The sequence below is a fragment of the Dioscorea cayenensis genome, chromosome 17 (assembly GCF_009730915.1).
Source record: "Dioscorea cayenensis subsp. rotundata cultivar TDr96_F1 chromosome 17, TDr96_F1_v2_PseudoChromosome.rev07_lg8_w22 25.fasta, whole genome shotgun sequence".
Lineage (NCBI taxonomy): Eukaryota > Viridiplantae > Streptophyta > Magnoliopsida > Dioscoreales > Dioscoreaceae > Dioscorea > Dioscorea cayenensis.
The window spans coordinates 15,915,289-15,987,377 of NC_052487.1; the positions used below are offsets into that span (position 1 = coordinate 15,915,289).

The 72,089-nt window shown below is 37.0% G+C and overlaps 2 protein-coding genes and 2 non-coding genes across 4 annotated transcripts; 3 read left to right on the forward strand and 1 right to left on the reverse strand.

The window, feature by feature from the left end:
- The first annotated feature begins 11,339 nt into the window (after positions 1 to 11,339).
- On the forward strand, positions 11,340 to 11,446 carry LOC120281472. Its single transcript, XR_005542611.1, has one exon. It is a non-coding gene; the product is annotated as a small nucleolar RNA R71 (small nucleolar RNA).
- A 4,941-nt stretch (positions 11,447 to 16,387) lies between these two features.
- LOC120281156 lies at positions 16,388 to 18,456 on the forward strand. The gene is made up of 6 exons (XM_039288059.1): positions 16,388 to 16,429; positions 16,474 to 16,655; positions 17,075 to 17,140; positions 17,457 to 17,544; positions 17,650 to 17,874; positions 18,385 to 18,456. Exons 1-6 carry the CDS (start codon positions 16,388 to 16,390, stop codon positions 18,454 to 18,456), a joined length of 675 nt encoding a protein of 224 aa, XP_039143993.1.
- Positions 18,457 to 34,772: 16,316 nt separating this feature from the next.
- Positions 34,773 to 34,879, forward strand: LOC120281508. The gene has a single exon (XR_005542648.1). It is a non-coding gene; the product is annotated as a small nucleolar RNA R71 (small nucleolar RNA).
- Positions 34,880 to 55,524: 20,645 nt separating this feature from the next.
- LOC120280397 (pentatricopeptide repeat-containing protein At3g49240, mitochondrial) lies at positions 55,525 to 62,500 on the reverse strand. Its single transcript, XM_039287239.1, has 2 exons — positions 60,493 to 62,500; positions 55,525 to 55,835 (listed from the first exon to the last, which is right to left on the reverse strand). Exons 1-2 carry the CDS (start codon positions 62,458 to 62,460, stop codon positions 55,827 to 55,829), a joined length of 1,977 nt encoding a protein of 658 aa, XP_039143173.1. The 5' UTR covers positions 62,461 to 62,500; the 3' UTR covers positions 55,525 to 55,826.
- Between the last annotated feature and the right edge of the window lie 9,589 nt (positions 62,501 to 72,089).

Below are 72,089 nucleotides of genomic sequence, written 5' to 3' on the forward strand. Positions count from 1 at the left end.
ATATTCATCTATAACATAGATATTGGCAGACAAAAACAATTAAAAAAAATCAAGTTGAGCCAGCTTTAACTCAAAGAAAAACATTACAAGATGAGATTCATCAATGGACTTCATGTGGTCCATCCATTCATTAAATGTGGGTCCATCATTAGCATCCATGTGTAGAAACCAACAACTAATGCTTTTATATTTTTTTTCTGCAATTCTTGATTCCTGATTCCTTTGAACTTTGTTTTTTTTTTTTTAATTATTATTGCTTTTATCTTTTTCATGCAATTCTTGATTGAAGTAAGTACAATGTGAAGGTGTCCTTCCGGAGTAACATAAGGTTTTATGGATTTAATGTATATAAAGGACAAAGAATGAGGTGTCATGTTATGTTTGATTAATGATATTTGATTTGTAGGTATATTATGAGGAATGGGATAATGGAGCTATTTATGAGAGAAATGTTAGTTTGCAAGATTTTGATCATGTTTAAACTAGCATGGTTTTAAACTAGGAATAGATTAGCAAGTTGATTAGAATTATTAAATTTAGCCTAATTGACATATTATGTATATAAAATCATATTGGTGGTCCATATCTTTGTAGATTAAAACCCAAGATTACAACTTTGTGCATCGTAGATTCTTGGCATGCATGAACTGAACCAATTTAGGAATCAGGGTCTTGGTTTTAGTAGGACAATTCATGAAAGTTGTGGAAGAGAATAAAGCCCTACCAAGATACATCAATCTACATAATTAGAATGGAAAAGGTGGTGAATTACAAACACCCTAAGCATAAGCCCCACTCCCTTCCCCAACCAAAAATCAGAAAGAAAGAAAACTCTCCATTGTTACATACATAATGCCATTCAAATGTAAAGAACATAAAAGAGAAAAACATAATGCTGAAATATATTTCCCACCAATGTAAAACATAATTTCTCAAAAGAAATAGAATTGAAGAGAAAAATACCTTACACACAGCAGCAACTCCAACAATAAGAGGTTCAACTCTACAAAGGTTAAACAATTGTTGAAAAAAGACTTTGTTGGTGGCAAGGAACTCTAATGGTGGTGGGGTCTCGGCAACAGCTCTTCACCGGCGTCAAGAGGGGGAAGATGTTGGGGGACAAGAAGAGAGGAAATCAGATTGGTTAGGGATTTCATAGATTATAGATGTTTTAGGCTTGGGATTCGAATTCTGATCATTAGATTAGAATCCGATAAATTTTTTTTAATGTTTTTTTATTCATTTAATTTTTTTAATGAGTATTTTAGTTAAGATTATGCCACGTCTGCAACCATGTAACGGCGAGTTCAACGTCCATCACCTAGAGGATCTAATTTTCCAAATCCGAAAAATAGAGGGACACAAAGGGCCCGAAAAAAGTAAGAGGGTTCTCCATAATAATTATGCCCCATTCCTTTGAATGAGAATTTTTATTTTCTAAAACAAGTCTGGGAAAAAGAAGACTCATTCCCGAGTAAATTTAATTTCAAGTATGCTGATTCCCACCCGGTTACTATATGTAATGATGGAAGCATTCACGATAAATAAAAAGAAAAAGTAAGGCCATTCCATTTCGGCAGGACCAAAAGGGAAGAAATTGTATTTTTTGAGGGACCAAAAGGGTAATTAAACCTATATAAAATGCTATAAAGAATAATCTTGTAAACATAAACAATAAATATATATAAATATCAAATATATTCTATTCTATATGTAAACTCATAGTGAAGAGTTTATGTTTTCTATGCAGTATTTATTGTATGTGCTCCAAAGTATGTGGATGCCTTTTTAGAAACATAATATAAAAATCAAATTTGATTTTATTGAAGATGAGATTACACTTAAGAGTAAAAAGAGAGTCTTATGGTCGCGGCTTATGCCCATAAGCCGCTCGTAAACATCTAGGGTTTATGCGCTCTCGGTTACCTTTGAAATCATTTTGAATGGTTTTATATTATTCCTCATCACCGGTGACCCCATCTTCGTCCCATTTTCTTTCCCTTGTCTTTTATTTTTCTCTCTGAGCACTCTCAAACAAGATTGGACACATTTTCTGACCCTTCACCAAGTCGATTTGTTGTTGTTCTCCTTATTACTTTTGGTAATTCTCATACTTAACCTTCAATTTAATTGGTTGAAATGGTTACTTGCATGTTTATTAAATCATTTTTGTAGCTTTTATGCAATTTTTGTAAACTTTTTGAGCTTTAATAAACAAAAAGGGTCCTTATGGCCTGAGCTCAAGGTTTATTACCGTAAGGCCTTCAATAAAGGCATGTTTTCCCAAGGCTTACTATCATAAGTCTTCTTGTAAGAAGGTCGTAAGCACTTTTGCTTTGAGAGAATTTCATATTTCTCAGTTAACTTGTCATATTCTTTTCTTCACAGGATGACTAGAGCAAAGTGGACCACAATGGTCAGCCAAAAAGGGCGAGGACCGAGGCTTCGACATCGTGTCTAGCGATAGCCAGCTCGTCATAAAAGGCAAGGGTCGAGAGTTTGACTCTTGTCTAAAGGTCGTGGATCCATCAATACCTGCGATGCCCTTGGTACTAAATTTTTCCACTTTATACTTCCGAGAGCAGTGTGCTTGCTTGAGGATAAAGTATTTTGGCCAATCCCACATGGTGGATTGGCAAGTTTTTGCACAATTTTGGTTGGAAGAGGAAGTCCGAGGGATGTTCTAGTCAGGAGGATGCAGTTGGTTGTTCTCCATTAAGAAGCAAACATATAGAGATGCCACCATTGATGTTCCAACATGATCGACCTTGATCAAGGGCTGATTAGCATCGGTGAGCCGACTCCATACTCTTCCAGCTATTTGGGGAGCATAGGTTGCAGAGCTACATAGATTTTGCCTTACTGCTGGGTCTCTACGAGACTGATTTTGCTACAACCTAGGAGTACAAACAGCTGGTGATTGATTACCCACGGAGGAAAACAACAACTGGCATGTGGCATCACTTATGTTTTACCAGGAACTTTGAGCTAGGCTTGATGAGGGCCTCATTCATCAACAGCTTGGCTTTGAGGTATGTATAAGAAGTGATGGCTCGATCTTTTGTAAGGTGAGCCGATAGTATAGGAGTGGTGGGGTGGTAGGAGCTGTTGTTTCTACACAGCCTGACCGAGAGTTGCGCCATCCATCTTGTGTACATGCTAGTTGAGTTTATCGAATATCAGGGCCAACATACTTGATTGAGCGTAACACATCCTTACGCGTGTACCGCAAATGCATGGGTGTCGAAGTAATAAAGTACCCAAGGGGTGGGTAGTCGAATCCACAGGAAATAGACTCTAGAAACAAGTAGTATTTCTAATTAGCTAAGGAGATAATCAATTGGTGATTGATATTGTATATAAGATGTTAATGAAATAAAATAGCAAGAAAATAGCTAAAGGTAAATAGAAGGAAACAATCAATGATAAAGCAGAGTACTTGAACAATGCTCCCCCTAGGACTATTACTATGCTCCCCCTAGGACTATTGTTTCAAGTGCAAGACTAATATAATGCTTCCTTAATTAAGTTTCAAATAGTCATGGAAATCCAAAAGCATAAAGTTCCAAATCTAAGGTCAACTGTGACTAGCCCTCTACGTATGCCCCGACGGAAAGGAATACTCTCAACACCTCACACTGCGTGGGAATGCTTAGGGTTCTAGGGACTCCAAGTGATAAACCCTATTCCCAAATCTAGATCTAACCCTTTGGTCCAGGCGAAAGATCCCTAATCACAACTAAGCCCTAGCGAAAGGGATCTCTTAATACTTCACTCTATTATGCCTACACAATTAAGCCCCAAAGAAGGAGATCTATCAAGACTTCACTCTGTTTGTGATTACAAAGAACTTATAGAATGTGAAGGTAGGATAAATCACATCGAAAGGAAAAGGCGACGCTCCGCTACCTCTCGACTCACCCTCACAACCCTCTTCAATCTTGCTAAGTCTAATCCTACTGAAGCTGCCACTCATTCAAAAGGATACCTAGATGATTCTCACCATAGTGTCACTCTAAGAAAAGATCAAACCATAAGAATACAAGATTGAAACTCAATTGAAAATTCAATTAAAAGAAATATAATAAGAGTCAATGAAACAAAATCATCCTAGGGTTTACAAGTTCAAGCACCCACTATGGGTTTAGCTGTCCATGGAGCAATACATGATCAATAAATAAATCAAAGATGAAAGCAAACTATTTATAAAAATAACCCCCTTGTTATCCGTGATGATGGTTTCCAAGAGCCGCTTCTCCTTCTCCAAGGACTCCTTTGTCAAGCCTAGGGCACACCACACCGAAACAATGCCGTCGAAAGCTCCCCCAATAACTCTCCTTCAAAGAAAATCGATGTCGAACCGCGTAGAAACGCTCCAAAACCTGGCAAAAACCTTCTCGAAACCCTAGCCGTGTTCTCTCTAAAAGATAGGAAAAAGCCTTCTCAAATAACTCTTTGAGGCGGTATTTATAATGCTGAAATCGGGATTTCACACACCCCTGTAGATTTTTCACACAGGCGTTTGGATTCTTAGTAACAGCTTCAGTACTCGTGAACATTGCTTTGCTACAGTAATTGTTACGGTAACTTCTACAGTGATCTCGAATTCCTTCTCTTCCATTGAGGCCACAAGGTTAGGCACACACCCATGCGGTAGGCCATGTCAAATGACACTCTCGAGAACTCTGTATAAGCTGGAACAAGAGTTTGTGATTGCCTTTATGCCCTTCCAATTTGTAGATAGGCTTACACATTCTTGGAAGTTGGCACACTCCCTCATTTGTTTGATCACGGCTCATGTCTTGACACTTGTTCCACACAAGATCATCCTAAAAAACTGCGTTCATGACCTATATTCACTTCCTTTCTTCTTATACTGCCTCCACAACCCTGAATGCACAAAAGAACACAAAAACACATGAATGAGCCATAGAACCTGATAAAAACAATGCTCCTTATAAGTAAGATGTGCTCAATAATATGCATGTATAAGCACTTATCAAACTCCCCCACATTTAAGCCATTGCTTGTCCTCAAGCAAAATTACTCATTAAAGCATCTAAAAGGAAAATTAGACATGCTCAACTTTAGGTTCACCAAGAGTATATAAGAGAAGCAATATAAAAGTAAGGATGATTTTGAATACCACATAAGAAAATCAATGCTCTAACTAAAAACACAAATCAAGAAGGATGAAAGTCCGACATCGTGTATGTGTGTGTAAATTTACTCAAGTCAGCCCAATGTCCACTCTCTGAAGTTCTTAATACAAAGGACTTATTTATAAACAAAAGAAACGGTAGTAGCTGACACATCCTCTAAGGTAGCCCTTTTCTAAGCGGCCACGAATGTGGCTTTCACACTTTCGAGGTGGTAGCTTTTTCTACCAAGGGTAGTAGCTTTCACTCATCCTATTGGATAGCTCTTTCTCTCATTAGGGCATAACTAGTATCTGACTTATAAGAGTAGCTTTATACTTCTTAGGTGGTAGCTCTTTCCACCCTAAATGCACAATCAAACAACTTCTTTTCTATTAGTTTTTTTAATACTATATATATACATATATTCAATTCAAAGAATACTACTTCAGTCCTCTAAATAATGAACTAGAGTTTCCATAGGTTTAATGAGTAAGTAGTGCAATAAACAGATAGTCAGACAAAAATTCCTGACAAATTCAAGTAAAACTAGAGCATGATAGCATTCATCATTCAAAAATTCTCGTAAACTTAAGAATATAACCAAAATTAGCGACATGAGCAAGAACATGAAATGCACGAGTGTAATAAATGTGTAATGTGAACTCCCCCCCCCCTCCCCCCCCATACTTACGATGTACACAGGGATGGAACCAAGACTTGATGGTAGATGGGGCTGAAGCCTAAAGGCAAAACAAAAAAATAAAAAGTAAAAAATAATCTAACAAAATAATTATTTTAAATGAAGAATAATGTGCTAATATAACCAAAATTTGAATACACATATTAAAAAAAATATAAAGTATAATTTAAAATTTTGTTATTACCGATAGAAAATATATGAGATTTTCAATAATTCAACTAATAAGAATACATCTCAAGTTTGTATTTTTTTTTTTAAAATATGGTAAAATTGATCCTCCTCACTACAAACAACCAAACTATTGTTTATAAAAAAACTTTTGTTGTTTCACTCTAGCACATATGGTACATTATAACATATATGTATATATGTTAGGCCTCATGATCAATTCAAACTTTTTTTAAATTACTAAAATTTGTATGTAAGATTTATTTCATTAAAATTTTGAAATAATAGTAATTTTTAAATTAAAAAAATAAAATGTGAAAAAATGCACCAAGTGGGATTTGAACTTGGGTGGATCAAAAGATCCCAAACCTTATGGATAAACCCACTAACCACACTTTGATTTGCCCAAATATTGTATTTTACATGAAATTAAGTATAGAAAAATCGAAAACCACCAAATCTTATATTGTTTAAAAAGTATTTTCTCCAGCGCAAGGGGGGAGGGTTTCAGCCCCTGCTAGCCCCTCCTTCGTTCTGCCCCTGGATGTACATTGCCCTCAATAAACGCATGCAAGAATAGTAATGATAAAAACAATAAAAACAAGTTGTGTGAAGGTGAGCAATTAGAACAATACTCCCCTTAACTCATAGTGCAGAATTTGGTTAAGTTGGATTCGTTGGGAGTTAAGTCCAATGGGTTGTGAGGTTCACACGGCCATGTAAAGATGCCACATGACCATGTCCATGACAATTCCTCATTCACAAGACTTAAAAGACCATTTGCACGTATATACAAGGGGATTTAGTGAAATTCAACACTAACACAATAAAAAAAAGTTCATAAAGATAGAGCAATAAAATATAACTCGATAAAACAATCAAAACAACTAAAGTAGTAAAATAAACTCAGAAGGAAGAACCTTTCTGAGAAATACAAGTCCAAAGATAATAATAAAAAGTGCAAGAGTACAATGAAATAAAAACATAAAGAATGAGACGCCTCATGCGTCGATGTCATCTACTGCTGCTGGTGGTGCTAGTGATCTAGGTGAGGAAGGTGATGCAAAGTCTCGCTCTAAGATATGCTATAAAAGTGTAAGGCGTGCCATCACCTCCTCATGATTCGCGACTTGAGTTGTGTGCACCGCTGCTAAATTGGTATGGAGGATTCCCACAGCACTCTCGAGCCTCTCAAAATGATTATGGGCTCGAGGCAATGAAGATACATGTGCAGGAGGAGCCTCAGAAGATGCTGCAGGAATATCAGTCTCCATAGGATCCTGCTTTGGTAGTGGTGCTGGCTGGGAACCCTCAGCTTCATCGGTCTCCTCCTCGGACTCATCTGTAGAGGGGATAATCAAAACATATATGCCAGGTCCAGCCCTCTTCACCACGCACATTAGTCATATAGTGTCAAGTCAAAAAGAAGAGAGAATAGTAGTCTTCTCTGCCCATCGAATAGCCTCAGTGAAGCCCATACCACGGATACGATGAGTGATATATGGCCCAAAGAACAGCACTCCAACCCGAGTATACTAACCCTGATGTAACAGATACTCAGCCACAATATGCCCTAAGTGTAGGGGCTCACTCTATACCATGGAGTATAAGTAGAGTAGCTCTAGTCGGTTCAAAACTCCAGTGCTGTCCGCATGACCATTCACTAATCTGCTAAGAATGGAGTGAATGTATTTGTATAACGGACGAACAAGGCAAGTAGCATGTAAACCCTTGGCTCATACTAACTATCTTCATACAACATACGATATACAATTGAGGAGTCACTCCAGGAGGATGATCAGTCTGGAGTTGAGTGTACTCCTTAGTGTGAATAAAATCATTGTCATACCACCCAAGCCTCACTGAAAATTGTGTCAAACTCATGTTGTGATATATACTGTCCAAAGGTGCAGAAACGAATCGTATCCTCCTGATTGAAACTGGTATAGGATTGATTAAACTCAAACGACGTAGGGACCTCCAAAGTAATAGTACGAACAATAGGATACCTGATAGAGAGGAGCTCACGAACCTCCTGTGCCACATCATCGCCCAACTTTATCTCCTCTAACGCTCGTAGATCAGGATTTCATGACTGTCCGAATTTAAGCTTCGAGAGGTGCTCAAATCTCACTTGATGCTCTGGTACTGCAAACTCTACCTACTCTGGAGAGGTCTGGAGAGGACACTTACTAGCTAGTCTCTTGGTTCGGGGAGCCATTCCTGCAAAATACTAAAGTAAAAGATCAAGTTTGAATTAAAAATAAATCTATAGAAATCCACACGGCAGTGTGGTTATGACCCACACCCGTGTGGATTATCGAGCAGGGCGAAAATGCCATGGCCATACCCCCAACTCTCTACAAAAAATCTCATAAACACTCTCAACATTAAATAAAAGCATGAACAAAAGATAAACCATGCAAACTCATGCCAAATAGATCCAATAAAACAAAGAAACAAAATAATGTCAAGGCAAAGGAACATGGAAGGCTTACCGAAGAAGAAGAAGTCTAAACCGCGAATGATATCCCAGAAATAGCCCACAAACCTTTAAGTAGAAGGAACAAAGGTTGGGAGAGGGAGGAGGCGCAACCCTTTGGTGTTGAGAGATATGAAATGAAGAGATGCGAAATGAAATTTGAAGAGGCACGTAGCTTTTTAAATTCTAAGCATCCATATGGGCGTGTGGATAAGTCCCACTCCTATGGGTTGCCACAGGGGCATTCACATGCCCCTGTGAATCTCTGAATCATAACTTCTTCTAGGGAAAAAAAATCCACACGAGAGTGGGTAATTTCCACACTCTCATGGGTCCGACCTGGAGAATCACAGGGAAGGCGACAGAGCCACTCACATGCCCCTGTATATTCTCTGGATCCCCAAAAATTTTTTGAACACATCCACATGGTCATGTGGATATTCCACACGTCAGTCTGGATTCATAAAGGAGGTCACAGGGGCATCCACACGCCCCCGTGAGCTCTCTGGATGGAGAAAAATTCTCTAAAAGCAAACACACGACCATGTAGATTTGCCACACGTCCGTCTGAATTTCCTGGATTAGTTCAGAAATATAGATTCTGCAGCAAATAAATTCTAAAACAATATAATGAACATCAAAACTATTATAATGCAAAATAGAACTAACCCTATACATGTGCACACACACAATTATACAACCTAGACCTCACCATTAGCATTAAACCACAATAACACACCAAGGATCAATAAAAATAATACAACAACCTTATTATTGAAAACATTGACACTATAGCATTTATTACTGCAGAAAATAAACTAAGACCTAGAAAAGCAAAGAAAACTTGGGTTACCTCCCAAGAAGAGCCTGTTTTACATCACTAGCTTGACGTACCTGATGCTTACCTCAAAGTGGTTCATGAACCCAAGATGTCCTCTTACCTGCAACTGTAAAGCATGATGAACATAAACTTTTCAAGTTATAAGTAGAGTTACAGAACTTTTTATCGAATGAGGGAGTATCACTCTTAGCTTGTATATTCTCATCTCTAGAAGTGTTGGAATGTTACTTGCATTGATGCCTCAACCTCTTTAATTTGTTGAGCAATTGCTTCATAATCCCCGGGGTATCTTTATAAACTTTTTCCACTAGAGCAAGTGATGAAACTTCTTCATTCTCATGCTCTTGTTCCAGCCATCCTTCAAATGGATCCAGATATAGCATTTCCTGAACATAATCATCAATAAGCTCATTAGTGGTATCAAGAAAATACAAGGTGTCATTAAAATCAAGAGAATATTGCATGGCTTCGGCGAGGTGATAAGTCAACTTTTCATCTCCTATCCTCAGTGTCATTTCTCCTCCGTCCATATCAATCAGAGCCTTGGAAGTACGCAAGAGCGACCTCCCAAGTATTAATTGAACCTCAACAACCTCATCCACATCAAGTACCATAAAATCTACAGGAAAAATATACTTGCCCATCTTGATAAGTATGTCTTTCACAATACCCCTCGGATGTCTAACTGAATGGTCGGCTAGCTGGAGTGTCATCCGAGTGGGTCTTAGTTCTCCCAACCTTAGCTTTTGGAAGAATATGTAAGGCATTACATTGATGTTGGCCCTTGAATCCGCCAATGCCTTTTCTTCACCCAAATTACTAATGTTGCATAGAACGATAAAGCTTTTGAAACTTTCATCTTGTTCGGCATATTCTTCTATAACACTACTGAGCATGACGCATCCAAGACCACAGCTGCACTCTCCTCTAATTTTATCTTATTGGTCAAGAGGTCCTTCAAGAACTTTGCATAACAGGGTTTTTGTGACAATGCCTCCACGAATGGAATGTTGATGTGAAACTGCTTGAAAAGGCCCAGAAATTTCTTGTAATGCTCATCATTCTCATCCTTCTTTATCCTCGAGGGATAAGGAATCCTTAGTTTGTAAGGTGGGGGTACCACCTCCTTGTCTTTAGCCTTTCCCTCGATTTTTTTCTCCTTGGGTGATTCATGAGTAACTTTCTCTGGTGAAAGCTTATTCTCGGGTTCAAGACCACTCCCTAAAGTGATTGTTTTCAGCTGCTTCCTCGGGTTGGTCTCAGTGTTGCTAGGTAGACTCCCATGAGGTCTCTCTGAAAATGACTTTGTAATCTATCCCATCTGATTCTCCAAATTGTGCAAGGATGTAGAGTGGTTGTGAAGTGTAGTTTCTACGCCCTGGAAGCGTATGTCAGAGGTTTGGATAAAATTTGTTAATACCTTATCCAAGTCTGTCATTCGTGTCTCTAGACCTGAAACTCTGTTGTCCAAATTTGGAGCTTGTGATTGCTGAAATCTCGGTGGTGCTGTAGGTCTAGACTGCCCCTTATTACTCTAAGAAAAGTTCAAGTGATTTCGTCACCCAAGATTGAATGTGTTGCTATAGTGGTTGCCTTGTCCTCTCGCATCATTCCCTACCAAATCCACCTGCTCAACAGGTGCTACGACACCAATGGAAATAGGATAATCAGATGAGGTATGCCCACCTCCATACCCATCATAGTTCATCACTGCTGCCACTCTTGGAGAAGTTAAAGTGTCTAACTTCTCCAAGAGTGGCAGACTTCTTGCTCAATGCTTCCACTTGGGTTGCTAAGGGTGTGATTGCATCAATCTCATGAGGATCGGCTACTTTCTTCTTGTCTTAAGCAGTCCATTGATAACTGTTTATAGCCATTTCTTCTATGAATTGTCGGGCGGCTTTTGGGGTTTTACTTCCTAAGGCACGCCCTGCTGCAGTGTCTAGTAACTATTTTGTGCTTGGATTTAACCCATTGTAAAAAGTTTGAACAATCATCCACTCGGGGAATCCATGTTGAGGATATTTTCGCAGGAGATCCTTGAACCTTTCCTATGTATTAAAGAGAGACTCCAATTCCATTTGTACAAAGGAAGATATCTCATTCTTGAGCTTCCCAGTTTTTTTATGAGGGAAATACTGAGCAAGGAAAGCTTCCACCATCTCTTCCCATGTAGTAATCAACGCTCGAGGTAATGAGTGCAACCATTGTTTTGCTCTCCCCTTCAAGGAAAATGGGAAGGCCCCCAACCAATGGCATCATCTGTAACCCCATTAATCTTGAGCATGTCACACACTTCTAAGAAATTCTCGATGTGGTTATTTGGATCCTCGTCTGCCAAACCATTGAACTATGCTGACTACTATACCATCTGAATAAATTCTGCCTTGTACTCAAAACTCTGAGCTGTAATCAGTGGTCTAACAATTCTAGACTGCGTAACAAAAATTGTAGGTCTTGCATATTCATAGAGTGTCCTTCTTGAAACGCTCCAAAACCTGGCGAAAACCTTCTTGAAACCCTAGCTACGCTCTCTCTAAAAGATAGGAAAAGCACCCTCAAGTAACTCTTGGAGGCGGTATTTATAATGCTGAAATCGGGATTTCACACACCCCTGTGGATTTTCAGGTTTTCTCAGGTTTTTCGAATTTCGCATTTTATGAACAGTAACTATTACAATACTCGTGAACAGTTACTACAGTGATCCCGAATTTGTTCTCTTCCAATGAGGCCACACGGTTGGGCACACAATCATGCGGTAGGTCATGTCAAATGACGCTCTTGAAAACTCTGCATAAAATGAAACACGAGTTTGTGACTATCTTTGTGCCCTTCCAATTTGTAGATAGACTTGCACATTCTTGGAAGTTGGCACACACGCTCATGTGTTTGATCACGGCTCATGTCTTGACACTTGTTCCATACAAGATCATCCTCAAAAACTGCGTTTATGACCTATATTCACTTTCTTTCTTCTTATACTGCCTCCACAACCCTGAATGCACAAAAGAACACAAAAACACATGAATGAGCCATAAAATCAAATAAAAGAAATGCTCAATATATGAAAATATGCTCAATAATATGCATACATAAGCACTTATCAGAGCGCCATTTTTGTTGGACCGTACATCACGCGACTCATTCGGGGTATGGGTCTCATGGACAAGGTTGAGAGGTAGGAAGTTGTTAGCAATACGACACCCCCAAAGCATGGAGACTCTCCGTTCCATGGGGATTTCACCCAACGGGGCTCCAAGTAAATCATCACCCCTCACCCTAGTGTACTGCCACTAGTTTTGGGCGAGAATTCGGGCAAGTCAGATGATGATTCTAACAACGACTCGTCCCTCCGACTAGCCACCGTCAGTCCGGCTATAACAGCTCATCCCATACATCATTATACTTCAAGTGATATAATTGTGTAAAATTTTTGCAAATTTGAAAGAATTTGTTTGAAAAAGAGAAATGTTGGAGGGGGAAAGAGCTATCTCTATCAGATGTATGGAGCTACTCTCAATAAGTCAGATACTATATATGTCCTAATGAGAGAAAGAGCTACCTCTTAAGGTGAATGAAAGCTACCATCCTTTAGTAAAATATGTTGAAAGAGCTACCATTTTTAAGCATGAAAGCCACTTTATGGGTCCAAGTGAGAAAAGGTTACCTTAGGAGTTGTGTGAAGCTAACACCTCAAAAAGAAAAAGAAGTTTTATGGATTTTTGTTATTAAAGTCTTGTAGGTCAAAAGAAATAAAGTAGAGAGTTGTAACACACACACAATCAATAACCTTGAACAGAGTTTGAACTAGTTTTAAACTCAGAATTTTTTAGCATTCTTGTTTTGTTATAATAAGTACTAAACCGAACATATCTTCTATATAATTTACACTGCATTTAGCATGAAATTGTACTTGCTTAGCATCTCATTAGTATAAAATTTCATTCTTTTGTTCACAAAGGAAGAAAGAAGCAAATTCGAGGATGTTTTGAAGAAAAATAAAGCAAGTTGCTGAATTAGGGTTGCACCATGACTCATAACGGGCATTATGGAAACACACAACGGCCGCTGTCTATACTTACCACTACCAAGATCAAGCCATGACAGCATGAGCTCACTGGTAGCAACATAGAAGCCATAACGGCCTCACAATAGTCATTGTGAAGTCCATAAAGGCCGTTGTCAAGACACATAACGCCCAAAGACCATGCAAGGATGCGACTTGGAGCCCAAGCAACAATTTACTCATAATGGACAACGCAATGCCCATGGTGAAGCCGTGGCGGAGTCGATTACTATAAATACCCCCAGTATTCTCTAAATTCTGAGAGACTCTTTTGCCAAAGAAGCTAGGACAGTTGGATTTCTTTAGATCTAAGCGGCGGGAGATGGAGTCTCTTCCATATTCTAATAGATTCCTGTGGATTTCTCGAGAGTACATCAACAAGCATCATCAGAGAAGATCGCACATGATAAGCATCTTCAAAGATCATCATCAGCGAAGCATGAGTCACACACATCATCAGACAATCTTGGTATACTCTAACCCCCATCTTTGGAGAACTAATAGAGGAAGTTAGTCTAGAAATTCATTAAATGCTTATTTATTATTTATTTGGTCTTGTGGTTTTCTTATGCTTTGATGCTTTGCTTGTTATGATCCATAAGAACCTAGTTTGAGGGGAATTGTATGTCCAAGTCCCTTGATGCCCTATCCGCAAGTGTATGGATCATAACAAGTAATAAAGTGGTACACTGTGAGGGGTAGGATTGTCGAAGCACTGGGACTGGACTCCTAGTACTAATTGATCTTCTAATCTCTAGCTGGATCACTAATTCAGGGTAAGGATGATAGTTAGATAGATTAAAATGGGGAAGGATGACTAGTAATGGCTGGAAATGAACTAGGTGAGAAACACAAAGATAGAATAGTGCCCCAAACTAATCCCCTGGAGAAATGCGTATGGACTTTCTTCTAATATCTACCAGGTACATCCTAAGATCTTTGTGAGGGCTCAAAAACAATGTTGCATCTACAGCTATCAAATACGGCAAGTTTTACAAGTATAACTAGGGGCTTCATATACGGTAAGTTTTGCAACTACACAAGCTAATCATAACTACAATAATCCACACACACCAAGTTTTACACAAACAACTACGCAAATCGAGCACGCCAAGTTATGGAACATATGAATGAACACAAGAACGCATCAGAACCCCATAGATATTAAATACAAGTAAATCAATATAACAAATAGACATCCAAGTTCATACACCCGGGGCACCGGAGAATTGTTAGCCCTCATAGTTTTACAAATTAATGCAATATTAAGAAAAACAAAAGATATAGAAGACATGAAAGACTCCCCTCTTTACCTTGGAAACCATTCTGACAATGCTTCGATGAAGTCCTGCCGGCTAAGCTCTACTCCACTCACGCTCTTACACCATAGATTTACTCCAGCCTTAGAAATGTGTTGGGGAAGACCTTGGCAACCACCCCCAAGAAGAAGTAGGAAAATATCCCCTTGGAAATGACCTAGATTTGGCTTAAAAGATGCTTTTTGGGCTTAACACGCCCTAAGCACGGGCATGCTTAGGTCGTGTTTACGAAAATAGGACCATGCTCATCCATTTCTCTAAATCAGAGAAAATCACGTGGTGAGCATGGGCGTGCTTGGCCCATGCTCCCACAAGCATGCTCATGATTTGGGCACCGAAACCGTGCTTTTCTTCCAAGTTGTGATATAATGATTTTCTAGAATAAAGTGATACAGTAACTCATCTACAGTGTTTTGCTACAATGGTAGTAATTCTCTTGATGTGGAATTCTAGAGATTTTCATAGTGAGGGAGCATTGCCCATGCTCAGACTGTGCTTCACATATAACACTGTGTTTTGACCTTTTCTCATACTGTATTTGTGCCAAATCCTATTTTTTGCACAAGAGCCTATTTTCATGCACAATTATATAATAATACCCATAGTGGCATCGAATCACAACAAATAAACACTTAAAGACAAGATAAATACATGAAAAGGGTATAAAAATATTTATAAGAAATGCACTCGTCATCGCTCGATTATTATTTATAAATTTTGATTAATTATTATAAATTCTTCTAATTTTTGTAATCATTTCATGTTCTTAATTGATTGTTAGATGTTGATGTGGATGAGGAGGATATGCCCCCATATTGATGGTACCCATGCCATGATAGATCTATGCATGTTCTAAGAGGTTAGGCATAGATAGGTTTCCAGATTAGGGATTCCTGCACTTAAAGCAAACATAGGAGGCTGGGGTGGAAGAGATTCCATCTTAAGTTCCTAGTGATTTAGACCTAGTAGGCCTTTGAATTCCCCTTGTTCGAACCTAGAACACGATTGACACTTAACGCCTACCATAATTAATAATCAAGATAACTTTAATACATACTCCCAACTCCTTCTAAGTGTGCTTAATATCGTCTCCAATTGTATTTTTTTAATAGTGTTGTACAAGTAAACTAATGAAAGAGCATAACCGATTAGACTACTAATTAAGTGAAATAAAAGTAATACGAGCCTCTCGCCGTTCCTGGGGAAATATGACTCTCGTGTTTACCCATGAGGTATTACTTGATGACCCATACACTTGTGGTATAATGGACTAATTATATTATTAAGTGCATACTTACATGCTTATATATTTTCATAATTTAGACACCCATAACTCATATATTAAGTTTTTGGAGCCATTGCCGGGGAACACAGCTGAGAGATTCTAGGAAAACTTGTAGCTTAGTGTTTTAGCCATTTACTCTTTTTGTATTTAATTCAGTCAATTCATTTTATCACGTGTGCCTACTGTTGCTGCATAATACTATTAACAACTTTCTTTTCATGGCAGTTATGAAGGGTCAGTTGGAGAGGGTACTAACCCTGCTTGATCATTGGATTGAACACCATGTAATGCAGAAGTCTTATGCGCAATACAACAATGCAGTTGATCCAGGCCCTACATCAAACATTTGCTGTGGGCACCATGAAGAGATAGCTTAGAAGGAAACATGGATCAATTTATAGATACAGGAGAATCAGAAGAAAGAACAGTGAGCAGCTCCATGGAAAACTCTTGGGAATTGATAATTTGCAGACAGAAGACATCAACAAGGAGGAAACTGAAGCTTATGAGTTAGATGATGATGTCAATGATGATCAAGCTCCTAAGGAAGAAGAGAACAACACCGGAGTCACATTGAACGTGGATAATCGACTCAAACCATCCATTGAGGAGCCATTAAGCCTAGAATTAAAGATATCACCGGATCACTTGGAGTATGCCTTTTTGGAAGAATAATCACAACTCCTAGTGTCATTGTTGCGGGTTTGGCTACAAAATAAGAGAAATAGCAATTGGAGGTTTTATGAAAGCATAAGAGAGCCATTACTTAGAAAATATTAGACATTAAGGGAATTAGCCCATCCTTTTTCACCCACAAGATCTTGATGGAAGATGGTCATAGATACTCCTCCCTACCTCAATGTAGGATGAATCCAAACATGAAGGAAGTATTGAAGGTAGAGGTAATGAAACTTTTGAATGCATGTATTATTTATCTGATTTCAGACAGTGCATGGGTGAGTCCAGCATAAGTAGTACCAAAGAAATAGGGGATAACAGTAATTACCAACGAGAAGAACGAGCTCATATCCACTAGAACTGTTACCGGATGATGGGTATGCATCGATTACAGGAAATTGAATGATAACACTATGAAGGACCACTTTCGGCTGCCATTAATAGACCAGATACTGGAAAGGTTAGTAGGGCACTCACATTATTGCTTTCGACATGGGTTTTCAAGATATTTTTAGATTCCTATCACTCTGGAAGACCAAGAGAAGACCACATTTACATGCCTATATGGGACTTTAACGTATCGCTGGATGCGTTTCGGATTGTGCAATGCCCTGCGACCTTTTAGAGATGTATGATAGCAATATTTGAGGATATGGTAGAGAACACAATGGGGGTATTTATACATGATTTCTCTATATTTGGAAACTCTTTCATATGTGTCTCAGGAATCTAGAATGAGTATTAGCAAGATGTGAAGAGACTAACCTTGTACTCAGTTGGGAGAAATGCCACTACATGGTGCCAGAGGGTATCCTGTTGGGACATAGAATTTCAAGAAAAGGGATTGAGGTGGATAAGGCTAAAGTCGCTACAATTGAGAAACTTCCATCATCCACATCAGTCAAGGCCATTTATAGTTTCTTGGGGCATGCAGGCTTTTACAGAAGGTTTATTAAAGACTTTTTATAGATTGCTAAACCATTAACCAAACTATTACCGAAAGATGGGTCATTTGACTTCGACCAGGCCTGCATGTCAGCATTTAAAACATTAAAAGATAAACTAGTTCAAGCTCCGATCATGATTGCCCTGGATTGGGATTTGCCATTCGAGTTGATGTACGATGCAAGTGACTTTGCAGTTAGAGCAGTATTGGGTCAGCAGAAGGATAAGCATTTTCATCCCATCTACTATGTGAGCAAAACCTTGAATGATGCACAAGAGAATTACACGAGCTTTGAAAAAGAGCTACTGGCAGTAGTCTTCACCTTCAACAAATTTTGGTTGTATCTAGTACTTTCAAAAGTTGTGGTCTACATAGATCACTCCATACTTAGGTATCTCATGAGTAAGACTGATGCTAAATCATGCTTAATTAGGTAGATTTTACTCTTGTAGGAGTTTGATGTGGAGAGCAAGGACAAATAAGGAGCAGAGAACTTAGCTATAGACCACCTATCTAGTCTAGAAGATCTTGGAAAGAAATCATTAAAGAATGGAGACATTGATGGAGCTTTCCCTAAAGAGTGGTAGTATATACTCAATTTGGTAAGAGATGAAGACCCACCTTGGTTTGCTGACTTCACAAATTATTTGGTTGTAGGCACTCTTCCTAAATGGTTCATGTACCAACAAAAGAAGAAGTTCTTCGTGACCTTAAGCACTTTATGTCTGAAGACCCATTCTTTTTTAAAATATGTGCAGAGCATATCATCAGAAGATGTATACCACTATCTGAGGGATGTGATTTTCTCAGACATTGTCACTCAGGACTAGTTGGAGGGCAATTTAGCATTAATCGAATAGCTAGAAAGGTTCTGGAATCAGGTTTCTATTGGCCCACAATCTTCCAAGATACAAACAGGCATGCACAAAATTATGACAACTGCCAATGCATAGGTAATCTTTCTCGCAAAGATAAAATGGCCCAAAATTTTATTCTTATATGTGAAATGTTCGATGTGTGGAGTATTGATTTTATGGGACCATTTCCTGTATCATTTGGTAACAAGTTTATTTTGGTTGCAGTTGATTATATTTCCAAATGGGTAGAGGCACAAGCTCTCCCAACAAATAATGCTAGGGTCATGATTATGTTTTTAAGGAAATTCTTCTCTATATTTGTAACACCGAGGACAATATTAACTGGTAGGGTTACTCATTTCTGCAATGATAAGCTTTTGAAAACCTTGATGAGGTATGGAGTTATACATAGACTAGCTACCACTTATTATCCGTAAACAAGTGGGCAAGTAAAGGAAATGCTTTTGATGGCTCGAGTGACGCTATGACTGCTAAAGAATGGTTGAAAAGGTTGCTTGCTACTTTTGAAGACATGGGCATAAAAGATGAGTTCAAACTAAAGGTAGAAATTATACTTCTGGAGAGCAGAGCAAGGATCTGGTTGGAAACTCTTATGGGTCATTCAAATGTACCATTGACTTGGTCAGACTTTCTGCACGAGTTTGATGAAAATACTACACTCGATTTCATCGTGACCAGAAATGACAAGAGTATATGCGGTTAGTTCAAGGAAACAAGACAGTGACAAAGTATGAAGCAGAGTTAAAGGACCTGGCTAATTTTGTACCTGAAATTGTTGGCGGTAAAGAAGCCCTATGTTCCAAGTTCAAGGCAGGACGGAACCTCAGTATCCGAGAGAAGATGGCAGTTATTGGGAATCAAAGTTTCAAGGAAGTGGTTTAGTTAGCTTTGAGAGCTGAGAAGTTGGTCATTGAAAGTAAACGCCTTCGTGAGAATCTAGCCAAGAGAAGAAACCTAGATTTTTCAAGGGCGTCCAAGCGCAGCAAGAGTAAAAAACACTTCTTCAGGCTTTTCAGGATCTAGTTCAGTTAAACCGTCGTCAGGGTAAGTTGGCAGTCAGAAGGATACTACATTTGTGAGTGGCAGCTTTGGAGGAAAGTCGATCAGAAATGCTCCCAAATGCTGGAACTGCAACGGATTTTATTTTGGTCCATGCCGTGAGCCACGCAGATACTACCAGTGTGGGAACACAGGCCACCTAAAGTCAATATGTCCAGAGTTAGGTCATGGAGCACCGAGGTCAGCACCTCCCCCGGTAGGACAACAGAGTTAGTCCAAGGATGTACCGCCTATTGTACCTGCACTAGTTACCTGAAGCAGATCAGCTTTTGCTAGTAATATTCCACAAGGTAAAACACAACAACCACAAACCTGTTCTCAGACCAAAGTTTTTGCCATGACCAATGAGGAAGCCGAGGACAGACCCAACGTGATTACAAATATTGTATCCATCTTTCAGCATGATGCATATGTTTTGATAGACTCTGGTTCAGAGAGATCTTTTGTTAGCACTGTATTTGTATGTCATGCCGATAGGATTGCTTCTTTTTTAAACTGTGAACTTTTGATCCAAACACCTCTGGGCAAACAAATTATTAGAGAGGTAGTTTTTCAGGGATGTCTTATCAAGGTGAAGGGTATAGACTTTGAGGGAGATTTTATTCCATTGGAGATGCAAGATTTTGAAGCCATACTAGGGATGTATTGGTTAAACAAGCATAAATCTGGCATTGATTGCTTCAGGAAAGAAGTGACCCTTCAAACCTCCAATAGATTTGGTACTGTGTTTGAGAGTGAGAAAAAGGTTCTTTCGAGGTATGTCGTATCTTTTGTGGAAGCAAGGAAACTAGTGCGTAAGGGATGTGAAGTATACCTGGCTCATATAGTGGATACAAGAATTGTTGGACTAAACTTCAAGGATGTCCCTATTGTTCAGGAGTTTGAGGATGTATTTCCTGAGAATTGCCTAGATTACCTCCAGATCGAGAGTTTGAGTTTGCTATTAACTTGTTACTGGGTACTGCTCTAATCTCAATTCCTCCGTATCACATAGCACCAACAGAGCTAAAGGAGTTAAAAGTACAGTTACAGGATTTGGTGGATGAAGGGTTTGTACGCCCAAGTGTGTCACCCTAGGGTGCGCCAGTTCTCTTTGTGAAGAAAAAGGATGGTTCCTTCAGATTGTGTATAGACTACCGGCAGTTGGATAAGGTGACTATCAAGAACAAGTATCCTTTACCCAAAATAGATGATTTGTTTGACTAGTTGCGTGGGGCATGACAAGGTCCCCTTGCGTATATCCCGCAAGTGCACGGGTTTGTCGAAGTAATAATCCCGGATGAGCGGATATCAAATCCACAGGGAGTAGAGAGTAAAAACACTTAATCCGCATCTTAGCTATGTGAAAGATTAATAGTGATAAGTGTGACAATGATTCAATTCTCAAAAGTAAAATCAACAAGTAAGAGAGCACGAGTAAAGGAGGAAGGTAAGGCAATCGATAAAGATGGGGTACCCGGATAATGCTCCACCTAGGACGATCGTTTTAAGTGCAAGAACCCTCTATTATGCTTCCTAATCAATGCAATAGTGAGTTGTGGAAATCCTTCATTACATAGTCCCAAATCTAAGGTCAACCATGCCTAACTCTATACATGTCCCAGAGGAGAGATTAGATAACCTCTCAACCTCGCACTCGCATAGAATTGCAATGAGCTCTAGGGATTCCAAGTGATAAATATATGACTAGCTAAGTGTTGTTTTTTAATGGAGTGTGAATTTCATAGATAGCTTATATTGTTTCCCATTGATACAATATCTAGTCCCTATTGTTGTTATCGGTTGGCAAGTGTTGTGTTTATTTATTCCTTTGTCTAATATAGATGGTTCCTTTACAGGTGAATATATAGAATAATCACACTCACAAAAAAAAAAAAATTGTTAGATTTGATTATTTTTTGTCTTCAATGATAAATTTATCAATATAAATGACTGTGGTCCTTTAATATGACATAGTTGTTGAAGCTTCTACCTTTCTCAGAAGTTATTCTGATAACATCTACTTTAAACCGACATGGTAACAGGGAAAAATAAACTATTTAAGTAATTGATGAAGAAATAAATGAAGTGATTTTTGTTTTTAATTTAATCTAGCCTTCATCAAGGATGGCCAACTCTTCATCTTTGGTTAAGTTGATGAACTCTTCATCATTATTGGACAAAATATAATTACATGCAGAAATATCTTCATTTAAAGGGGTGGACTATGACTAGTTCAATACTTGTACAGTAATATATATCTAGGGACATTAACCCTTGTTCTTTTGATTATTGCTCATGTCTATCATGGTAGTAGAACAAATCATAAAAATCCACAAAAATAAGCAAAGTCCCTTTAGCAAAGTTGGTGAATTTTGGCCAAACTAGTTGCATAAAGCTGGTGACTTTGCCCAAATCTAGTGATTTTGTAAAGGATAATAAGATGCTAAAACTAAAGAAAATTAATTTCAAAAATAAAAAAAACAACACAACACTGCAAACCACAATTACGTTTTCTTATTACTTTGTGGATATATTGCAAACAGGTCTATCATTGGCTAAAATATATTTAGGCCTCGAAATTAAAATCAATGTACTGAACTTAAAATAGGTTTGTTTTTGCCCTTTTTTTGTAGGGTATTAAAACATGTATGTCAGTGAGGAATACATTGTTAGATACCACCATGGAGGGAAACTGGTAAGATTAGGGGCTAAAAAATATGTGAATGGAAAGGTTGATGAGTTTGGTGTGGACCTAGACTAGATATGCTATTGGGATTTGCTAAGGGACATCCAAGTGATGGGTTATGACATTAACAAGATCGTGAATTTGTTTTATATGATTAGGGATGGGACATTGAAACAAATCTCTGATGATAGTGGGATTGTAGGGGTAGCTGAATAGCTAAGAAAATATATTGCAGTGGATGTATATGTTGAATCTACATGTATTAGCCATAGGAGGAGGTTGCCATAAATTTTAAGACGTGGTGTGCAAGAGAAATTTTTTACAAAATTGTTATAAACAAGTGGTTCAAGTGATAGACATAGTAAGACAATGACAGATATGCTTATGACTAACCTAGTGAGTGCAAGTGAGAGCTAAGAGGAGGGCTAGACCAACATAGTGAGGATGAGTGTGGTAAGGAGTAGGACCAGCAGAGTGTTGTTTCAGCTTTAGAGAATGAAATCCAATGTGAGGAACAAGACAAGGATGCAAATCCAGGAAAATTGGTAAATGCTTTAGGGAGTGAAATTCCAGTGAGTAATTTAGGGAGTGAAATCCCAAATGAGTTGCACGCCAATGAGTTAGATCCAGTGGAATTGGTTATTGCTCTAATAAGTGAAATACAAGATGAGGAACATGACAAGGATAGTGAGAATGAGTTTAACAAGGATGAAGAAGAAAGATTAGGTACGGTACCATTTGGAAGGAATGACACAAATGAAGATGCTGAAAAAGAGGAAGCTAGAGAAAAAGTGAGAAAATATGTTAAGTTGAAGAAGAATTTACAGCAAGATTATTAGAATGAAGCTCACAAAAATCTTCCTGAAAATGTAGATGATGATGGCCATGGTGTAATGTGAGGTCTATTTATGAGTTTCGGGAGGTTAGAAGTTATGAGAGTGACTATATTTCATCATCAAATCCAGGAAGCTATGAAGACACTAGTGAAGGATCAGAAATAGAAGATGCATAAAGACACAGGTCCACTAGGAAGATGTATGCCCCCGTTGTTCCTCTGGGGGAGTTTTTTCTTGATCTTAAATTCAAAGATCAAAAACTGTTTAAGAAGAAGCTAGTTGACTTCTCAACCAGGAGAGGCTTTGAATTTAGGTATATTAAGAATGATATAGTCATGGTTAGGGCTATGTGTTTAGGGAAAACTGAAAATGACTAATACTTTGTTCATGGTGTACTATAAAAAAATCATAAACTGTTGAACACTATGTCCCTAACCACTCTTGCTTCCCCGGAACCACCAAGAATAGAAGGATAACAACTCCAGTTATTGCAAAGAGGGTTGGAGACATAATTTTTGCAATGCCTTTCATTAGATCAAGGAATTTGATGACAAAGGTGAGGAAAGAGTTCGGAGTCATCATCATAAGCAAAGTATATAGAGATGCAAAATGTTTGGTCATTAAGAAAATTAAAGAGTAGTTCTTGGAGGACTTTAGGGTTTTAAACAATTATGCTACTGAATTGAAAACTACCAATCCAAGGAGCAATGTGAATGTGGTTTCTGAAAATCTTAAGGCGGATGAATTACCTATTCCATAACATATACATCTATCTAACAGGTGTAAGAGAAAGATTAATTGGTGGGTGTAGAAGGATCATAGGAGTTGATGGGTGCTTCTTGAAGGGATTTTCAAAAGGGTGGTTACTTGTAGCTGTTGGCATTGGTACTGAAAGAGACAATGGAATTATGGACCTGGTACTTTGAGCAATTGAAAGTTGACCTCTCCATTGGAGATGGTTTTGGATGGTCCTTAATCAGTGATATGTAAAAGGTATGTATAACACAATTTATTTATTTATTTTGTTTAATCAGTGACATACAAAAGGCATGCAGAATGCATTATTTATTTATTTATTTATTTTGTTAAATATCCTAGCAAGATTGCATTTAAAATTAACAATTGTCTACTTTGTAGGGTCTAATACATGCAGCTAATGATCTTTTCCCTTTCCTTGAGCATAGGATGTGTGCTAGACACATCTATACAAGGTGTGGGAAAAAACAACATCGCAAGGAGCTCTAGATTGCATTTTGGAATGCTACCAGGTCTACTAGCCAACCACAGATGCAAAAACACTTAGATTAAATGTCCAACATGCATGGAGAGAAAGAGTCTATAAGGATCTATTCGAGAACTGGCTAATTACAGGTTGGTGCCATGGTTTTGTTTTCGATGTAGTTAAGTGTGATGTCATAGACAACAACATGTGTGAGACATTTAATAGGGTAGTTCTAAAATCTAGGAGTAGGCAATTGTAGGGGAGGGGAGGGTGGGGGGTTGCAAGACATGAAGTATATCAAGATAATTTGATCTTGCAGGTGAGAGAGGCTTATGTAGTTGTGCTAGCAAACAATGTTTGTTAATGTGGCAAATGAGATAAATATGGGATTCCCTAGAGGCATGAATTGGCTTTTATTGCTTTCCATGGAGTAGACCCTCTGTAATATATCTCTGAATGGTTCAAAAAAGACACCTACCTAAAAGCCTACCAATCCTTTGTCAATCCAGTGAAGGGCAGAGCATTCTGGCCATCAAGTGTGGAGGGACCAATGTTGCCACCAATGGACAAGAAGATGCTGGAAGGATCTGCAAAGAAGAGGAGAAGGGAGCCATTGGAAAGTAAGGACAAGAGGAAAACAAAGCTATTAATAGCAGGTAGGGTTTTTAAGTGCAAGGTCTGTAATGTGAAGGCCACAACAGAATGACTTGTCCAAAAAGAAAACAAGCAACTATAAGCCTTGCTACAACATTACTTAACTCATTCAAGCCCATAATAATTTTGACGGCCCTAATAATACCATCTTCTTTGTAGGAGGACACTAAATATACATAGGGTGATGCAATTCCACACATAGATTCAGCTAGTCAGACAAGTTATGAAAGGCTATCTGCTCCAAAAGATACACAACTTAAGAATGTAGCTTAACCTAGAAGAAAGACAAAAAATACTTGCAGAGCCTGCTGACATTGCTAATGCTGACACTACTACTGATTTATCTGGCTAGACATGACACCACCATCAAGTTGCACCAAAAGAGAAATCTAAAAGCACAACAACTACACACAAAAGGAAGAAAATGTCAACTGTAGATATTGCTCGGTATATTATACTATAGCTAGTCAAACAAGTCATCAAAGAAAAGATGTACCAAAGGATAAACAACATATTGTTATAAAAAAAAATTACCCATTTCCACAAAAGGTCCTCTACAAATTTTCAAGGTAATAAATAATTATATAATGTGTACAAGATTAAATAAGATGAAGTTTTCCTGAAAAAAGTAGTTTGAGAATCGGTTCATTTTTGTGTTCACGTTATATGAGTGGATATATATATATATATATATAGGGTTCATCATCTAAGAACGTTCGTTGTCAACCGTTGGATTGAAATCCAAAGGTGATCATTATTTGGCTTAATGGTAACCCTATTCTTAGAAATAGTAGCACAATGAAAAGTTTGATGCATAATATTTTGATCTGAACCATATAATCATTTTCAACATAGTAACTCAACAAATTACAACCGTCGAACCTTATTTCAACTAACACCTACAGTTGCAAAATATAAAAACCAACTCTACAGAAGCAACCCACCCATCACCCGCTCCATGCATGTCTCACTCAATCTCTACTAATGTACCCAACTGCCGACGTTTTATGAATGCCCATAGTTGACATATTCTATATATATACCCAACTGCCGATGTTCTATGAATGCCCACAGTTGACGTATTCTATATATATATATATATATATATATATATATATATATATATATATATATATGTATGTATCCACTTCTATATACCTCTCTCTCTCTCTCTCTCTATATATATATATATATTATATACCCATTTGAGCATTTCCTTAGGCTGAACGATGGAAGATTTTTAATGCCACGTGTGTGTGTATGTATATAAATCTTTTTTGCATTTTTTTTTTTTATCTTTTTTCCTTTTTGTTTTTTTTCGTTCTTCGTTGATTGTCGACCGGTTCCCCTTAAATGTTTTGACCATTTTCATAATGGACCCTATGAGAATTGTTTTAGACATCGCTCTACCATTTCACAGGGACAGAATCGATGATTAAAGCTCGTTTCTTTGAGTTTGAGGGTAACCCTCTATCTAAGGTTTGAATTTCTCAAATTAAACCGAGGATTTTCTTGAGGATCTTAGCCTTAGACGAGGGTAGAAGTAACAAAGGACATGAATCCTATGTTATTTCTCTGTTTTGGCCGAGATTTGAAGTGGATTTCATATTGGTATAGTTAGGTTGCGTTTGGTGCTTTACCATGGTAATGTTTCGATGGAATTTGATTGATGGGAAAAAAATTGATGGGAAAGAACCATTCCTTTGTTTGGTATGCATTAAAAAGTTTGATTAAATTAATGTGAAAGTTATATTTTCGTGTTTGGCATTGGAAGATATTCTTGGGAAGCTATTGGCATAATGACATAAATGCCCTTGTGTTATTTTACTTCCACCACTTGTTAATCAATTTTTAATATTAAAATAATAATAATAATATGTTTTAAAATGAACAAAATGTATTTAATATTAAATATTTAAATAAAACATTTTTAAATAATAAATAACAATATGTTTTGGATATTAAAATAATAAATAATGTTATTAAAATAATTATAAAATGTTTTTAATATTAAATAATAATAATTAATAATAATAAAATGTTTTAAATAACAATAATGATGAATAGTAATAAATTAACCTTGTATACACATTAGCAAGGTTACTATAATAAATGGATAGCTAGTTTAGTTAGTGAAAAAACTCTATAATAAGTGGTTTAATATATAAAAAAATAAGTAGAAATATGTTATATTAAGTGAAAATTTAATATAATACGCGGATAGCTAGTTTAGTAAGTGAAAAAACCTATCTAATAAGTGGTTTAATATAATCAAATAAGTAGAAATATGGTATATTAAGTGAAAACTTAATATAATATGTGGATGTTGGTTTAGTAAGTGAAAAAACTCTATAATATGGGGTTCATTCTTATTAGAATGATGCTAAACCTGGCTCTAGAATTAGCAACCCAACCCAGGTGTTAGCATTCAGTAGCCCTGCGGTGGGGTGAACAAATCCTTGTAGTATTCTACTTATCAACAATTTATCAATCAATTTTAATATTAAAATAATAATAAATATTTTAAAACGCATAAATTTTTTTAATATTAAATAATTAAATAAAATAATTTTAAATAATAAATAATAATAAAATAATAATAATTTTTTAAAATGTATAAAGTGTTTTAAATATTAAATAATAATATGTTTTAAATAATAATAAATAATATTTTTTAAAATAAAAAATTTTAAAATAATAATAAAATAATTTTTTAAAAATATTAAATATTTTTATAATATGAAATATTTAAATATTTATGTGTTTGAGAAAAACCTAAAGGGTAGAAGTACTTTTGAAAAAGTTTGAGGGTATTATTGTAAAATTAAATTGCCTGACTTTCCTATCTTACGGGAATCTAACTTTCCCATCATTTTGTGAGGGAATCACTTTTCCTCATTTTAATGGAAATTCTCTCCCATGGCAAAGCTACTTTTCAGCAAAAAATTATGCGAAACATGATAAAGTGAATCCTTTGTGTTACTTTCCAGGGAAAGTTGGGTACTTTCTCATATACCAAACACAACCAAGGTTGGTATAGGGCCAAGGGTTCTTGGAGAACCCTTAGTTATATCTATCCCTATGGGGAGTAGATGAGTAAGGTTAGCTCGTGGGTTTGTTTGGGTTCGTTTAGAGGTCGATTTGGGAACCCTAGCGATTCTATTGTATAATAGGGTCGCATGTTCTATTTATTTTATTTTTGTTGAAAGCTTTTAAATTCTACTTGGTTGTTGGTTGAACTTGTCCCAAGAGGAGACCTTAAGCAAGGGTAAGGAACCAACGGAGGGGCAGTGTCGGATTTGTGGTCATCCATGTATGTGAGTGGGAACAGTTGATATGCATGCTTTACTTGTTTTATACATATTATTCTCTCTCTCTCTCTCTCTCTCTCTCTCTCTCTCACACACACACACACACACACATATCTTATTGGAAAATCTTGGGTTATGACTATTGGTTTCCTTTTTGGTATTTCCCTCAATGGATTGGTTTTGGAAAATACCTATTGATATGAATTGGGTTTTCCGAAGGTTTTCCCGAAAATGGGCATGGAATAGTATATGGTATCTTTGGAAAATGAGTTTTGTTATGTTGATTTATAGGCTATGGGCAAGCAAATGTTTATTTTTTTGTTCGGATCTTTGGACAAGTTATTGGTTTTAGACTTCAAGTTGTATGTTGAAATAGTTTCATTGCATCTTTGAAAAAATTAGTTTGGTTATATTGTGCATAGCCTTCGGGTGGATTATTACATTCGTTTGAGAGCGGTAGATGGATTATAGTCATCAAGCATGTTATTGTTTTTGTCTTCAGAAAATTGACGGTTTTTACCTACATGCGGTGCGTTGGTTATAAGCCTTCGGTCAGTACCATCAGTGCGTTGGATTTGTTGGTGATAGGGTTGTGGCCCTGACTACTTACTTGTATGGCTGGCCCACAAATCACTTGTAGAGGGCCATGGCAAACCGTACCCAACTGTTTCAGCCATACGGGAGACGCGTGGAGGTCCTTGTCTTGGCAGTGTTTGACTAAGACCTCGGGATCACCACCCAAGGTATTAATGCCCAAGAAGGGACTTAGCTGCGACCACGGCGAAGGGTTTTTACTTGTTCTCAGTTTTACTCAATTATTTGCTAAACTAATGTGTTACAAGAACAAGGTTGCAGATTGATACATGTTTTTCATATTCGGTTGGAATCTTATTATCATATTGTATTTTGAATACAGATGTTTACTTATGGGATGTTATAAATCCCATATTTCATATTTTGTATAAACTATGCGATAATGATTATATGTTGTGATATGTGTTTCATATTATTTGGATATGTTAAGATCACAGGAATTGGGATATTATAAATGCTATATTTCATATTCTATATTTCATATTTTGTATAAAATCTGTGATTACAATTATATGTTTTGATATGTGTTTAGTACTATTTGGATATGTTACATTATTCGATAAATTGATATGACTCTAGTACGAACACGGGTATTACGATGTTGTAAATTTTAAATTTTAAATTTTATATAAACTGTGGAAAAGGTTTCCACTGTATATCTTGTATGTGTATACAACATGTATTCCATGAAGTTCCCCTCATTGAGTAACATAGTTACTCACTCATCTCCCTCCCTTTCCAGGTGATAGGTCTTAGTAGTAAATGGGTAGGCTGGTTGGGCTAGAGTTTTGGCGGATGGATTATAGGTATGTAAATTATGCAAATAGATAAGCATGCAAGTATGTATTTAATACTACAATTGGTCTGTGATACCGCAAGTGTATGGGTCATCAAGTAACGCCTCGTGGGTGAACACGAGGATCGTATTTCCCCAGGAACGATGAGAGGCTCCTATTACTTTCTTTTCACTTAATTAATAGCCTAATTGTTATGTTCTTTCTTTAATTTACTTGTACAACACTATTAAACAATACAATTGGAGACGATGTTAAGCACACTTAGAAGGAGTTGGGAGTATATACTATAAGTATCTTGATTATTAATTATGATAGGCATTACTGTCAATCCTATTCTAGGTTCGAACCGAGTGAATTCAAAGGCCTACTAGCCCAAATAAGCCATGACGACTAGGTCTAAACCACTGGGAAGATGAAATCTCTTTCATCCCAGCCTCCTAGATTTTCCTTAAGTGCAGGAATCCCACGAAAAGAGACCAATCAGACTCTAAGCCTAAGGGACAATCAATCCCTAATCAGGAAACCTAGCTATGCCTAACCTCTTAAAATATGCATAATTCTATCATGACATAGGTGTTATCAACATGAGGGCATATCCTCCTTATCCACATCTACATGTAACAATCAATTAAGAACATGCAATGATTATGAAAACTAGAATAATTTATATTAATCAATTAATATTCATAAATAATAACTAAAGGACCTAGACATACAATTCTCCTCAAATTAGATTCTTATGGATCCTAACAAGCAAAGCATCAAAGCACAAGAGAGCCACAAGACCAAATAAAGAATATATAAGCTTTTAATATATTCCTAGACTAACTCCCTCTAATAGTTCTCCGAAGGTTCGGGATTAGAGGATCCCAAGATTATCCGGATGAGATGTGTTACTCATATCCCTTTGATGATGATATTTGAAGATGCCTATCACGCGCGATCTTGTCCGATGATGCTCGTTGACATACTCTTATCTGCCAGAATCTGTTGGAATATGGAAGAAATTGTGTCTCCCGCCACTCAGACCTTTAGAAATTCAGCCGCCCTAGGTTGTTCGGCAAAAGAGTCTCCCCTAATTTTAGAGAAACCTATGGTTTCTATAGAGTCTGCATATACTATGAAGAAAAATTTCTGCAACACTTATGCATATATAGAGCCTGCATATACTATGAAGAACTGACTAGAGAATCATGGAAAACATTCTCAAACGACCAAGAAACTTTGCCAATCACAATTAGGCACACTAGAACACCAACAATCCACGAGTAAAACACAACAGAAGCATTTTAACAATCAAGACACCAACACTAAAGCTCTTATTCATGTAAGTACTAAACTAAAGTCTAGAAAAACAGTAAAGACTTGGGTTACCTCCCAAGAAGCGCTTGTTTAATGTCACTAAGCTTGACGTACCTGATCTTACCTCACGGGGGCTCATAAATGAAGGTTGCCCTCTTACCTACAACTTGAAAGCACGATGAACACAATTGTTTCAAGGTAGAGTTTGTTACCACACAAGGGTCCGTCACCCTTACTCCATGAATGCACATCCCCATTAGCAATGGGACGCATCTTGTGACATCTTCTTGCTCTTTTCAACTTTTGGATCATCCTTTTCATGACTCCCGGGATAGGTTGCACCTTGTCTTCTAGACCAAGTGATAAGACTTTTTCATTCTCTACATCTTGATCTAACAACCACTCAAATGGGTCCGGACACATCATTTCCTGCACATATCTATCAACTAACTCATCGTGGTGTCAAGAAAATATAAAGTGTCATCAAAGTCAAGATAATGTCGCATGGCATCGGCGAGGCGGTATGTCAACTTGTCATCACCAACTCTTAATGTCAACTCCCCACCGTCCATGTCAATGAGAGCCTTGGAAGTGCGCAAGAACAGCCTCCCAAGTATCAATGGAACCTCGGCATCCTTATCAACATCCAATACCACAAAGTCCACAGGAAATATGTACTTGTTAACTTTTACAAGTACGTCTTCAATGATGCCCCTTGGATGTCTAATGACAAATGCACTTTTGCATGTGAACCACAAGTGCACGGGTTTGTCGAAGTAATAATATCCTGGTGAGTGGGTATTCTTATCCACATGGAATAGTGATCAGAAACACAAAGATTACTATTTAACTAAAGTGAAGATGGATCGATAGCGATGTGAACAATATCAATATGAAAAGAAATAAAAAGAACAAGAAAGAGAGATGCTATAAAAAATGAGAGGAAAGACAATCAAACGAAAGTGGGGCACCCGGTCATTGCTTCCCCTAGGACTATTTCTTCAAGTGCAAAACTAACTATTATGTCTCCTAACTGATGCTTAATGTGTCATGAAAATCCTAAAACACATGGTCCCAAACCAAAGGTCAACCGTGACTAACTCTACACTATGCCCAGGTGGAGAAATCGCTCAATCTGGACGACTGACACTGTGTAAAGTTGCTTAAAGATCTAGGGACTCCAAGTGATAAACCCTATTCCCTAATATAGATCTAACCCTTTGGTCCAGGTGCAAGACCCCTAATCACAACTAAGCCCCTACGGAATTCCTCTCTTAGCACTTCACTCTATTGTAACCGCAAAGAACTCTTGGAACACGGAGGTAAGATAAATCACACCAAGGGGAAAGGGGACGTTCCGCTATCTCTCGACTCACCCTCTCATCTCTCTCCAATCTTACTTTGTCTAACCCTCATAGTGTGTCACTCACTCACAAGGACTACCAATGTGGGCTCTCAACCCTAGTGTCACTCTAAGGGAAAACCCATTTAACAAGCATTCAAGATTGGAACTCAATTAAAAACATCAATTAAAGAAACATAATATAAAGGTCAAAGAAACAATATCATCCTAGGATTTACAAGTCCACATAACCCACTAGGGGTTTAGCTCTCCATGGAGCAAGATACAATCAATAATGAAATTGAAAGTAAGAACATGCAATCCATAAGAAAAACCCCCTTTGTATTCGTGTCGATGGTCTTCTGGAGTGGCCGTGTCTTCTCCAAAAGTTCTCTCGTCAAGCCTAGGTCACACCTCGCCGAATTGATGCCGACGAAAGCTCCTCCAATAACTCTCTTCTGAAGGAATGCGGTGTTGAAAGCTGTAGAACCACTCCAAAAGCCTTGCCAAAACCCTTCTAAACCCTAGCCAGAAGTGCCTCCAAGGATGGTGAAGAGATGGGCAAAAGATAGGGAAAAAGATTCTCCAAACGGGCTGAAATCGCGACTTAAATAGGGTTGGAATCGGGCATCCACACGGGCTTGTGGAATTTCCACACGCCCGTGTGAATCTGCAGGGAATTGATTTTTCAGCGGCTTGTGAAAATTAACTGTTACAGTTATTTGCTACAGTAACCATCTACAGTACTTGGCCAAAATACTCCCAAATTCACACTTTTATCGAGGCCACATGAATGGGCACACATTCATGCGGTAGATCGCGTTACTTCTTCAACAAAATCACATTTGACGATAATCTGGCTAGCATTGTATAAGTCAGAACACATGAGTGTGACTGCCTTTGTGCCCCTCCAATTTGCATGTTTACTTGAGCACAACAGAGGTTGGCACACACTCATATGTTTTGAGCACAATTTGTCTCTTCACATTTGTTCACTCCAAGATTTCATCAACAACATGCATTCACGATCTACTTTGGCTTTTTTCTTGCATACTTGTCTCCACAACCCTACATGCACAAAAGTAACACAAATACACATGTATGAATGAAAAAATCTGATAAAAGTCATGCTCATGGTAAAAAAAGAATACTTCGTATTACTAATACACAAGCACTTATCATCTAACTGTTCGGTCGGCCAATTGAAGTGTCATCAGAGTGGGCCTAAGCTTTCTCAAGCTTAGCTTCTGAAATAATGTATAAGGCATGACGTTGATGCTAGCCTCTGAATCCTCTAATACCTTCTCTTCGCCTAAGTTACCAATATTACAAGGAATGTTAAAGCTTCCGGGGTCTTTCTTCTTGTTCGGCATATTCTTTTGCAACACCGCCGAGCATGAAGCATCTAAAATCACATATGCACTCTCCTCCAACTTCCTATTGTTGGTCAGGAGGTCCTTGAGAAACTTTGCATGGAGAGGCATTTGAGACAATGCCTCCACAAATGAGATGTTGATATGCAACTGCTTAAATAGACCCAAGAACTTCTTGTATTGCTCATCATTTTGGTCGTTATTCAATCTTGAAGGATAAGGGATTCTTGGCTTGTAAGGTGGGGGTGCCACCTCCTTCTCTTTGGCTCTATTCTCAACCTCCATGACCTCGGGTGTCTTAATATTTATCTTCTCACTAGGGAATCTACTCTCAACTTCACGACCACTTCTCAAAGTGATCGCCTTCACATGCTCTCTTGGATTGGTCTCCGTGTTGCTAGGCATACTCCCTTAAGGTCTTTCCGAGAGTGACTTTGCAATTTATCCCACTTGGTTCTCCAAGTTGTGCAATGATGCAGTGTGGTTGCGAAGTGTGGTTCCGAGAGTGACGATGGAATGAACTTGGTCAAAGCATTCTCTAAATCGGTCATCTGGTTCTCCAACCCTGAAACTCGATTCTCCTTGTTTGGCGCTTGTTGTTGTTGTTGTTGTTGGAATCCTAGTGATGCTATAGCCTTCTGTTCCCCTTGATTACTCCAAGAAAGGTTTGGATGGCTCCTCCACCTCGGATTGTAGGTATTGCTATACGGATTTCCTTGGCCTCTTATTGCGTTACCTAAAAAATCAACTTGTTCTATGGAAGTGGTACCACCAATAGAAATCGGGCAATTAGATGGAGCATGTCCTTCCCCACATCCAGTGCAACTCATTATTGTCGCCCCTCTAGGAGAAATTAGAGTATCTAACTTCTTGCTCAATCATTCAACTTGGGCCATTAATGATGTGACTTCATCAATCTCATGAAGTCTGGCTACCTTTTTTCTGTCTCGTGTGTTCCACTGATAACTGTTCATAGCCATTTCTTCAATGAGATGACGGGCTTCTTCAAGGGTCTTGCTTCCTAAGGTACATCCTGCTGCAGCATCAAGTAATTGCTTTGTGCTTGGGTTCAAACCATTGTAAAAAGTTTGAATGATCATCCACTCGGGGAACCTATGTTGAGGATATTTCTGCAGGAGATCCTTGAACCTGTCCCATGTCTCAAAAAGAGACTCCAATTTCGTTTGCACAAAAGAATATATCTCATTCCTAAGCTTCACAGATTTTCTAGGAGGGAAATATCGGGCAAGAAAAGCTTCTACCATGTCCTCCCATGTAGTGATCGATGCTCTAGGTAATGAATGTAGCCATTGCTTTGCTCTCCCTTTCAAGAAAAATGGGAAGGCCCTCAACTTGATAGCATCATCCATAACACCATTAATCTTGAGCATGTCGCACATTTCCAAGAAGTTATCAATATGGTTGTTTGGATCCTCATTGGCCAAACCATTGTACTTGCTGACTGCTGTAACATCTGGATGATGTCTGGCTTGTGCTCAAAACTTTGAGCTGTAATCGGTGAGCGCACAATACTCAATTATGTGCCAAGAACTGCAGGTCGGGCATAACTTGAGAGTGTCCTCTGCTGCTCATGCTGTTCTGCTATGTTATTAGACCCTTCACCTTCTATCTCAGCTTGATTTGACTATTCTTGCACAGGTTTTTCCCCCTTTCTATGAATTCTTCTTCCAATATCCAGATCACCTTCAACCAATGTCAAAGGGTTTCCTCCGCTCATAACCTGGAGCTGTAACCAAATAAAAAAAACAAATCAGAACGATGGAAGAATAAGAAAATGTGAAATAGAACAAGTGATGAATAGCTAAAATGTCAAAGTGCAAAATGCTTCCAAAACGCCTATTCCTCGGCAATGGTGCCAAAAACTTGACATACCTCTTACGTGTGTGTACCATAAGTGCACAGATTGTGAAAGTAATAAAGTACCCTAGTGAGTGGGTAGTCGTATCCACAGAGAATAGTGCTTGAAAATACAAGTATTTATATTTAACTATAATGAAGATGATTCAATGGTGGTATGAACAATATCAATGCAAATAAAAATAAAGAAAATAAGAAAGAGATGCAATAGAAATAAGGAGAGGCCATCGATAGAAAATGGCGCACCCGGACATTGCTTATCCTATGACTATTGTTTTAAGTGAAAGACTAATCATTATGTCTCCTAACTAATGTTTAATGAGTCATGAAAATCCAAATACACACGGTCCCAAACCTAAGGTCAACCGTGACTAACCCTACATTATGCCCCAGCGGAAAGGAATACTCTTGACACCTCACACAATGCAAAGTTGCTTAAAGCTCTAGGGACTCCAAGTGATAAATCCTATTCCCTAATATAGATCTAACCCTTTGGTCCAGGCGAAAGACCCCTAGCCACGATTAAGCCCTAGCACTAAAGATTACTTCAACACTTCACTCTCTTGCTTGCGCAACTAAGCTCCAGTGGAGCTTATCTCTTAGCACTTCACTCTATCGTAACTGCAAAAAACTCTTGGAACGTGGAGATAGGATAAATCACACGGAAAGGAAAGGGGACGTTCCGCTACCTCTCGACTCACCCTCTCAACCCTCTCCAACCTAGCTTTGTCTAATCCTAATGGCGTGTCACCTATCCACAAGAATTACCAAGATGTATTCGCAACCCTAGTGTCACTCTAAGGGAAAATTAATACAACAAGCATTCAAGGATGGAACTCAATTAAAACATCAATTATAGAAGCGTAATAAAGGTCAATGAAACCAAATCATCCTAGGGTTTACAAGTCCAAGCACCGACTAGGGGTTTAGCTCTCCATTGAGCAATACACAATCAACAATGAAATCAATAGTGAAAACATGCAATCCATAGATAAAACCCCCTTGTAGTCCGTATCGATGGTCTTGCGGAGCCGTCTTGTCTTCTCCAAATGTTAACTTATCAAGCCTAGGGCACACCTCGCCGAATCGATGCCGACGAAAGCTCCCCAATAACTCTCTTCCAAAGGAACGCGATATTAAAGGCCGTAGAATCGCTCTAAAGACCAAGCCAAAGCCTCTCCAAACCCTAGTCACGAGCGCCTCCAAAGTTGGGAGAAAAAAAGGAAAGAGATTCTTCAAATCCCTAGTCATGTGGATTTGCAAACTTTGGTTTTTCCGCGCGCTGTGAACAATAATTGCAACAGTGATTTGCTACACTAATTTACTACAGTAAACTGCTGTAGTACTTTGCCGGAATGCTCCCAAATCCACTCTTTTTATTGAGGCCATATGAATGGGCACACATTCATGCGGTAGATCGTGCCACGTCTTCAATAAAAACCACATTGACAAAGATCTTGCTAGCATTGCACAAGTCGGAACACATGAGTGTGACTACCTTTCTGCCCCTCCACTTTGCGTATTCGCTTGAGTACAATGGAGGTTGGCACACACCCACATGTCTTTGAGCAGAACTTGTGTCTTCACATTTGTTCCATCCAAAAACTTCATCAACAAGTGCATCCACGATCTACTTTTTCTTCCTTTCTTCCACAATTGTCTCCACGTCCCTACATGCATAAAAGAACACATATACACATGAATAAGCAATAAATTCTGGGAAAAGTAATGCTCAATGTAAGAAAAGAATACTTCGTATTACTTATACACAAGCACTTATCATAATCCATGGTTCTTAAATAGTAGGTTCTTTTCTTGTATATGAAATTACAAATCTAATATGTGAACAAAGAATATTAACCAACAATGCTAACATTTTTCAAATATATGCAACTGTTTTGAGGATTATTTTGTTACATTTTTGGCATATTTAACCTTATTAATGAAATTCAGTTATCAACAATACGTAGAATTTGCAAATTATGATTTTGAGTACTTGTTGGCTTTGTAGTGTCGTAAGTTGCTTGAAATTATATCTGGTGAAATTATATCTGGTGAAATTATATCTGGTGGAGTTGACTAGTCAACAATAAAGCAATTTGAAGTGGAAGAAGTCATGAGGCAGCTGACTTTTCAATAGACCAATGAAGATGAAGCATCTCCACTCAGCCTAATAAAACTTTTAATTAAGCCTCACCGCTAATGCCGCCAATAGGAGCAAGGGACAGTGATCTTCATTGTACTGACATAGTATTTATTACTTTATCTTTTTGTACTAGGTAATCTTATTGGCTACTTTTTCTGTTGGGACTTTATCATGATGATAAAATCTTTTGAAAGTCTAAAATAGATGAATCTCTGCCCAGTAGAAGCTGAGCAAGATCTTGAAAAGTTTGTGCTCCATTTTTATGTTTTTATGCAGATCAACATTTTCTCTCAGTAGTGTATCTTTCTGGTGACCGAACTTTGACGCTTGATCCTGAACAGTGGTATCCGAGCTGGTTTTTCTGGCAATAGCATATTGTGACGAACAATAATAACTTAGCAAGTGTCTCTGGACCAGCTGTACCTGTCTTCGATGGGGAAGATTATGATCTTTAGTGCTTGATGATGAAAACCTTGTTCAGATCATAAGAACTCTGGGAGCTCGTAGAGAAGGGCTACACGGAGAAAGAAGATGAAGCAAAAGTGAGAGAGAACAAGAAAAAAGATGCCAAGGTGTTGTTCTTCATAAAACAAGCTCTCTCTCAGCCTCTTCTAACTCGCATTATCTCTACAAACCCTGCAAATGAGGCATGGGCTACTTTGAAGAAGGTGGTTCATGGCAACCCCAATGTCATGGCGGTCAAGCTCCAAACATTGAAACAAGACTTTGAGAATCTCAGAATAAAGAACACTGAAGGAGTTTAAAACTATATTACAAGAGTTTTGGAACTGGCAAATCAGATGAAAGGCTTGGGAGATACCATTCCAGAAGCCATGGTTGTTGGGAAGTTTCTAAGGAGATAAGGACCCAAATTTAACCACATGGTCACCAACATTGAAGAGTCCAAGGACCTCACGAAGCTTACCATGGATGATGTGAGCGGTTCTCTATTAGCTCATGAAGCTAGATTGGCAAGACAAGCTGATGATCAGGTTGAAAAGGAAGAGAAAGCACTTCATATTAGAGGTGAAACATCATATGCTAAAGACAAAGAAATGGGACCCTGTAGAGGCTGTGGGAGGGGTTTCTTTCGAGGAAGATGGCGTGGAAGAGGTAGAGGCAGAGGAACAGATAGTCAGCCATCCCATGGAGAACAGGGAACCTATAAAGGAAATGTACAATGTCATCTGTGTAAGAAGTTTGGTCACATGAAGGTGGATTGTTGGTATAGAGACAAACATACTGAGTAAGAAACTACATTAGTTACTGAAGAGAAAAAAGTGAGCAACTTGTTCATGACTGAATGTAAAAAGGAAAAAAGAATCACATCAGTGTGCTTGGTGGATAGTGGATGCTCCAATCACATGTCCGGTGCCAAAGAAATGTTCAAAGATCTTGATAAAAGCCAAAAGATTACTATTAGATTGGGAGACAACAATGAGATGATGGTTCATGGGAAAGGAACGTTATCTCTCATCACATCTGGAGGGAAAACTAAACTATTACATGACATGCAATATGTCCCAGGGTTAGTACATAACCTATTGAGTGTCAGTTAGTTGTTGGCATCTGGATACTCTGTGTTGAATAAATGTGTGATTCGTAATGTCAAGATAGGAGAAAAAATGGTGAGTATAATCAAAACCAGAAACAATATGTTTCCTTTTAATGTCTCAGATGTTGGGCAGGTCAATATGGCACTGAATGTGAAGGAGACCACAAGGCTGTGGCATCTGCGGTTGGGTCATAGAATTTTGAATCACGAAGAAGGATGAAGAGCAATGAAATGGTGCTAGGTCTTTCAAATTTCAGGAAGCTACATCTCTGTGAAACCTGTGTCACGGAGAAGCAAGTCAGGAAGCCGTTTCCATCAAGAAACTCTCGAAATGCGTATGCTCCTTTGTAGATAATCCACGCTGACATATGTGGCCCCATGCAAACAAGCTCTCTTGGTGGCAACAATTATTATCTACTATTTGTTGATGATTATAGTTGCATGTGCTGGATATATTGCTTGAAACAATAATCAAAAGCATGTGAGACATTTCAAATATTCAAGCGAATGGTGGAGACACAATCTTATTTGAAGATCAAGGTGCTGCGCACGGATAGAGGAGTAGAATTCACTAGCAATGACTTCAATTCTTTTTTGTAAGAAGTGGGGGATCATCAAGAAGCTTATAGCTCCATATTCACAGTAGCAAAATGGGGTTTCAGAGAGAAAAACTGGACTGTCATGAACATGGAAAGAGCCTTGATGAGGGAGAGAGGACTACCAAATTGTTTTTGGGGAGAAGCTATAACTATAGCTGTGCACCTTATCAATGTCATACCTACTAGCATTCTGAAGAACAAGACACCTTATGAAGCTTGAAATTGTTGCAAGCCCAAGGTGAGTCATCTCAGATTATTCGGGTGCATTGCATACACTCTTATTCCTTCAAATAAATTGCAAAAACTAGATACGAAGTCTGAAAGGTGTGTATTCATTGGATATTGCTTAAATTCAAAAGCATACCGATGATTCAATCCCATTATCTCTACGATTATTATTAGTAGGGATTTAACCTTTAATGAAGATGCAGGTTGGGATTGGAATTGTAGTCACAAGTCTGAGTCTACACCAGTGGTAATATATGATGATTCACCCTTGGACACATGTTGTCCAACTGAAGAAAGCGGCTTGAAATCGGGAGCATCATCAGCAAATCAATTCAAAGATGGTGATGCAACTTTAGTTAAAAGCAACAATGGAGAAAACAGTGATCAAGATGCTAACTCAGGCGAGGAATCACTAGTGAGAAAAGTCAGGTCATTAAAGTATATTTATGAGAGCTGCACATTTGCTCTTAATTTATCTGATCCAACCACGCATGAAGAGGCAGTGAAGACTGAAGTATGGAGAGAAGCAATGAGAAAAGAATTGAATGCCATTGAAAGAAATGGCACCTGGGAACTGATTGAACCTCCACCTGATTAGAAGATTGTACAGTTGAAGTGGGTGTTCAAAACAAAATATATCTCAAACGGAAGTATACAAAGACACAAAGCCCGTCTAGTTGCAAAGGGTTATACTCAACAGGCTGGCATTGATTTCCATGAAATTTATTCACCAGTTACTAGAATGGAGATGGTGCGACTTCTCCTAGCTATCGCTGCGTAGAGAAGATGGCCAGTATATCAATTCAACATCAAATCTGCATTTTTGAATGGAGAAATACATGAGGAGGTGTATGTTGAACAACCACTTGGTTATGAGAAGAAGGAAGAAGAACACAAGGTATTTAAACTGAAAAAGGCATTGTATGGCCTAAAACAAGCTCCTAGAGCTTGGTATTTGAAAATCGATGGCTATTTTCAGAGTAAAGGCTTCATTAGAAGTGTGAACACGCATACTCTTTACAAACGAGCTGATGAAGATGGTAATTTATTGCTGGTGATTATTTATGTGGATGACATCATCTATTTAAGTTCATCTCAAGCAATGGTCGATGCTTTCAAACAAGAGATGAAGGATTGCTTTGAAATGTCAGATTTGGGGTTGTTAATTTATTTCCTAGGCTTGGAGGTGAAACAATCATAAGAAAAAATATTCATCACTCAGAGAAGGTATGCAGAGGAAACATTAAAATTGTTCATTATGCATTAATGCAAGCCGGTCTTTCACTTCCATGAACAGCAGTGACAAGTTGCAAAACAATGATGAATTTGGAGCTGCAGATCCAAAGATATACAGAAGTTTGATAGGGAGACTCTTGTATCTGATGCATACTCACCCAGACATAACCTTTACTGTGAATCTATTATCTAGATTTGTTAGCAGGCCTACCAGAATGCATCTTGGGGCTGCAAAACATCTGCTGAGATATATAGCTGGTACAAGTAATTTTGGAGTAAAACATACTGAAGTTGAAGACTGGAAATTGAGGGGCTTTAGTGACAACGATTTGGAGGGAGGGGGGGTTCAATTGAAGACAGGCGGAGTACTTCAGGCATGGTTTTCGATCTTGGTTCAGGGGCTATCTAATGGAGCTCCAAGAAACAAGATGTAACTGCACTCTCTACAACCAAGGATGAATACATCGCTGCCACTGCCACAACCTGTCAAGGAATTTGGCTAAAGAGAGTGTTGGAAGATTGTAGTATGAAGATCAATAAACCTATTGAGGTACGGTGTGATAATCAATTTGCTATTGAGATAGCTAAAAAGCCTGCACACCATGGAAGAACAAAACATATTGACCTTCGTTTTCATTTTATTCGAGGCTTAGTGGCAAATGGATCGATTGTGTTGAGGTATTGCAAGTCATAAGAACAGAAGGCAGACATTCTCATGAAACCTCTGCTAGTGAAGAAGCATCACTATCTAAGAGCTTTGTTGGGAGTTGAAGATATTTCAAGCAGGGAAAGATGTTGTAAGTTGCTTGAAATTATGTCTGGTGGAGTTACCAATGAAGATGAAGCATCTCCACTCAGCCTAAAAAAACTTTTCATTAAGCATCACCGCTAATGCCGGCAATAGGAGCAAGGGATAATGATCTTAATTGTACTGACACAGTATTTATTATGCTATCTTTTTGTACTAGGTAATCTTATTGGCTACTTTTTGTGTTGGAACTTTATCATGATGATGAAATCTTTTGAAAGTCTTAAATAGATGAATCTCTGCCTAGTAGAAGTTGAACAAGATCTTGAAAAGTTTGTGCTCCATTTTTAAGTTTTTATGCAGATCAACATTTTCTCTCAGTGGTGTATCTTTCTGGTGACCGAACTTTGAAGCTTAATCCTGAACATGCAGTACGTAGTTATCAATAGAATATTGTTGAATATATTTCTCCATGAATTTATGTTACTGCAAAATTTATTGACCATGAATTTGTTCACTGTATTATTCTACTGTGTAAGTTGAGTCATTCTGCCATACAAACTCATGATAAAAATTTTGGTATCCACATGTGTATGAGATCATACTTTGTGGTTGATTGTAACTCATAAGTGGATGACACTTCGATGTTTGAAATTGTACACTGAAGTAAATTTCATAACATACATTATAATACAATTACCATGTGATGAAAAACCAATAATCCAAAAAAAACACAAACTCTCTTGAGACCCCTCTATTACCTATCATCGTTCAGTACTAGGGTTGTATCAAATTGTCTCCACCAATTGCTAGATGAAAGTGTTAGAGTAATAACATTACTTATACATATACTATATACTTATATATATGTACCCTTGAGTATACATTCTTCTTGTATATATATGGGTTGGTTTCACCCTAATGAATGACATACATTCTTTTCTCTCAAAATTTGTCTATCATGGTATCAAACGCAGGCCGATCTCACTGGAATTTTGCTCCTTCGGGCCTTTGACGACAACAATGTCGTTTGTTCAGTCCTCTTTGTTTTGCTAGAATTATGGCCTTTATTTGTTTGGTTTTTCTTGTTTTGCCGGACCTCCGTACGCTCACCGACAAACTGTTAGCACGCCACTGAGCTCTGCCTATCCGCTAATGAGTCTTGAGAGCTCGGCCTCCTTACATAAACCCATCTACTCGGATCTTATCTTCGCTGCAACAACCCATATTTGTAACAAACCATCCATTTCACTTCCAGATCTCATCATCGTTGTCTCCAGACCTCATCCTCGCTACCAGATCACACCCAGAATCTCATCATCGTTGTCTCCGGATCTCTTCCTCGCTGTTGGATCACACCCCGAATCTCATTATCGTTGTCTCCGGATCTCATCATCGCTGCCAGGTTTCACCCCGCCGTTGGTATCCCGCACCATCACGAACAACATGCCGTCGATGACTCTCTTCTCTGATCTTGACGCCACCGACGAGCTTCTCTCCATTCTCCAATAAGCCCTCAACCGATAGGCTTCACTGATTGCCCAACCAGAGGAAAGACACGAACGGATTTCTCGCATTACAAGTCCCGAAAATTTGTTTTGTTCTGTTTGTTTGATTCTTCATTTACAAAATAAATATGTATATATAATATATATATAAAAATAAAAACAAAAACAAAAAAAAAACAAAAACAAAAAAAAACCTGAGATATGATTTTTCCTTTTATCCATTTAAATATATTTACTAATATCTACTTAAATATATATATATATATATATTAAAAAATCCAAGTCCCAAGATTTTGTCTTTTCCCTTTAACCATTTTCTAACTACTTTATTCCCTTTAAAAAAAATGGCATCATCTTCTGCTCCACATTTCCTAGCTCCAGTTGATATCAAATTAAATGGTTCTAATTACAGATAATAGTTTACTACCGTTTGCATCATTTTACTCGGTATGGATCTGATCGGCCATGTCGACGGTACCTCTCCTCAACATTCCACCCCCAATACAGCCTGGACACTTGCTGATCGTCGTACCATGACCATTATCTGTCAGTCTTGTGAGATTGATGTTCGTATGGAAATTGGGCATCTTTCCACTGCTCATGCAATGTGGGAACATTTAAGTCATATGTTTGAGCATTCCAGCTCTGCTCATCAGTATGCCATTTTGCAAGATCTTACTCACATCCAACAACGTGAGCGTTCAGTCAAAGAGTATGTCAGTGACGTGCGGTCCCTATGGCTTCAAATTGATTCTTTAGAGGAGTCCACCTGCCTAACATGCACCTATTGCAAAACTCGCACTCAGTCTCGCCAGATAAAGCGCACCTTTGAATTTCTGATGTAACTTTGTCCTGATTTTGAGGTTGTTTGCAGCCAACTGCTCAATTGGGACCCTCTTCCATCATTTGAAGATGTCATTCATAGTGTTATTGCTGAAGAAACTTGTCTCAGCACATTATCTCCAAGGCTTATCCCTACAGACACAGTTCTTACTGTGACCTCTCCACGTTCTACTAGGGTACACTCCGGTCCTTCTATGCCACCAGCTCCTACTTCATCGACCTCCTCTTGTTCTTCTGTTATTTGTCATTACTGCAAGCATCCTGGTCATATGAAGAATTAGTGTCTGAAACTTCAGCAACGACAGTAGCAGCAGTCCTCACAACCTTGTCCTCTGCCTCGATCTCCCACTTCCTCCCCTCATGCTGCTTCTGTCTCAGCCTCAGATTCTCCTTCCTCTACTGATCTTCTTTCTTAGGTTGCTCAGCTTACTGAATAAATTCATGCTATACAACGCACTCTTCCCTCCAATGTTTTCTCTGCTACGTCTGTTGCCTATGGTATGTCTTCCTCTTCTTAGATTTTAGATTCTGGTGCCACTCATCATATGCCTGCCTATACCTTTAGCTTAGTCTCTATTACTACATCTCATACTTTTTCCAGTGTTCGCACTACTGATGGGAGCCTTCATCCTGTTATGCAGTGTGGCCGTCTTCAGTCCACTTCATTTGATATTCCTGACGTTCATCATATCCCTAGCCTAGCTCTCAACCTTTTTTTTGTTAGTCAACTCACTGATTGTGACACAGTTACTTTTTCTTCCTCTACTTGTACCATGCAGAACCATCTTACAAGCCAGAGGATTAGGATCCGGCGTAGAGTTGGCGGCCTCTCCCCATTCAGCCATGTGCATTTTTCTTGGATATAGCTCTGAACACAAGGATTATCGCCGTTATGATCCTCATTCTCACCGTCTTCATATTTCTCGTCATGTGACTTTTCTTAAAAATGCTCCTTACTTCTCTTCATCCTTTCCAAACATTTTCTTTCTTAAGTCTATCGCTAGTGCATCCTCTTCTCTCCCTCTATAGTTTTTCTGAGTTCCACCACCACTGCCAATTCTGTACCATCTCCAAACATCTCTATAGGCACTTCCTCTGTTTCTCCCTTCCCCTCCTCTGGGTGCATTAATAATACTAGTGATTCGTCTCCTCTCTCCGTCGATCCATCCTCTAGTGAAGATACTCCTGTTGTCCCCCGTCGTTACCCAAACCGTCCTCGCCGCCCTCCTGCTCGGTACGCCCTTTCTCTCTCTTCTACTTACTCTCCTGATTTCCAAGCCATTCTTGCTACTATTTACACACATTCCGAGACACAGTCTTATCGTGAGACGGTGACACATCCCCAGTGGCAACAGGCTATGACAAAAGAACTTGATGCTCTTCAGCGCATGAATACATGGGATCCTGTTCCTCTTCCATATGGTGTTACTCCTATCAGTTGTCGGTGGGTTTATCAAGTCAAGACTCATGCCGATGGTAGTATTGAACGCCACATAGCACGTCTTGTTGCTCATGGTTTTACTTAGGAGTATGGGATTGATTATGAGGAAAAATTTGCTCCTATAGCCAAGTTAACTACTATTCGTCTTCTTTTCGCTATTGATGCTGCTCGTCATTGGCTACTTCATCAATTAGATGTGATTAATGCCTTCTTATATGGAGATCTTTCTGAGGATGTTTATATGACACCTCCTCCTGGTTTCTCTCATCCTTCTCAGTATGTCTGTCATGTTCGCCGAGCTATCTATGGGCTCAAACAAGCTCCTCATGCCTGGTTTGAGCGGTTTCGCAGTATGGTTCTTACTTTTGGTTTCACCGATAGCTCTCATGATTATGCCCTCTTCACTCGGCAGACTCCTCATGGCATCGCTATTCTTTTTCTTTATGTTGACGATATAGTGATTACTGGTGATGATGTTGATACTGTTCTTTCCTTGAAACAACAGTTACACACCAAGTTTCAGATGAAAGATCTTGGCCCTCTTAGTTACTTTCTTGGTCTTGAGGTTTCTTATTCTTGTCGAGGTTATCTGGTGTCGCAACTAAAGTACATATCTGACATTTTTCGACGAGCTGATATCACTGATCTTCGCACTACCTATACTCCTATTGAGCTGCATCATCAACTCTCCTCTTCTGATGGTGAGCCTCTGCCTGATCCTACTCGATATGTTGCACTTGTTGGTGCTCTTGTCTATCTAACCGTTACTCGGTCTCATATTGCATATGTTGTTCATGTTCTTAGTCAGTTTGTAAGTAATCCTTGCTCTATTCATTACGCTGCCCTCTTACGGTTCTTCGTTATCTTTGTGGCACTATATCTCGCTCTTTACTTTTCTCTGCCACGTCTTCTCTTGAGTTATGCGCCAATTGTGTTGCTGATTGGGCAGGTGATACATCTAATTGACGTTCTACGACTAGTTTCTGCATTTTTCTTGGAGGTTCTCTTATCTTGTGGAAAAGTAAGAAACAATCTACTGTTGCTCTTTCTACTACTGAGGTTGAGTATGGTGCTATGTCCTCTACTGCTAAGGAGGTTCTTTGGTTGCGATAGATTTAGATGGACTTTGGTGTTCCTATCTCTGCCCCTACTCCTATATCCTATGACAACCAAAGTGCCATTAAAATCACTGCCAACCCTGTATTTTATGAACACATACGTAGCATCTTGAGATCTCTCTTCAATTTGTTCGTCTTCATTATCTTGCTGCCAGTGTTCTTCTTCCTTATGTTGCCTCTACACATCAGCTTGCTAATCTTTTCACTAAGCCACATACTGTCTCTCGGTTTCAGTTTCTAATTGACAACTCTCGGTTTATGACCCACCATGAGTTTGAGGGGGCGTGTTAGAGTAATAACATTACTTATACATATACTACATTTGTACCCTTGAGTATACATTCTTCAAGTATATATATATGGGTTGGTTTCACCCTAATGAATGACATACATTCTTTTCTCTCATAATTTGTCTATCAAAAAGCATAAATGTGGAGGTGCTGATGGACGGTGGCACCAAAGTTGGTAGACGATGCTGACGGCGGTGGTAGCAGTGGTGCCACCATAGATGTTGGTTGTTAGCAGCACTATATGTATCAGTTGGCACACACTTGATTGGAGGAGGTGCCAGATCGAATGAGATGCCCGACTAAAAGAGAAACCCACGATAGGTTTACATTAGTTTTTGGGTTCAAATCCGGTTAGCTAAAAACGTTTGGTAGACAAAAAATTACAATTGCATGTATTTTATACATTATTTTATTATTGTTTTAATCGTGATTAACACCATGGGCAAACGAGAAATGTGACTGGAATTAGCCAAAAGCACTATTTTTCCCCAAAATACACAGTACAAGGACCCTAGTAGAAAAAAAAATAATAGGACTAAGGGTTATTTTACTATAATAGAGGAAATTGGGTATCAAACCAATTTAAAATATAAATTTATGAAAAAATATTAAAAAATAAAAAATAAATTTAATACATAATTTGTTGACCTGGCTCAACCAGATTAGGTCGAATGGTTCAACTGGGTACTTGACCTGGTCAACCAGGTCAGTTTTTTGTACTGAGCTTTTATATGACCTGACAAAATGACATGACCAGAACTGGCTAGGTCAAACCGGGATTAAAAATATTGGTTTTTTTTCATAATTATTATAATAAAATTTATAATTTTTATTGTTATTGCAAATACCTGATCTGCTTGTTAAATCCTTTGAGATATGTTTCATTAAAGTTTGATCTTAACCCAAGGTTTGCGATGAGCATAATGCTCTACGCTTAGCTTTAAATCAGGAAAAGATAGTCAACTTGGTAATGTATATATTTTAATAAATTTGGATAAATCACATGTCAGAGAACTGCACAAGCATAAAATTATTACTTTAATATATTTGTGCATTCACCCTGTATGAGCGAAGATAGAACTTATCTCTTTGACTGCAGGATATGAATACTCTATTTAGGAGATTTTGTATTAATAGACTAAACCCTAAACAACATAATGAGTACAACGATAACAAATTTTAAAATTCAAAACTAAATTTAAGAACAAAAGTCAATCTCAGTTGTAATGGATAGATAAATAGATGACAATTTTGATCTAAATAAAAAGAGAAAAAAATTATAAATAAACCCCATTTAATGTTTGCAGCAAGTTAACCACTAAACCCTTTAGTCTTTTTGACAAATAATAAAATATAAATCTCTAACAATTTTTATTTTTCAATTTTTCTTATAATCTATGTGTATGCTCCTCTTGATCCAATTATTTTGTATTTAATATTATTTTATTTACTTTAATTATTATTAATATAGAGAAAATATTCATCATTCAATATTAAAATCTATTGTTTTTAAATTTATTAATCATCTCCATTATTGAAATTATTTAAACAAAATATAATTTATATCAAATTATTTATTAAAAATATAATTATATAAAACGACATAATTTCATTGAATGAGTGGCCAAACTACTAAGAAAAAATAGAGAAATGCACAAGTTTTGACAGAACAAATGAGTGTGAGGTCTGCCTATACATAATCACTATACATACTTTTAAAAATGTGTCCTCAATCGTTGTTGTATCATACATTCATGCAATACGAAGAAGATGTATTTTGGGTAGTACACCTGAGAACGACACGTTGACCATGTTTATGGGCCACTAGCACTAAATTATTATCGTAATCTTGACTGGCACAATTTTCTTAGTCATGATGTGAAATACAAAATGTTATTTTCCACTGCTTGTGGTTGATTTTTGTGAGCATGTCGAAAATTTTGCAAACAACAGGTCACATAAGAATCAGATTTTGTAGAAAAGCTTTTATGGTTTATCATGCATGTTCCCCATAAACATAAAAGTTTGTCTATTATATATTGCTTTACCTAGTCAGTTCTTAGTGACCTCTGATTCATTTCACTAAATTTACAAGGAACCACAAGGAACCATGATTATCTATAAATATATATATATATATTCTTATCACTGATTAAATTAAAACAACCAATAATGATTTCTTTCCTTGGTGAAGTTGAGACTTAATACTAATTTAATTTGTTGATAAAATTTAAGTGATGGTTATTTGAACAAGCAGGCTATAAAATAATGTGATTATAAAAGGGATTAAGCCTCTAGTGGCTCTTCAACTTTGGGTCAAGAACTATTTTAACCCTTTCAACTTTATGAATAGTTCTTTTGTCACTCCAGATAGATTAAAATTTATTTTGGTCTTTCTATTTAATTTTGCCAAATTGATGCTTGTTACATTATTCTAAATGAGATCTTGTGTCATTTTAGGGGTTTAATTTTTTTAAAATAATGTGTTTATTTTTTTGAAAAATTTTTCAGAGGTGCAAAATTAGTTTTTTTACCTTTAAAAAAAGTTTAAGGATTAATGATTAAAATGAATATTTTTATAATCTCAGGGCCAAAGTGAACATTAGCCTTAAGTTGTGCTTTAATCCTTACTAAATTTGTCCTTTGTAAAATTGTTGTATTAACAAATAAAAATATGAATTTGGGTGAACTATTACAAAAAGAAATCATTAAGTGGTATTAACTAACAAATGGTATTTTAAGGTGTGATTGTTAGTCTAAGCTTTGAATATGGTTCATGTAGTGAAGCTTGTGTTGAGAGGAGGCCACCATTGGATTTTACTTGCTGCCTAATAATGACCATTGCCATGAGGTTATGAACCAGATTGCTAACTTTGTTGTTTCTGTTGAGAGTTGATTGAAGGTACAGGGGTAGAATGGTCGATGGCGGTGACAACTAGCCGAGCATGGCGAGAAGCATGGTGTACAAGGTTCTGGTCACGTACAAGCATGGGTGCAGGTTAAGGTTATATTGTGTACTGGAGTATCAAGTTAAGGTTGTGTGTTAGTGGAGTATCAAGTTAAGGTTGTGTGCTAGTGGATGAGAGAGCATTGAATGCTCAAATCTGGGCCCAACCAATAAGGATGGGTCTTAGTGGTTAGTCTGGCCAATAATAGTATGGGTTAGTATGGCCGATAGTATATGGGAGTTTGAAAAGTAGGCCCAATAGGGATGGTTGCTGAGTGTGTTTTGTTCTCTTGCTTTTTGAATATATAATGAATGGAAGTGGTGCTTTGTGGTTGGCCGGTTTGCAATCTTTGATAAGTCTTCCACTTATTTTGCCTCTGCTTTACAAACTGGTTCTCCTTGCCAATGATAAATTGGTTTATTGGTATACGGGTCATTGATAGAGCTCTTCACCAAATGGTGAGAGTTCAATTCTCAACGAAGGGCACATTTTTGGGAGATATGAGCGGTGGTTGTGTGCGGATGGTCCCAGCACCCATATGTGCGCGGGCCCCACCCTCACTTGCTCCACTCGAAAGCTTGCACGCACCGACGATTTAGCGGGGACCTGGGCCGTCTGTCCCTCTGTAAAAATCCATTAAACACTTTAGTTTTTTTCCCTAGTTTTAGCTCATCTTTGATCCAACAGTTTCATCGACTCATAATCTTTCTTAATTTATCATCATCATGATGATAATAGTTCTCATTGATGTATGGTTTTGACGTACCATTTATACATGTTAAGAGAAAAGCTTTATGTTGTTTTTGCAGTGTTTGTGTATCAGTGTGTGTATATGTGTGTATGTGTGTGTATGCATGTATGTATGTATTAATTAATGAATATATCTTGGTCTATGGATGGAAATGTGGAGGGAAAGATTAGGAAGAGAGGGAGGGGGAGATGGTGAATCAAGAAATGAGAAAATTGTTAAAGATAAGAATGAAATTTTATTAAAAAAATTAATTAATATCATGGTAAAAAAAGTCATAAATAATTTTGAGAGGGTAGGGTTTTATAAAGGAGTTGCCCAAGCCAATGGTTTGATTATTTTTAAATTTAGAAGAGTTTTTTTAAAAACGTTGTCTATATTAAAAATGATTTTAATAGAGAAATGATCATACTCGAGAGATAATTATTTTAGAACATCATCATCGCAAGTGGCACATAGGGTAACTAAATCAAACAAACACATAGCTGAGGTTGATATTGTGTGTAATATCCTCCATATTTGCTTGTCTAAGTCATAAATTTTGAGATAAAAAGTATTTTGATATTTAATAATCTAGAATTTGTTTTTATTCCTTGATAACATCATGTTGGAGTGTAGTGCATGTAAAGCTTCCAAACATGGGCTATGCAGGGACTCTTCATGGATCTATTCAATGGTTCTGAAGTTTGACAGGGACTTGTAATCCCTTGTTTCTTATTTGAAACTTTCTTTGTTAGATTCCCTCAAACTAAACCCAACACGAACCAACCCAACTTCAGAATTGAGAATTTAGACTTGACTGTCTCTGATGGGAATATTTTCTTTTCACTATACATTAAAAGGGTTTTGCTCTTGGGTGAAAATTCAAGTGCTTCTTCACATGTGTTTTAGGGTCCGTTTGATTTGCACAAAAGTACAACACAAAAGTATAGCACATCACAAATGCTTGTAGTACAGCATAAATATTTGTCTTGTACCATGTTTGATATTCAAAGGACAACACAAATTAATATAACACAATTAAATATAAAATTACTATAATACCATTTATATATTCCTATAGTATTGTGGAATAAGGAAATTAAAAAAAAAAAATTTAATTACTTGCCACAAATATACTTTTAAAATTTTAAATATATTAACTAATAATTATTTATGAAAAATATATTATAAATTTTGTTAACATTTCTTATCTTATTAAAAAAACTAATTATCTTTATATTTTTAACTATAATTCACAAGATTAAATAAGTTTATTATAATTAGAAATAAGAAGAATCTTAACATAATAATCATTTTTTATTTAATAAATAAATATAAAAAATTGGCATAGAAGAAGACCGGTAGATCTTGAAAGATGCCTGGAAACCCTAGAATTCTCAAAGAGAATAGAAAGAAAGAAGGGGAAAGGCAAGAGAAGAGGAGAGAGATTTGAAAAGGAAAGTACCTCGGCCGAGGGGAAGGCCAGGGAAGGAGGTTCACGGCCGTGGATTAGATCGGGTAGAGCATTGAATGACAACTGTAAATTTTTGGATGGGATGTGTTTTTAGTTAATTATTGTAATTTTTGGATTTAAAGTTGGTAAAATTGACTTTTGTTGTGTTGTCCCATAACTAAAACTTGTACCGTGATTTTGGTGGGACAATTTTTTTTTCCAACTTGTGCTGTACTCAAACACATTGTTGTGTTGTACCCTAAACATATTTACAAATCAAACAAAAGACAAGAGAGTTTGTGCTATCCTATCCTCATTTTTTTGCGTATCAAACAGACCCTTATATTAGATCCAATACTCAAGCGACACGAAAATGATCTTGTATTTAATGGTAGTAATTGAAATTTTTGGTCATTTATTTAGTTGGGAAATTTTGAAGGGGTAGTAAGGTGTGGGGGAGTGATTGTTGTTTAGTTGGAAAAGTAATTAAGATGAGTTTGGACGGTCCTACCCATACAAATTGGGTTCATTTAGAGAGGTGAGACTATTCAAAAAAAAATTTAAATTTAAATCCTTATGAAACTTTTAAATTGTCCTTCACCAATTTAGAAAATTATCATAATATTTTTTTAAAACTTAATTTTATCTAAAATATTATTTTTGTTTTTTTTAATGTGTCAATTTAAGATTATATATATATATATATATATATATATATATATATATATATATATATATTGAAGGGTCAAAGAAAGAAGATGAAAGTTATTAATGTGCTTTGAGGGGAAGAAATTTATTTGCAATCTTGTAAACCAAACTGTTTATGAGATTTTTTTTATTTTTTATTTTTTGTCAAGATGAGCGGTTAGGTTGCTAAATAAAAACAGAGCCCTCACAAGCCTCGGTGAAACAAATAGATGTAGACAAACTATTTATGAGATTGATAGGCTCGAAGGATTGACTAAACATCATGACACTAAGTTTGTTACCTAATTTTATCCCTACACTTGTTTCTCCAAAAAGTTATTTTATTAAGATTGTTTGTATTTTTTTATATTATCGGTTAGCATTTAGTTATTATTTATAAAATTATTGAGGACAAATTTATATGAAATTTTCTTTTTTAGTTTTCACGGTATTGCACCATTATTGGAAATGGTTATTCTCTTGAGGTTCATGCTGAATAATTACTATAATTTTTTTCCCTGTCATTTTATGAAGAGTACAAATGGATTTAAATGTCATAATTAATAATTATCTCTTCTACATGATGTACTAATCAAATAAAATCGATTCTAATTTTGATAATTAATACCCGGATATATCATTGTTGTACTAATGAGATTAGTAATATATATATTTTAAAAATAAAGCCAAGAGAAACAACATCTAACAATTTTTTATTTTAAATATTTTTCTATCATTAATTAGTTAATTTGGCATTATCTTCGTATGGAATTTCATGGAAAAATATGAAAATAATTTTTTCTTATCAAAATATATAAATAAATATTTTAAATTTCCTTTTATTTTATTTTTCTCATCAATGTCTATCTATCAATTTTTGTCATATTTTTAATTTTTTTTATTGGATTATGAATTAATGAACCAGAGTTTCAACTAGAAAAAAATGATTACTTATATCATATTATTGGTAATAGACTAAGAGATCATTAGTATATATGGTGATAAACAAAAGATAAAATTATAAATTTTTTTTCTTTCTCTTTAAAAGTTTATATTTACTGTTCTTCCTTGCATGCATTGCGATAAAATAATAAAAGAAATCAAAATGTTATATTGTAAAAATGATTTTGGAAAGTTTAAATTATTAATATTGAACGAAATAATTTCTAAAATATATACAATTATGTAGACAATGGAGTTTTGGAAAAAAAAAACGCAAGATTTCAAAAACACATGTTAAACATAAAAATTGAAAAAAAAAATAAAAAAAATCTTTTAATGCGACAAATAAGATGTGCAAGTTATTGATTTCTTTGATTATTTCACTTTGTGCAAATGGACAAACCAGCCGACGGTACGTACCTATTATTTATATATATATATATATATATATATTTGTTGATGCTCTAAATAATCTGCCACTTAATAGTATTTTTAACTTTATTTACAATTTATTTCCAATTTTACCCTTCAAAAGATTTGATTACCCAATTCCCACTCTAGTTTATATTATCAACATTGTGACTTATTTTATTACTAAAATTTTTATAAAATTTTCACAAGATAAGTTCAATCATTTAGCTTTGTTTTTCAAATGCCCAAAATATCATTTATTAACTTATATAGGTTAGAACTAAGTAATAAAATATGTTAATTAATTAGGATCAGTTTCCATAAGATCAATAGAGATATGATGAATTCAAACTTGGTTTGAAATTCTACATATTCTAATTTCTTCCAAAGGTATCATTCATATTGGAATAATGAGTTACAATAAATTATTTATACCAACTTGCAAATTGATTTGGGATTCCAAGAAGACATAATGCAATACAAAAACGGAAAAAAAACAACTTATCCAAACGTGTAAAAAATATTATAAAAGGAACATTTCTATTACTTCCATCCAACCAAAGAGGCCCTGGAAAACTGTTTTTTTTTTTTTTGGCAAAAAATATACATGCTAGTTAATTCGTTTTCTAAGAAAATTATTAATATTAAAATATACATTTCTAATAATATTAATTAAATTGGAATTGGAATGATTCTATATAAACAAACATATTTTATTAAATTATATTTTAAATAAAAAATAATTTTAAAAAATTAATATAATTTTTTATAAATTTTAAATTACCAACTAACTTTAACTAATTTTTTAACTTGACACCACCACTTATGCACGTAGAATAACATTAATTGTTTAATCAAAACATCAAGCTTGGCATAAATAACACATTACCTATTGTTCCTCACAGGCAATCACTACCCACTGAGTACATTCAAGCACAACTCTCAAATCTCAATAGTCTCAATATATAAATATATAAAGATACAAATTTATATAACACACCCATGCATCATTTAGCAATTCAAGGTCATCCACAAGAACTCTGCAGACCAATTCCATGCATTATTGAGCAGAAAAATAAAAATAGAAATACCAACAATGCCTGAGAAAACAGTCCCGGATCTGATTAATTAATCAATAGGAATGACAAGTTGATGCTCATGTTTAAAAGTTCCATCCTCTGGTCTTATGCTCTATGTCTATGAAGAAGGAACCATGTTTAAAAAGAAAAACCTAACTACGCCTACGTATGGGTCTGATGTCGACACGGAAACTGCAATTGAAATTGATAGGAGCTGGTTGCAGCCAAGTGCACTTGGTAACAAGTGGAATTTTGATCACATTGGAATACAAAGAGAATGACCTCATTCTATCGAATGGTGAATATCCCGCACATGTTGTAGCATCAACTAGTCTGAAGAAGGGAGAGATGTTAGTTTCTTTTCGGCATATATTAGAGTAAAAAGGATGATAATGATATAGTTTCTAACAATTTATTCATGCAACATATGGTTGGCAGGAAATGAGAAAGTTGTCCAACATTTTCTATAGGAGAAATAATAAGATAATGTAATGCGATGAGAAGAAAACAAGAGATGATTTATAAAGTTTCCTGAGTCCAGCAACTCTGATGACTTAAAAGGGAACAAATTCTTGATACTTGAATGAATTAATGCATGGCTGACCTTCAAAATTTCAAGAAAAAAATGTACAATAAGCATTCAATAGATAAAAGCAGAAAACTAATGAAGTAAATACAGTAGAGAAGCTTATCAATCTATGCATATAAAACAAGTTATTTGTTGAAAGCATCAATCTATGAATGTTCACCCAAAAGACAAATGTTGTCTTGGCCAAAAATGCATATTAAAAAGATAACATCAGACCTGCAGAGAAAAGATAACATCAGACCTGCAGAGAAAAGGGCCACTAGCATTGGGCACACTGGATTGACTTTGTTGATGTATTTAATACATTTTCAGAAAACTAAAACTTATGCCCACAAAAGACAGTTATTTTATCGATTTGACTTTACAAAGGGAAGCAGCACAAATGCTCAATGAATTATGGCAAAAGTAATTTGGCAAATATTTGATGAAGCAATCAAATCTTCAAACAATCTTGCTTATGCATGTAGTGGCATCATAGTTTGTGCTTACGAGATAATCTAGAGAAATTTAGGATCCTCTGAAGTTATCTAAATCAAAGTCACAATTAAAAGAATAGAGTAACAGCTGGGGAAAAGAAAAAACAAGCATGTATCCCTGGAAACCAATCAATAAAAACAGTGGTTTAAATTCGTTGACTTCAAAAGAGATGACCCATTGGAGAAGGGTCTGATCATGCCTAAAGTGTTGGGGAGGATATATGATTGATTGAAGTTTTGTAGCACAAATCAGAAGAAATAACAACACAAATGATACACGCAACACATGACATATATGAATGCAAGAATAAGGTATTCACACCAATTGCTCAAGCTCTTCTAACTTCTAATATTCAATTCATCCTTTTATAAAAATGCATACACTATAGTCAGAAAACAAACCTTTAACCCGATTTCTTTACTCATCTTTATTTTCTGCAGGTACTACAAGTCCACAAGCATTATGATAACCATTTTTCTTGATAGTCATTGACAATGGCAAAAGGGCACCAATGTAACACGTGCTCCAGAGTATAATCTTGTTTTTTGCCCCATACTATTAAAGGCTAGTTCTTGATTTGCCAGAGAAAAACAGGTTCAATAGAGCAGTTCATGGCTATAATTTAATTGACTGCATTGGAGTTCAATTCAGAAGCCATGCTTTTAGCCTCACTAATAATTAATTATTCCATGGCTTCAATTAAGTTTCATTGCTTTCATCACCATAGTCCTTGGGATTCCAGATTGCTTATTTAAGTTTCATTGGAAATATCATCTCAGACAGTTTCAGACATATGAGGTCCTTCTAGAAAATAGATACAAAATTGCAGTATTAATTGTTAGTATCCATCCTTTGAATTGCCACTAACAGTCATCCTAAAAAAATATTAAAGACAAATTATAAACCACAAACTTAGTCTTCTGTCTTGCAAACTCTAGCTTCCATAATATTGTTGGAATCTCTAGATACAATTTTTACATGAATCTCAAAGCATCCAAACATGAGTGCGAGGTTTGGGTCTTGCCACTCTTGTCCGACTTGAAGGATTCCATACAAGGATAAATATGGAAAGATCAAGCAAAATTAATCAGCATTCCAACAGAATTTAGTATACTGAGGATCAATGCAAAAAATACATTGGCCTATTCAGAGTCCTTGGCAAAGAGAACATGTAAATAGTTGGCATAAAAACAATATGCACTCGTTCCTGATCCCTGTAAAGACTATTTTCTTGTGTCATGGAAGAAGACAACAGGATCTCATTATCTTTGAAGTATGTCACACTGTCACCATCAATAACTTATTGTTTATCAAGTGAATAATCAAAAGGAAATATTGATTACATGTCCAGCTTGAGATAACTGATATGACAAAGATGCCCGTGTCACATAGATGGCAATCAATAATTCTACACATCAGTGACATGTAGAGGAAAGCTGACAGAGATAAAGAAGATCAAAGATCGGACTCCTACATGCAATACATTTAAAGACATGATCAACAAAGATGCATAGAAGAGTGACATAACAGCTATCATGTTGGTCCCTTGGAAGTTGATATCCATGGGCACCTGCCACATTTATATTTTGATATACAATGAAACTATCCTACAAGTCCATTTCACGTAGCACAAACACATCATGTTGTCCTGGGGAATGTACTCAAACTTGAGTTCTAGTGACAACATTTCTCAGCAAGTTAGAGGTAACTTGTCACTTTGCCTATGTAGTGGACATGAGGAAGGACAGTTGGAAACCATATGTGTAAATTATGATTAACTTGCTAACTCTAGATGAACTGAGAGAGGTAGACAATAATGACAAATCATATAAGTTACCAAAGGTGTGGAAATAAACCGAAACAGCCATCAGAGAGATGCATGTTATTCATTTAAATTTAGATCATACAAGGTACTAACATAAAGGAACCTCCATCAACCAATAATTAGAACCTTCCACCTACTAACAACAAAGAAAAAGTGCTTATAGGACTGTGCAATTTAACTGTAGGCCATAGTCTTTCAACGTTTCCAAAGTAAAAAATTGAACAGTAGGCACTAATGACGGTTTCTCTATCCCATGCAAGCTTTGTCTTCATACATACTGAAGTTCCAGACTACGTAGCATTCTAAATGTTAATTGCCTACACAACCAAATAATTGGCTGACTAACAAACAGTAAGCACCAACAGTCACAGGACCATCACTGGTACAACCAGTAGATGAAATAAATATACCATTTAGGTTGTAGCTAAGCATTTCAACAATGCTAAACCACAAAACTTGGAAAATACATTTTTAAAAAAACATAAAGAATGATATGCTTTGTATTGACACCAGCATTTCTTCAATTTTTTGGCCTTTTCCAAAAAATTAAAATATACACACAGTTCATGCACTTTTCTAATAGCATTTTTAGTATGATTTCCTGGAATGCCTCTAAAAGTGGAACTAATTACTAAACAAATGGAATTGATCTTGGAGACTGCCTCATTAGCTTGGAAATACTTCTACTTCTAGTATGTTAGCCGCAAATGAAATACCTCTTGGGCTAGCCTTAGGAGATATATAGAAGATGTTTCATCACTAAGCCAAGAGAACAACTATGATATAAAAATAATAGTATAAACAGCTCAATTGAAGCAATACAGAAAGAACAGGTTAAGGATAAAAGTTGAATACTGGCGAGGGCCTTACATTGAAGACAAGTTTTTACAAAGGTATCATAAATCACTAAAAATAACCCATTTTCTTGGATTTAACTCTAGTTTAACAAATTAGATTCACTTCTAAGGATTGCTTACAAGGTTAATATATATTACAGGTGAAATTAGATCATCCTGTGAATTTTCATTCTTCCAAGAACATGGCTTTTCAACATCAAATTCTGATTTATACAAAAACAACCATTCATTCCAATCAACTTTTACAAGCTTGACAGATAATTTTACAAAATCAAACCCTTTCGCCCACAGTTAAAAAGAAACTTATATAAACTTTTATCTAGGAAGTTATACAAAGACACCTTTAAGTAAAGTATAAGCAAGAGAATAAATTTATCCTCAAAGGCATGGCTAGACTTCGGAAAATTTGTAAGAATCCATTGCCCAATGGAAATACAGCAAACCACCAAACAGTAAAAGATTTGACTTTCAGTAATTAACTACTAATTCCTCCCATAAGGGTTGTGCATCTCCTAAACAAAGTCTACTTTTATACATTTCAATGGTTAGTAAAACACCTGTACACTGGCTCTTATCTCATTATTTGCAGCTCACTGGATGAGACAGACAATCACAAAAGCATGGAGTTCTACGAGCCTCATAGAAATCCTACACCACAACATCAGTTTGAAAGCTATGATCTGAACTTACCATAAGATTTGAATAATTTACATAGACTGATTTCAACCACTTCTCCAGACTCATATGAACATTCATCCCAATCCAAACCCTTCCATTATCCAAAATCAATTAATAACCATCTTTATTTACAATTATAAAATGCATTGCTTACATGCTTGCATGTGTGCATCTTACTTATCTTCAAAGTGTCCATGACTCACAATTAGTAAAATAATAATAATATGTCTTCAAATAGGAAGAAGTTAAAATCATTCTTAACTACCGCAAGTTATTGATGAAAGCTATCTTGGTTGATATACTTAACAAGAGTTTGAAAAGTTATAGATTATTAAGCTTTACAGCAACCAGAAAAGAAAAAAGAACACCTGACAAGCCAGAAGTTGTTCACTTGATCATAATGAATTTCATTCCATAGATATTGTAACAAGAAGCATAAGGATGGTAAAGAACATGCAATAAATTGAAGTCATAAATTAATAACAAAGTTTGCTTAGAGAACAGCTTTTCTCCCAAACAGCAACTCTAAAGGACTACTGCTACTTAAATTTATGAAGTTGGTACCTGTTCCAAAGCATCTCCCTCTCCAGCCTTTGTATCCTTGCCAGGAGTGATGCCATCAATGAGTTCTTTCAATTGGCCTGCATCAGGAGCACTGGAACCAATAGCTGAAGGCTCTTCTTTCTTCTCTTCCTTCCTCCTTCCCAAAACTGCCTCAATAGCTGCAGCACTTGCTTTTGCAGTAGCCTCCGCCTTTGCAGCAGCTTCAGCCTTCTTCCTCTCTTCTTCTTCCTTGGCAAGAGCCTCAGCTCTAGCCTTCTCTTCTTCTGCCCGTGCCAATGCTTCAGCTTTTTCCCTCTCTACTTCCTCATACAAGTTCTCCATATCCTCTTCCCTCCCTTCTTTCTTCAACATCTCCTCCACGAGCCCCTTCATCTCTGGGCTGAAAACTACATTTTCATCCATCAGAATGCCCTTGGTCGTCTTAAGTGCATCATCCACCCTACCTACTTCACAGAATTCCTTCAACAACAACTCATAGCTAGTGATATTTGGCTTCACCTCATTTTCCACCATCTGTTCAAAGAACCCTCTTGCCTCATCAAGCTTGCGAGCATTCACCAAGCCCCCAATAACCTTATTATAAGCATTCGCATTTGGTCTCAACCCCACTTCCCTCATCTTATTGAAGTATGCAACTGCATCATCAACCCTATCCACCCCAAAACATGCCTCAACAATCAAGACATACGTGTACTCATCTGGATTGATCCCTCTTTCACCCATCTCTCTATATAGCTCCTCTGCCTCAGCTACCAATTGATTCCTCCCAAGCTGATCAATCAAATTGTTATAAGACAACACATCCGGGCTACACTTCTTCTCCCCCATCTTCCCAAACGTCTCAATAGCCTCACTAAATTTCCCTAGAGCACAATACCCGTCCACCATCACATTGAAGCTCCCAAGATTCACTGTAAGCCTCCTCGGAGGATCATGCTCAGCATTCATCCGACCAAACAGTCTCAATGCCTCATCAAACTTCCCATTCTTCGTCAATGCCTCCAGCACTGAGTTATAGCTCACCGCATTGAAGCGAACCTTGGAATTCTCACCAAGAACTTCACTATAAAACTCCATTGCCTCCTTATCCATACCCTTAGCGAAATACCCCTTCATCAGACTCCCATAAACAGCGCCATCAAGCACCATCCCACCGCCAAGCTTTTCCTTAAGCTCTTCAAACAAGGACAGAGCTTTATCAGGGTCAGAACTCTTGAGGGCACCAGCCATAAGCAGGTTGTAGACAATGGGATCAGCAGGGCAAAAGGCCTTGGTGAGCATATCGTCCTTGAGATCCAGAGCCTGATCAAGCCTGGAGCAATCAATGAGTCCCTTAACGAGGATCCGGTAGGTTGTCGGAGAGGGGTTAAAAGGTGAGTCCTTTAGGATGAGGCGGTAGTGCTCGAGCGCAGTGTCTGTCTTCCGGGCATCACAGTAGACCTGGAGAACAAGGTTGTGGGTAATGACGGTGGGGGCGATGCCGGCCTGGGTGATGAAGCGGTGAAGGGAGAGGAGATCAGCGTGGCGGTTCTGGCGGAGAAGGGAGTGGAGGACAGCGTTGCAGGTGAAAACAGTGGGGCGGCAGTTGGAGTAGATGGAGTGGCGGACGAGGAGAGAGGCCTCGTCGAGATCGTTCTCACGGATGAGGGTGAGGATGCGGTTGTGGAGGTCAAGACGCTTGGCGGAAAGGGCCGATAGGGTCTCTGGAAGCTTGGGGAAGTTGGGATTTGGGGCCGTCTTGGAGGGGATGCGTTGTTGAGGGGGTTTAGGAGCGGAGGGGCGGAGGGAGGAGAGAGGGGGTTCCATGCGGAGGCGGCGCTTGCGGCGGCGGCGTTCTGCGGCGGCTTCTTCAGGGGAAGCGAAGGAGAAGAGGCGGAGGGAGGGGAGGAGGAGGCGGAGGCGGGGATGGGGGTAGCATGGGGTTAGGGTTTTGAGGTGGAAGAAGGAAATGGGTTTGGAGAGAGCCATGGATTGAGTTGGGACTCGGGAGAGAAGAGGGGAGAGGAGATGAGGGTTTTGAGAGGTTTTGGGCTGATAGAATGATATTGGCGATGAGAATGCTTTGAGATTTGTATCTGAACCTGATCTCGAGGCAAAGTGATATATTTTTTTTTAATGTTTTTTTTTTTCTATTAAGTTGCAAATAATGTTAGGGCCCTAGCCCAATATTACCTTGATTTATTACTTTCCAATACCGCTTTAGATATTTGACATGTGTTACATATATTTTTAATGTCCAAAATTCGAACTTCAATAAATCTTTTTTCACATTGCTATTTCATTTTTTTTATTTGGTTTTCACACTTTTTGAATATGTTTGAACAACTTCTTTTTGGATTATTTGAAAAAAAAAATGATGGGAATATATATATATATATAGATATTGAAAAAATGATTGAAATTACATTTGAAAAAATAAAAACAAAGATAAAGTTTATTGTAAATTTGTAAGTATGGGTCAAAATAAAAATAAGGGAATTTTCTAATATAACATTTTTTTAATTATAAAAACAATCACATCAGAAATTTATTAATCAATATAGATTTTAAAATATGACAAATCAAGTCATATAGTTTTTTAGTGGAATAACCCTTCACTGAAGCAATAGAGTTATAGCTCATCGCAATGAAGCGAACTTTGGAGTTCTCTCCAAGAACTTCACTATAAAACTTCATTGCCTCCTTATTCATACCCTTAGCGTTCACTTTGATGTAAGTGGGGGGAAGTGGTGGAAAGTGACGAAGTGGTAGGAAGTGCCACTTTCTTGAAGTGGGGAAGTCATATGACTTCCCCCACTTATGATATTCATTTTAAAGAAAGTGCCCTTTAATGAGACTCCTAGGTGATGAGTGGATCTTCTTTAAAATATTAAAATATTAATTTTTTTCATGTACATCATTCTTCTTTAAAAAAACACAAAAAAATGGAATATTTTAGGGAAAATAACTTATTAGTCCCTGGAACTTTTCGTTTATACCAATAAGTCCCTCTGACCAAATAGTATACTCTGCAGTAGGGCTGTTCGAAAAAACCGGTTAAACCGTAAACCAGACCGGACCGGTTTTATTTGAACAGCCGGTCCGGTTCCAACCGGTTTCATCATTAATCGGTTCGGTCCGGTTTTGGAGCCGGTTCTAGTTTTCGGAACCGCGGTCCAAACCGGACCGGATTGGTTTTTTTATAAATCTAAAATCTGTAAATAATAATTTAATAAATATGTTATATGGTTTTTTACTTTTTACTTTTAGGTTTTATACTACTTTTCACCGGTTCAGAACTCAGAGAGCAAAAACTAAAAAGTAAAAGCTCTTCTCTGAGTTCTCTGCCTCCGAAACCAAGGGACCGACTAACCGAGACTTCGAATCTCCGGCTCCGCCACTCAGCCTCCGGCCTCTCCCAATCTCCCTGATCCCTCTCACTCTCCGCCGCGCTCGCTCTCTGGTCTTTCTCTACCACTCTCGCTCTCTCTCTTTCTCTTTCTTCAAAGTTGAAGATTTCGATCGAAAGGTATCTTTTGACTGTTGATTGTGTTCTTTCTTTTCTCGATGATTGATTTGGTACTGAATGGGTTATGGTTACAATCAACGGATGATTCGAGGATTTCCGCTTGTTTTTGGTTGAGTTTGGTGTGTTTTTTTTGGCCGATTGGCTTTGGTTAAGCTATTTAGGTTGGGGACTTGGGGTTTTGCCTTTTTGATGATCGATTCGAGCTTGATCTTCCTATTTGTGTTTAGTGTTTAGTGTTTGTGATTCACTGATTTTCAAATTTTGTTTAGTGTTTACAGTTTATGATTTATTGTTTTCTATATTCTCTGAAAGATTAAAATGCATTCTCTTGGACCTTATCACCTTTTCTCTTTTCTATATTCTTTTCTTCTCTTAATCATTAAAGAAAAGAATGTAATGCAGGCAATTGGTTGGAAACTTGGAACTACATGTGTTATTGTTTTAGTAGATTATTTACTCATTTTAATTTCTAAGTATCATGTATTATTCTGAATTTCTGACTAATCCAATTAAATTTGCAATGTTTCCACTTTACTTCTTTGGACTGGTCATTGTACTACTATGTTGCTTTCTAATTTCTAATTTCTAACCTGATTGTTTTATTATTGGTTTAGCAAATTTGATGGCTGAAGAAAATCAAGTTACATCTAGAAATGTAACAGAGACAGCGTCAAGTGTTGTTTCAAGAAAGAGGAAATCTTCTTTGTGGTCCGATGTTTGGGAAGATTTCAAAGAAATAGAAGGGACTGATAGGGTTGAATGTAAACACTGCAAGAAGAATTATAAGTGTGATAAGAGCAAAAATGGCACTAGTACTTTGCGTAAGCTTAATATATACATATATATGAAATGTTTCTAAACCTGGGTAAGGATTCCAATGATTAGAGTGGTGGTGATGCTGATAAAATAAGAAAAAGATGGTGACGACAATGATACGAACTATGAAGAGGACTATGGGATGTGTAGCAATATAAAAAAAGGAGAGGCTTTGAACAATATATTAAATACCGATGACATGTTGTTATCCTTTTTGGTATTAGGGCGTTGCCTCATACCAACATCTGACATTCATTTTTAGAGCAACGACAAAAATTACTCGATCCGAAGCAATAACAAGAAAGTTCAATTCAAGGGAATGGCAAATTTTAGAAAATATATGGAAGATAAAAATGATATATATATATATATATATATATATATATATATATATATATATCTCAAGGCAGCAATGAGATATATATTGCAACGCGATGATAAGGCACATTCAATGGTGACTTATTCATTTCAAGACGGTAACAAAAATTGTTATGAGATATATTTATTTTAAGATGGCAATCAGGCAGGCAATGCAGTAACAAGGCACAAGCAGCGGCAGTGATAAAATATATATATATATATATATATATATATATATAAGTGATGTAATAAATATGTTTATATAATAAATTCACAAATCTTTTCACTGTTACTTGTACTTTTGCCCTTAATCGGAGGTTCCTAAGATTTCTAATCTGGGGTAATTAATAGTAGAGGCTTGCCTCTATTAGGAATGAAAGAACCCACAAAACAAATACGATATTTGTGCTTCGATATATCGTCTAGTGTCTTTTTTACAAACATGATGCCAGACGCGTATTTTCGATCCCACAATCTATTTTGGTTTTCAAATTATGGTTGCACGTTTTTTTATAACAACCGCATTTTTCTTAGTGAGGATTATGTCCGTTTGAATTGACTGAATATTTAGATTTTAAAAATAAAAGATAAGATAATCTTTGGGTTTTTATAAAGGACATGAAACTTTTTCTTCCCTTGGTTTTCCTTTCCTTTTGGGCTTCAGCTTCTGAGTAATTGGTGGTTATTCCAACTCCTTACCACGAGTGCACATGTCTAGTGGTAGCTGTGTTAATCTTGGGGGCGAACGGCGATCTCGATTGTACCTCGTTGTGGCCAAATTTCGCTTTCAGGGCAGTGGCATCCATAGTACAGCTTTCCATTTTCCCAACAATCTGAAAGCAAAAATTAACTTCAATTATGGTTGTACCAACCGCAAAGTCTCTTCCAGACCCATCAAAGCTGGAGCCCCTTGATGGCACTAATTACCACAGATGGTCACAAAAAATTCTCCTTTTCTTCGAACAACTAGAGGTTGACTATGTCCTCTTTACTGACCACCACGACGACCAACCGGATATCATCTCCATCCCGGCTATGCCTGTCGCTACACCACCAACTAACCAAATCAAGAAGGTAGATGGGATGCTAGGGCTAAGTTTGAGAAGGACAATAAATGATCCGCGATCACCTCCTGAACCACATGAACACCCCTCTCTTCGACCTATTTGTTATCCAAAGGTATGCTAAAACTATTTGGAATACCTTGGAAACTAGATATGGTGCAGATGATGCATGCAGGAAGAATTATGTGGCTGAAAAGTGGCTGCAATTCAAGATAGTGGATGGAAAATCCATGATGGACCAAGTCCATGAGTATGAAGACCTGGTAGCCAATGTCTTATCTGAGGGGATGAAGATGTGTGAGATACTGTAGGCCAATGTGCTGCTAGAGAAGTTTTTGCCATCCTGGAGTGACTATCAGAACCATCTTAAGCATAAGAAGAAGGACCTTACCCTGCAGGAGCTGATTAGCCACATGCGCACTGAGGAGGAAAACCAACTGAAAGATAAGAAAAACTCAACCTCCTCTATATCTATTAAAGCTAACTTGGTTGAGTCTAGTTCAACACCATACAAGAAGGTGATAAAGGACAAGCCTTACAAGAAAGGTACGCAGTTCAAAGGCACTAATGGGAAGATTCATAAACCCAAGGTGTCATGTTTTTGCTACACGAAGCAAGGACACAAGGCCTACCAATACTACATGTGCAAAGACCAATCTAGGCAAGACCAGAAGTCTGACAACCAAGTTGCCCCACAGGCTAGCCTCATTGAGAAAGAAAATATCATTGCTGGTGTGGTTGTGGAGGCCAATCTAGTAGAGAACAAGTCAGACTGGATCCTTGACACTGGGGCGCCCAAGCACTTTTGCTCCAACAAGGAAATGTTTCACAAGTTCCAGGAGGTTGCTGATGGGGAGTGTGTGTTCATGGGTAACTCCGCCACCGCTGGTGTACTCGAGAAAGGGAAGGTTTTCTAAAACTCACTTTTGGCAAAGCTCTTGCACTTGATGATGTTTTGTATGTTCCTTCTTTATGTAGAAACTTAGTGTCTAGCAGTCTTTTAAACAGGGATGGACTGAAATTGTGTTTAAGGCTGACAAGGTGATCATCACTAAAAATGGTGACTTTGTTGGTAAGGGGCATTTGGCTAATAACCTTTTTGTTTTGAACACTATTTCTATTTCTGGTTTAATGAAAATGTTTCCCATTTTGCTTATATTGTTGAGACTATTGATGTGTGGCATGGTAGATTAGGACATGCGAATGTTGCATCCATTAAAAGGCTTTAAAATTTACATCTTATAAATGTATTTGAGGCTAGTGATCATTTTAAATGTTTAGTTTGTGTGGAAGCAAAATTTGTGAAAAAGTCTTTGAAACCTATCACATCTAGGTGCACCAAATTGCTTGAATTGGTATATTCTGGCTTGCCAGATTTTAAAAACATTATGAGTAGAGGTGGCAAAAAATACTATATATCTTTTGTAGATGATTTTTTTAGGTACACAAGAATTTGCCTTTTAAAATCAAAAGATGAGGCCGCTAAAATATTTTAAAATATAAAGCTAAAGTTGAAAACTAATTAGACAGAAAGATAAAAAAAAAAATAAAGTCTGGTAGAGGTGGTGAGTATGGTACATATTTTCTTAAAGAATTTTGTGAATTGCATGGAATCATACATGAAACTAGTGCACCATGCATACCACAACAAAAAATGGCATAGCAGAAAGTACAAATATAATTTTAAAGGAAATGTTGAATGCTATGTTGTTGAGTTATGGGTTATCTGATAACATGTGAGGGGGAAGCCGCGCTTTCTGCTTGTTTATTCTTAACAGGGTCCTTCACAAGAAGCTGGATAAGACACCCTATGAGATACGAAAGGGATTTGCACCTAACCTAAACTATTTGAAAGTGTGGGTGTGTTTAGCAAAGGTTGCATATTTGGTATTTAAAAAACCAAATATTGGACCAAAAACATTTTATTGTGTTTTTATTGGTTATTCTCATAACATTGTAGCTTATTGATTCATGTGCTTGACCGACAATTCTATTTGTGAGTTTAGAGATATAGAGTTCTTTGAGCATCCATTTCCTATGGTCAAGGTTGTTGACACTTCCATTAGTACTTCAAATATTAACCAGGTATCTGTCTCTTTTCTTTCTACTTCTAAACTTGTTGGGTATGAACTTAGGAGAAGTAAGAGAAGAAAAACTGTGAAAAACTTTGGGCATGATTTCTTATCTGCTTTCCTAGTAGAAAACCTAGATAAGATTAATGATCAGTTTGCATGTATGTTTTTAATTGACAAGATCCTAAAACCTAACAAGAAGCTTTAAGTTCAAAAGATTCTAGTTTTTGAAAAGATGCCATCGAAGCGAGCTAGATTCTATTAATACGAACCACATGTACGATTTGGTAGAATTACCTATGGGCAACAAACCTATTAGGTGTAAATGGATCTTTAAGAAAAAGATTAGACTGGATGGTTCAATTGAGAAGTTCAAAGCTAGATTAGTGGTTGTGGGCTATACTCAAAAGCAAGGTATAGATTATTTTGATACATATTCTCCTGTAACTAAAATTGCTACCATTAGATCTTTGATTGCCCTTTCAACAATTCACGGCCTAGTGATACATCAAATGGATGTAAAAATGACCTTTAATAATGGTGATATAGAGGAGGAGATATACATGGCACAACCTGAGGGCTTTGTGATTCTTGATCAAAAACACAAGGTATGCAAACTTAAAACATCTCTTTATGAGCTTAAACAAACAACCAAACAATGGTATGGGAAATTTTATCATACTTTGGTGCGTAATGGTTATAAAGTTAATACATCTTATTCATGTGTTTACTCTAAATTGTTTGTGTCTCATTGTGTGATTATATGCTTATATGTGGATAATATGCTTATTTTTGGTACAAACTTGCATGTGATTAATAAGACCAAGTTGTTTTTGTCTTCACATTTTGATATAAAAGATTTGGATGAAGCTGATGTAATTCTTGGTGTCGAAGTTAGAAAGACTGAAAATGGGTTTTCTTCAAATCAATCACACTATATTAAGAAAATGCTAAAGAGATTTGATTGCTTGATGAGACACCCTTGATAACACCTTATGATCCCAGTATGTGTCTTAAGAAAAACAAAGGTGATAGTGTGTCTCAAGCTAAGTATGCAAAGGTCATTGGTAGTGTTATGTTTTTAATGAATTATAATAGACCTAACATTGCATATGCTATGAGCAGATTGAGCAGGTACACTCATAACCCTACAATGAGCATTGGAATGCACTTCATCTTCAATTAAGGTATCTTAAGGGTACCATGGATTTGTAGTTGCACTTTAACAAATTTCCTACAGTGTTAGAAGGATATTGTGATGCAAAATGGGTAACGGGCAATCATGAGGTGAGCTCTACATGTGGATATGTATTCACATTGGGTGGAGGAGCTATTTCGCTAAAATTAGCCAAGCAAACATGTATAGCACACTCAACCATGGAATCTAAGTTTATAGTTCTTGATCTAACAGGCCAAGAGGCCGAGTGGCTAAGAAACTTGTTGGGAGACATGCCTTTGTGGGGGTCATCTACATTGATCTCCCTACATTAGGGCTCACAAGCTTCCATTGGTATTGCCAACAACTGTGTTTATAATGGCAAGAGAAGGCATATTCGTATTAGACATGGTACGGTTAAGCAACCATTAAGGAATGGTGTCATCTCTCTAGAATTTGTGAGAACTGAGAGGAACTTGGCAGATCCTCTCACCCAAGGATCAACAAGGACGACTATTCTTGTGTCATCAAGGGAAATGGGTCTAAAACCTATAGAGTGAGTATGTATTCTCTATCCCTACTCTTTATTGTGATTGTATCTATAGCCGTGTGTGTTGGGTGGTCCTAGTGAGGACTTGATGAATGAATTGATGACTTTTTGTGATGTATGAGTCTTATGGACTCTTAAACCTTCATAGCTCATTCTTTGGGTGGTCCTTTTGTGATATGGACTTGATGAAGTAATTTTATATGAGCGTGAAGGTGGGCCGCCTTCTATGAAAGAATAAAGAGTTTTTTTTCTAGAGCACTCATAAGAATTCAAGGTATATACGCATGGTCTTCAATAGCACTTTGATAAAAATGTATCATGGAATAGCTTACATTAAGGAGTTAATACATGTTGGGGGGTCTCATCTTGAACATTTGAAAGTTCAATAATCATTTCATTTTCATTAGCTAAGTTGTTGCCTCTTTTCACTATACATTAATTCAATCGAAATATATTGATGCTTAAGTAATAAAATTCCTTCCATTACCTAGAAAATATTATTTTTTTTACTAGTTACTCATTCGTGGGGGATTGTTGGGAATGAATACTAGAAAGGTTTTTAAATCTCTTGGTTGTCTTAAGATGTGTTTAATTTATCAAAAAACGTGTCTCATTATGGTTTGAATTGTTCAACAAACTGATAGTGCTTATCTGTTTTGGTTTTCAAATTTTGGTTGCATGTTTTTTTATAACAACCAAATTTTTCTCAGTTAGAATTATGTGTGTTTGAATTGGCTGAATATTCAGATTTTATAAATGAAAGATAAGATAAGCTTTGGGGTATTAAAAAGGATACGAAACTTTTTCTTCTCTTGGTTTTTCCTTTCCTTTTGGTCTTTGGCTTCTGGGTAATTGGTGACTTTTCCAACTCCTTACCACAAGTGCATGTGTCTAGGGGTAGCTATGTTAACCTTAGCAGGTGAACGACGATCTTAATTGCATCTCGGTCGTGCCAAAATTTTGCTTTCAGGGCAGTGGTATCCACAACATAGCTTTCCATTTTCCTAACAAGATATACATATCATATATAGTTTATAATCATTGTCTCATTATAATTTAATTTTCGCCCCTTCCCCAACCCATCTATCAACTTCTTTCCAGGTTGAGTATTACTGATGTAACAACAATTGTTTATTGGTGGTGGATATTTACAAGAGATAAATGAAAAACCTTTATATTCGGGGGGTTGTAAAATAGAAATTGGGGTTTATGCCAATAGCATTCTGAATGAGTTGTACAAAATGGTTGCTGCAACTATTAACTCGAACTTAAATGATACTATATGAACATTAAGGATGTGTTTATTTGACTGGATTTTGAGGTCATTATATTTGCAAATACCAGGATTTGTTAAAATCCTTTGTTTGTTTCAAAGGATTTCATTTGTACTTTATTTTTCCAAATCCTATAGATAAGGGATTTTGTTTTACGGCTGAATCAACCCTAAAACAAAATCCATTAGTTGAAATCCCTCACTGTCAAACACGTGAGGGATTCATGGGATTCAAGATCAAAGTAGGGAATACAACTAAGGTGAGAAGATCACTCCTCCAAAGTAACCATTCACTGGATCTACTTGTTTTTCTATTCAGCTGGTAGGTATTGCTTCTTCTTCTTCTTCATCTTGTTGGTGCCTTCTGCTTCCTCTTTTTCTCAGCAATTTTATGTGTTTTTAAATTTTTTTTATTGGATTTCCTGGTTCAGATGATGCGGTGGTGTTCATCCATTTTGGGATTCATTGACTTTAGGAGGGAAATTATATGGAAGGTAGCTAGAAATGGAAATTTAATATGTTGGATTATGTCTATAGGGTTCCTTGATTTGGATGTTGTGATGTTGAGCCTTTTGATCAAGATTATTCTAAAAAAAAAAAATTACAAATCTATTTAATGGGTTCTAATGTTTGGATTCTTTATTATTGAACATTGATCATGGCTCAATCTTTCACTAATCTGATAATTTCTACATCTCATATTGATCCTTCATGGGCAAGCCCAACATAAGATTTAAGTTATTCCATTGTTTGAAATAATATTAATGACAATCATTAAAGATTCTAAAAGAAACATCA

What these genes read in the sequence shown, in the direction of transcription:
- LOC120280397 (XM_039287239.1), bottom strand. Translation starts at nt 62,460, where the DNA reads ATGGCTCTCTCCAAACCCATTTCCTTCTTCCACCTCAAAACCCTAACC.
- LOC120281156 (XM_039288059.1), top strand. Translation starts at nt 16,388, where the DNA reads ATGGATCAATTTATAGATACAGGAGAATCAGAAGAAAGAACA. An exon ending in GAGAATCAGAAGAAAGAACA is followed by an intron (nt 16,430 to 16,473) that starts GTGAGCAGCTCC and finishes GATAATTTGCAG; the next exon opens with ACAGAAGACATCAACAAGGA. An exon ending in ATTTTCATCCCATCTACTAT is followed by an intron (nt 17,875 to 18,384) that starts GTGAGCAAAACC and finishes AAATATGTGCAG; the next exon opens with AGCATATCATCAGAAGATGT.